Source organism: Ricinus communis, chromosome 9 (assembly GCF_019578655.1).
Source record: "Ricinus communis isolate WT05 ecotype wild-type chromosome 9, ASM1957865v1, whole genome shotgun sequence".
Lineage (NCBI taxonomy): Eukaryota > Viridiplantae > Streptophyta > Magnoliopsida > Malpighiales > Euphorbiaceae > Ricinus > Ricinus communis.
Window position 1 is genome coordinate 15,518,934 of NC_063264.1, and position 72,089 is coordinate 15,591,022.

Below are 72,089 nucleotides of genomic sequence, written 5' to 3' on the forward strand. Positions count from 1 at the left end.
TAAAGATGGACATGTTCACAGAAGGTAACACGACCCATGTTTCCTAAACACTGGCGTTTTCATAGAAGTTGAGAAGTCAGCACGTTTAAATTCACTTAACACGGCCCTATATCCAGACCGTGTTCAGGAACACGGCCCTTATTGGTTAACACGGGCGTGTTCCGGTCATTGCCTATATATACCAATTCATTTTAAAATGCCAAAAAATTATGGCAATTCTCTCCTCTCTTGCTATCTCCCTTTTTTATTCTCATCTTGAAAGCTTTGGATATTGCGTTTGTCAAGTAAGTTCCCTCCAACTTCATTTTCCATTCTTTATTTTTTTATTTTGATATTAGTTCGAATTTGTGTTTTCTTTGTGTTCGAATTTTTTATTTTTTTTTAATTTTATTATTTGCTGCATGGATTTACATTCATGTTTGTGTTTATATTTTCTTTTGTTTTCTTTAATTTAGTTTATATACTTAACTTGTTCATATTTTCCATTTTTCTTTTCTATCATTGTTCATGTTTGTGATTAATTCCCTATTTTCCTCTTTATTATTATTATTGTTGGCCGCTAAATAATAGGCTTTGTCATATGTAGTCGACTCTATTTGTGTCTGTTCTATATTAACTTGTTGGTTTGCCTTGTGATGAATTATGGCGAAGTTAAACTTGACATGGATGAATTGAAAATTTAATTGGTTAGCATTGGTTGGCAGTATTGTGGATTGAATTTTCTTTGCAGGACATTGAGCGATTTAATTTTATCGAGTTAAATCATTCAGTTTGTCCATTTTATATCGTTATGCTGCCAGAAATTTGTTGATCCTTAGTACTAAAAAATTTTCTTTTTCAGGTACTATGTCCACCAGACGAGGATCAGGAGTTTACAAGAGGAGGCGGACCGATGGTTCCTCTTCCTCTCGATCGTCAGGCGCTGCACCGACTAGTTCAGGCCAAATTAGACCATCGCAGCGCCATCGATTCCTACTTTTCCAAGGGGAGCCCACCTTCGAGTAGAGATATCAATCGATGAGGCACAAAGATTTGGGAAATGGGCGTAGGATAGGTAGCCAAGACGAGGCGCCCCATTTCAAAGATTTCTTTGAGATAGTTAAACCAACATATAGGGAGTTGACTGTGGACTTTGCCAGCACTTTCTTTCTGTAGAGCCAATTATAAGACTTTCAGCAACCGGATGCGATCAGTTTCAAACTAGTAGAGCAGACTTTCAGGATGAGTGTACAGCAGTTTGGGGTGCACTTGGGCTTGTGGACTGACGAGGATGTAGCTGGGGAGGTTTATAGTCGCTGTAAACACGCGCCTGGTGTGTCATATCCGCAGATGTGGGCCGAGATTTCTGATGACACTGAGGGGTATAGTGCCAGCGAGTCTAAGGCGTCTAACTTGCCTGAGGGACTGTGGTACTTGCATGCATTGCTGGCTAGGACCATCAGTGGCAGGGGAGATAGTGGTGGTGTAGTTACCCAACCGGACCTGTTTATACTTTACAGCATGCATCAACACCAGTCCGTCGACATGGGATACTTGTTGGCCAGACAGATCAGTGCCTTCTGCAATAACTTAAAGAAGGTATTTTTCTATTTTGGGACTTACATTACTCGACTGGCTAGGAGCTTAGGAGTTTTGGAGGAGGCGATACCACATTTGATAGAGCTGAGGGTGATGGAGACATTGGGACTTCCCTAGTTGGTCAGTATGGGGATGGTGACTCGTAGGCAGGGTCCGCTAGGACCAGAGTATAGACTGAGGAGTGCTCTTTTGGCAGCACTCAGAGAGGAGCGACCTTCCCTACGAGCCCCTGGTACACAGAATGTTCTACCCCCTTCTTCTGATATTCTAGAGTCTTCCTCCAGACCGTCTACTTCAGCTCCTTCTTGGTCTTCATTAGCTGTTTTAGGAGTCTCCCCAATTGAGTTAAGAGAGTTGCAGCTTAGAGTGCAGAGGTTGGCAGAGGAGCAGCAGTAGCATTTCATTCGATAAGAGGCTTTTTAGCAGGACCTTTTATAGCGTCAGGCTGAGTTTCAAAGCCAGATGATGGCTCAGTTTGAGAGGCAGACGGCTATGCTTCAGGCCCTGATTGAGCAGGGAGGTAGGTTAGAGGCCTCTATGGCCAATGACATGTTTGATGATATTTTTGCTACTGACTTTGCCCCTGCCTGTCCGCAGAGCCGGGTTCCAGTGCAGAGCCATTTTGACATCCCTCTAGTGGATGATCCAGCTGACCCTCCCTCTCTGACTGATCACCCTTCAACACAGCAGCCTGACGAGCCTCCTATTGACACTGCTCCTGCTGATCCACCAGCTCCTACATGTGACACTACTTCTGACCCTTAGAGAGTAGCCACTCCTCCACCACAGACCAGCCAACGCCCTGATATACCTGATGATGCACCTCTTTTCACTCCGGAGCTATAGTGAGGGCAGTATTAGTTCTTTTTCCTTTTGCATTTCTTATATTTTGTACACTGAGGACAGTGTGTCCTTCAAGTGTGGGGTGGTGATATTTATATACACTTGTTTTCGTATTTTTATTGTTTTGTATATGAAATTCAGATCCTTTTCTAGTGTATATATCGCATTTCATTTATCCCATCTCAGTTATTTTTTTATTCTTTATGTAATCTTTTATAAAATTTTGAAATTTTTTCACTTTGTTTCGATGCTCTTACTGTTGACTTGATTTTGAATTCCTGTTTATGTCCATGTGATCGGGTAAAACCGATAGTGTTCAGTCTTGCGGAAGAATGTAAGTTAATTAGTTTGAGTTTTGCACTAAGTTGCTTTGGTTTATTTAATTCTGTTTTGATGATTTTTGTTTGGAGCCTACTCAAAAAGCACACTTGTGAGAAATTGAGCCTCGATTGTAAGCATACTCTTTACGTGCTTTTATCTATTTCTTTTTGAGAGTGCCAATTACTATCCTTACTTTTAGAACTTGCTCGGTAATGCTTGTGAGGGCCACAAGGAGAGTTTAACACTTTAGTATGATAGAGGCACTTAGATTTTTCATTCTAGCCAAATAGCCTTCATTCGTTTATTGATTATGTAGATAACCCCTTCTTTCACCATTTTTTATAATATTTCATTACCACTTAGTTTTATTCTGCTTTGGGTTATGATTTTGCACATGAGTTGTTTTAATTGGAAATTTTTGTCTTGGGAATAGCGTTGGAATCTTGTAGCAGCTTCCTTCAATCCAAAAGAAATTCACTCTATTATGTGAATGTTCTTCCCTTAAAAAAATAATAATAAGAAGAAGAATAAGAGGGAAGGGTGATGAAAAGAAAGAAAGTAAGTGAGCTAATTATTTAATTACTTTTCAGAGTTTATATTTTGACTTGATTCCTATTTCCCACCTTGGACCACTGTTCATTGTTTATCCCGTGTAATTATTGTGGCTTGTGTGCAAGTCATTTATCTCATTACAGAACACCATAGGTTCAACTCTTATCAAATTTACCTACCCCCACCTAATCCCCATTACAACCCTTATAAAGACCTCTTGACATGGTTGTTGACTCTCCATAAATGGTAGGAGTAGGATTTAAGAGCAAGCATATAGTAAGTAAGGTAGTATTTGATGCATTGAGCGATTAAACACTACCCTTTAAACACTTTGAGTGATTTAGAGTGAATCTTGTGAGGAGTTGGTTCTGAATAATTTTGTTGAGATAGTATTTTATGAATCATTAGCATCTTGGTTGTGATACTTGAATTGATTGCTTCCTTTCTTTTTGCTTGACTTATGCTTGTTAAGGATATGTGCAGGGGCTCTCTAGCTTGTTTATCAGTTTAAGTGTTGTTCCTTAGTGGTTTATTTTCCTTATTTTACTGTTAATTGCTTGAGGACAAGCAATGAGCTAAGTGTGGGGTTATTTGATGTGCGTGGAATACACACATCTAAATGGGGTTTTTAAGGCTGATTTTATGTACATTTGGATGTGAATTGATCCCAACACTCACCCTATGCGTTTGTTTGTGTGCTTTAGGTCCAAAAGAAGTCAAAGAGTGATAAAGGGAACAATTGGAGTAGAATTGGATGTCAAAGTTGCCGAAACAAGTCGAGTTTGCGCATCCCTAATCTGAACATGGCTGTGTTGGTTTTAACACTGGCCTGTTCCCAACATGGGCACCAAAACGGTCGTGTTGGATGCAATCGACATCAAAGAAAAAGAAGCGTTAAGGAGCACAACCACAGAGAGTAACACGGGCATTAGCACGGGGCCGTGTTCCAAACACGCCCATCAACACCAGCCTGTGTTCCTAACACGGGCATCAACACGACCATGTTCACGGCGGCAGGACGAATTAATTAAAAGAAAGAAAAAAGGAAAAGAAGAGAGAGCGAGGGAGAACGTCCCAAACCCTAATTTTTCTCTCTCTAAGTGTTTTCTGAGCCGAAACCAAGGGAAAAGGAGACTTGGACCAAGGTTTCAATCAGATACCCTTCAAAGATTGAAGATTGGGCGAGGTTCGTTGATTGGTTTCAATTTGAGCAAGAGGAGCAAGAATCGATTCAATTCGAGCAAGAGGAATTGGGGCTGGTTACTTTCATCCAAGGGTGTAATCGGGTTTCTCTACCTTTACTCATTGTTGTAATTGAATTCTTGTGGGTTTTGATAATGAACATGTTTAGCTAGATTAATTAAATCCATTGGGATTTCTTTACTATGTTGGCTTAATGTTATATTATTGGATTGTTTGAGTTAGTTTTGTATTCTTCTTGCTTTCAGTATTAATAAGATAATGCATTATTCATGAGACGTTGTGAATTATGGTGTTCAGATTGCTTTATGTGATTGAGAAGTCCATTTGGCAATTAGAATTTTGAATAGCAAGAACTGGTTAATAATCACTTAGAGATAAGGATAATTAACTAGCCGAATTAAGAATTAATAAAGCTTAATAGAGGCGGATTAAAGCTTAATGCTAATTTAAGAATCAATCGTTAGGAAGAGATTTCAACTTTAGGTTATTAGGTTTAGGAATTCGGTTATCTCGAGAGAGAAACTAAATTCAGTTAAGAATTCGTCCACGGGTAGCATAATTGGAGTCATTAATCCTTTATCTTTTGTTTGATTGCCAACTAGTTTAGGTTTCCTTTGGGTTTGCTTTCTTATCTTGGTTATTTCATTTATCCATTTATTCTTGCATATCCCTTAGAACTTAGCTTGTAGCTATTAGTTAGTTTAGAAATTATTCATCATTCATTTTAGGCTAATATAACAAAGAACAAAGGAGTAACTCTGGGCTTTCACTTTCCCGAGGAATACGACCTTGATACTCGCCATTAGTGCTAGACTGCATCGATAGGTACACTGTCTTGGATTGTAGCTAACACAAATAGCAACCATCACTTTAGATTTCTATAAATTTAAGATTTGATCTTCATGAACACCGTATATGCATACAACATAAAAATCAAGTGTTGATTTGATGAGTTATACACATAGTATGGGTTACTTGTTGGAATTCGACATTTGTGTGGTTCTTAATTTAATGGCAAGCCTTTTGAGAAGGAAAATCAGATCTAGATCATGCGTAAGATGAGTTCTTGAAGCAATCTTGAATGTTGATTTGAATCTTGATCATGTTTCTTGCATAGTTGCTTTGTTTCTTGATAATTGCCATGTGAATCTTGATTTTCTGGAATTGCTTGATAGAGAATTTGATTTTCTTGATGATGGATCTTGATGAATCTTGATGAATTCAATTAATTCTAGAATTAATGTGATTAATTAGTCTTGTTAGGTCTTTGAATCTTGCTAAATAAGGAGCGTCCTTGTTTGTAAGGATTTTTAGATGAAGTATCCTAGTTGGCATGTGACCCCTTGTCTTAAGACATATCCTAGTTATCTTAGGATTATAATTACTTGTCCTAAAATGATTAGGAGATTAATTAAAAAGTTGTTTTAATTAAAAGGTTATTTTAATTAATATAAGTACTATAAATCCTTTAGGACAAGGACTTGTAATTTTAGAATCTTAGTCGGACTAGGAAGTTGTCTAGATTAAAACAAGAGTTTGACTTTTGTCCTAAAATTTAGACATGACCGAAAATTTAAGGAATTAAAGGAGAATTTTATTTTTTAAATTCGATATAATTAAATAAAGTCTCTCATTAATTTTTATTAACCTAGGACTTATGTCTTAGTGTCCAAGTATGACTAGGTTGTTTGTCTTAATTGAGACATAAGTTTGATTTTATGTCTTAATATTTGACTTTGTACCCTAAAAGGATATAAAATTAAATTTAAGCATATTTTAAAGAAACTCAGTTATTAATTAGATATGATTTAATTAATTTTAATTCTCTACAACTTTCTTCAACTAAGATTAAATCTTGGTTCCTAGTATAACTAGGATTAGCAAAGTTTGTTTGGTCAAAGATTGACTTTATGTCCTAATTTTTTTGTTTTGGCCGAAAATCACACTCTAAAATATGGAGAATTCTTATTTTTAAATATGATTTAATTTTTTAATTTTTCATACTACATTTAGTCCTAATTGCATGCAATGATCAAATAACTTAAATTATGCTATCTTTATTCTTTTATATACTTTATATATTATGAGTATATTTAGCATGATGGATGGTTATGGACTATAAAGACTAACGTGATTGTATCAAAAAATGAATGTTTTGATTTGATATTTTTGAAATAAGGACTGCGTTCTTTGCCTTTCTCTAAATTCCTCTAGGTTATAAAATTCTTTTCTCATCTAACTCCCCTTGAATGCAACTTAAGGTTTTTCTAAGTCTTATGTAAATGTTATATATAGTTTTAATTTAGTTAGATAGAATTTTATTTTGTAATCCGGATGGAGATATGGCAGAAAATGGAGATGAAGGGGATATTGCTTCAATTCCTAAGTTTTGACCATCTAGTTATCTTTGATGGCTCCAGATAACTAGTTTAGAAAGTCCATAATCATCCATAGTAGTTTGGCATGCTTAGCTTATATTATATATATAATGTATGATATATGCATGATCATGCCAAAGCATGAAATTCTTATATTCGATATTTGTATGTTGATGCCAACGCATGAGACCTTAATCACCGCTTTTTAAAAAATCCCTTGTTCAATATGAAGTCACATTTTAAGAACATATGATTAAATTTCCTTCCATAATTAAAATAGGAACAAGAGCCTTGTTCATAGGTCAATTTATTGAGCAAACTCAAAGGTTGCCTATTACCTGGGTATGTTCTCTATTTAATTGATGGGTCTCACTTAACTATCTTATATAATTTGGATACGTAAAGCCTTGATTATATGAAGATAGAGGCATGAATTAGGTGAAATATATATAATGTTTAGAACATCATAATACATGTTTAGACAAATGTTATTGTTGCCTAATTGATTTAGAAGTTGTATAGAGATACAATTGATAAATAGTTGTCTACCTAATTTATTTTAATATGGTTTATTGAGCAAACTTAAGGTCATATTAAAACAGATGGGATTCTAGCCCACTAAAATAGCTAAATTGTTAGCATCCTGAATTGATAGTGAGGGCTATGAAATTTCCATCGAAAAATAGTGGAAGTTAAGTAACTGGTTGCAAGACCTTTACTAGTTATTTGTATAAACTAACTTATATTCATTTATCTTTACATTAGAAGGTTGTAAGAAACGATGAGTGGCAATCTATTGTTGCGTAGTATCTTTGAAACCAACAAGGTTATTAGGTCGAACTTTCTTAACTGGCATTGCAAATTGAGAATCATTCTTAAACAAGAAAAGAAGTTTTATGTGCTAGACACACCTCCTTGCGTCTCCCTGCCAAAGATGCACCCAAGGAGGTGGTCCAAAAATACAAAAAGCGTCAAGAAGACGATGACCAAGTTGTTTGTGTGATGTTAGAAAGATAACTTCGAACTACAAAGACAACATGAGGATATGGATGCTCAAACTATCATCTTATATTTGAAGGAAATTTTTGATGAGCAGTCAAGGACTGAAAGATATGAGACCTCAAAGGAATTATTCTGATGCAAGATGGCCGAAGGTGCATCTATAAATGCACATGGACTAAAGATGCTTGGATATATTGAATATCGAGGGCATCTTGATTTTATGATGGACCATGAATTAAGTATAGAGTTAATTTTGCAATCTCTACTTGACAATTATTTACAGTTTGTTATGAACTTTTATATAAATAAGTTGGATGCTACGACACCCGAACTTATTAATATGTTAAAGACTGTGGAGAGAGTACTTCTAATGGTAAAACATTCTAAGGCTGCTAAGAGTAAGTTTAAGAAGAAAAAGAGAAAGAAAGCCCATAAGCCCAAGAAAGTCTTAAAAAGGCTAGAGGCGTCAACAAGGATAAAAGAAAGTGTCACCATTGTAGGAATGAAGGACAGTGGAGAAGGAAATGCAAGGCTTATCTCACTGCTTTAAAGGATAAGAAGCAAGAACAAACTTATAATTCTGAGAAAAGGAATAGACTAGCTTGAAGGCAATTGTTGCCATTTAGTTTAGTTAATAGTTTTTTTTTCTTATTTAGAATTTAATAATCGTTATTAATTCTTTTTCTAGAATAATTGTTTATTATTATTTCATTTAATATTATTTGGCATTTTTTATCTTATTTAGTTAAATGATTTATGTTTCTAAAATATCATACAAAAGGTTGTATGAAAATAAGAAAAATAAAACCCTATTGCAAGAGAACTAAAGCAATTCTAAATAGGCATAATGATTAAATTATTGATATTAAGATAAATAAGTAATATAAATAAATCACACAACTTATAGATCTTATGAAATCAATATTATAATTAAGTTATCTTTAAGAAAGACACATATGCCGAATTCTTAAGCGATACATAGGATGTATGCTTGTTTTAGGAAGAGTTATGATAAAGTATCATATCAAGATTAGATCATGATACTTGGATCATCATTAGAATGTCTATAACTTGCAATTACTAAAATTGATAAAGTTTCATAAGATGATGAAACCTAACTTTGTGCGACATAGTTATATTAATAAAGAGTCTCTTATAACCATTAACTCCAATATGTTCCATTTATGATATGATCATAATAAAGTCTATATAGGATATAGACTAGTATGTGATGTTTAAAAGAAATATACACAATTAGATAAAGCAAAAAGGCTTGATGTAATAAATGTAAGTTTGTAATATATCAAAAAAGGGTTCTAGGTATCAACACCATCATACTCTTGAAACAAAAGTGTTTGTTTGGAATATATTTTCGTTCAAGAAAAAGAGTTTTCCGAAAGAAGTAGTAGGATTTGATAGATTTTGATACAGATCAAAATAAACAAACTAGCATTAAAATGGAATATAGCTAGAAGGTATTTAGCATAAGATGTACAATCTTAAGCTTTTCATATACACAATTTTAGTATGTAGTAGGATACAACATATTTATAAGAAATGAAAAAATCTCTTATGGAATATGTAATTATATCTCAACTACACTAAGAACTGATGTCTGACATTAACTCTTAAAGATGGCATCAAACTATAAGATTCTATTATGGATACCATATTGTTTAACCAAATGACGACTGTGATGGACCCATCTAAATAGATTAGATCCATTAAGGTTCAAGTGAGTTTAAGAGAAAAAACTAATATGGAAGTCTTTGTACAAATGTTGAGCAAAGAAAACTTAATAAGTTACATACTTAATCAAAGGGTTGATTAGTTATATAATTATAAGTATCAATCCAAATAGAATAAACAAGTGTATATGAAGGAGTTAGTGGGAGCATAATAATGTTTCCTAATATCATATGTTGTGGACATATAGATAAAGGAAAAAGTGACAAATCCTTTATCATGAGTCTACCAAGACTTATAAATCCATAAAGACTTAGAACATGCAGTTTACTTTCTAGGATTGAGATTTATGGAGATAGATGCTTCAAACTGCATGAATATTTTAAATTTCGAGTACATAGACATATGTGCTAAAGGAGTTTAACATGGAAGAATTAGAGAAAGATTTTTGGTAATGTCTCATGACATATCTCTTTCTAAAGATATATGCCACAAACACTCACTGAGAAAGAGGTTATTAATAGAATTATTTATATGAAAACATAATATTATATTATGTATATATGTCATGTTATGTACTAGACTTTATGGTTATTCCTAATGTGGATTGTGAATCACATCGAATAAACTCACAAGATAGTTTCAATTTATTTTTATAAGGAAAGCATGAGTTTTGGAAAGAGTCTCATTATATTTGAGGCTATATATAAGAGATACTTGGATCTTAATATTCTTTTTCGAGAATAAGGTGCAGTTCTTAATTATTATTGACCTAAAGAGTTAGATAGACAATAAAGCCATTTTCAAAGAGCCAAGGTCTCGTCTGCAATCCAAAATATTGTAAGCATTACTAATAAATAATTTATTAGTATAATATAAAGATAAAAAAATATCCATTGAGGATAACAAAGTTGATCCTCCAACAAGGCTGTTTGACCTAGTAAGAAGATGATCATCACAAGAAAGAGTTCAGTATTGGATACCATGATGATTGGCTTTGATTGTGCTTTAGTGTAAGTGAGAGATTGTCAGAGTATGCCCTAAAGACAAAGAGTTTTCATATGATCTGTGTTAATTTATACATCAAAATTAATGGCATACAATTATACAAGGCATTATTTGACTCTAATGGTACGAGTAGTGGGTATTATTAAGGAATAATCCAAACCATTAGAGGTGAACACCATAGAATGTAAGCACAAATGTAAAAGAAATTATAAAACAAGTTTATAATTTTAAGATTCTCATTATATACGTTCCTAAACTTTGTTCATAGTTGATGTTTGATCAAGGATTAGATATTGATCGTTGGATATTGATCAAATGCTTGAGACTATCATAATGTGTTATCACTTACTTGTGAAGTAAGCAACCTATCTCGTAAGGTTGAGGAATAGGGATTCCGAGATAAGCATATGGATGCTTGTTACAAGAACAAGTTTATTGAACACAACCTTACTGAGTTGTCCATATGGAATTTACCCCAAGTGTCTATTGGATAATACTCTTGTGACAATCATGTAAGACGTGAATCCTTAGACTTGAGATAACAGTATATTATCTTATATGAGGATTACTATACTTTGATATTATCTTATGTTCTCCTATCCATGGCATGCTCAAGGGATAGTCATTGGGTATATAAAGAGTCATATGGAGATAATAAGTTATTAATAAAGAATTCATTACCCAAGGTAATATGTCATGGGACCTTATCCGAATGATTCTTGATATGCTTTAACATGGAAATCCTTGGCCAAGATTGTTTGAATGAAGATTATGAAAAAGTATTTCATAGATCTTATTAAAGATGTTATATGCAATTATCAAGAACAAATATGATTGATTCAATTATAGAGTTGACACTTGTATCCATGCTCTATGAATTAATTGGGATAAAAGTACAATGAAAGGATTGAATTACATTGTGAGATTGTTCACTATAAAGGTTGATTAAAACACTTTAATCCTTCCTCACATTTGCGTGGTCATGATGCATTGCTAGATGCCAATCTTGATCTATAATATATGAACTAAGTTAATTAGAGAATTAACATTGAATTAAAAGGGTTTAATTCATAATTCATAATTCATTACCAACATGTTAGGGACCTTTTGGGTCCCACAAAAATGGGCTTAAAGTTGAGATTAAAATGAGGCTTAAGATTGGCTTAAGTTATATATATTGGGCCTAATTAAAAGTTAATTAGTTTAATAGATATTGGGCTATAATATTTGTCTATAAGGATCCTATTACTATGCGCATGTATTAATTAAGTTAACTTAGTCTAGACAATCCCAATTAAGGCCCAACTTAAGAGTAAGGCCTTGCTTGTTATAAGACCAGGTTAACTTCCATGTATATATATGGAGTATGATGGGAAGCTAGGAGGTGTATGTGTGGGTGAATGATGCCATCAATACTTAATTAATTAGATTAGTTAAGATTTAACCTAGCTTGGAACTAGCATTAACTCTTCATCATCTCCACTCTCTCTCTTGTGAAGGATTGTTCATAGAAGATTCCAACTTTGAAGCTTGTATGGATTACCATTAGAGGCTGGTCATTTGAGTAGCTTTAAAGTGTATCAATCATCCTTGAAGAATCAAGAATCAACAAAGTAAGAAACACTCATTGGAATAGGCGGCACAGACCTTTTGTAAGCCTTCTCCATCTTTTGCTTGTTTTTGTGTATTATGACTATCTAAATCAATGAGATCCTTGGTGGGAATTAAGAAAAATTTTAAATAATTGCTTTCATTGCGCCTTCCTTATGTTTTAAGTTCAATTCCCAACATCAAATGCCTGCTTATTTATCGATTTTCCAGCCTCTAGACAGGCTAACTGGTCAACAACTTTTAATGTTTCCAATTTTTCCTATTCCTGCACAAGGCACAACTTAAAAGGATCTTTAGAAACAACAGATGAAATAAAATTAACAGTTTCATGCTCTATCATATCATCACTTAAGTCCACATTATCAAGTGCAAGTGTGTGTCTCATTTTTTGGGGTTTGAAAAATCACTTGTTCATCCTTTACCTTAAGAATGAGCTTACCATCATGAACATTAATAATGGCTCTAGATGTAGCAAGAAAGGGTCTACCAAGGATGAGGAAAACATCAACATCCTTATTCATATCCATGATCACAAAATACATATGAAAAAGAAATTCTTGAACTTTTACCAACACATTTTTAATGATACCCTTAGAGTATATAATGGATTTATCAGCTAACTGAATACTCATGAGTGTTGGTTTAGGTTCTCCTAATCCTAGTCCCTTGAACAAATTATAAGGCATAATACTAATCCTAGCCCCTAAATCAGCTAATGCCCTATACAAATATAGCAAGGAATAGTAAAACTTCTTCGGTCTTTCAATTTCTTTAGTAATTACTTCTAAATAATTATCGAGCTCTTTTCTGATAGCTGCACCATTCACACTTCCTCTAGCTTCCTTTTGCTAGAGAGGAGTTCTTTTAAAAACTTAGTATACTTAGGCATTTGCAATAAAGCTTCTACAAAAGGTATGTTAATATGAAATTTTTTAAGAAGTTCAAGAAATTTACCAAATTGTGTATTCAATTTGTCTTTCTGAAGACAAGCTGGATAAGGCACCCTTGGTTTATACTCCTGGTATTGCTTCTACTTTTTCTTCCATTTTAGCCTCTACAACCTTTTCTTCTTCAACTACCTCTTTAACCACATCAGATTATTTTTCTGCTTCCTTCACTTCGGTTCCCAATTATTTCCCACTTCTCAAGGTAATGACCTTGAGTTGCTCTCTAGGATTTATTTTTGTATTGCTAGGAAAGCTTTCTTGGGGCTTTCATTTAAGGGTTTTGCAATATGCCCACTTGATTTTCTAAATTGTGAATCGAAGCTTGTTAAGAGCAGTCTTTGTAGATTAAAACCTCAATTCAGAAGTTGAGATGAATTTCTCCATCATCTCCTTTAAATTACTCTTTCTAGGAGGAGCCTATTGCTGGTTCTATTGTTGGAATCCTGGTAGTGGAGGTCTCTACTGATTTTGATTTCCCCAAGAGAAATTCAGATGATTTCTCCATCCTAAATTATAAGTATTGTTGTAGGGATTGTTCTATTGCTCTAGAGTATTACCCATATAATCAAACTGCTCCGACTTAGCAAAAATATTGCCATTTTAGCAATTTTGCCTTTAACGACCACCCCCATACCAATCACAAGTTATAACCTGCGCTTGCCTTCCAGATGAAGGCATAGTCAAAGCATCCATCTTCATACTCATGGCCTCTAACTATGCATTTACAGCTACCATGGGGTCTATTGCATGGATGTCAACACCTTTGACTCTAACTTGCTCTTGGATTTTGCCATTGGTAGTTTATGACTGCCATATCCTTAATAAGATCCATAGCCTGTTTTAGAGTTTTACTATTCAATGGTCCACCTACTGTATTATTAATTGTTTACTTGTGTAATTCAATCCATTAAAGAATGTCTGAATTTGCAACCATAGGGGTAGACCATGGTGTGGATAGCTTCTCAATAAATTCATGAACCATTTCCAACAATCGTATAAAGTTTCATTCTCCTGCTGAAGAAACCTTGCTACATCATTCCTCAACTTGGCTGACTTAAAAGGTGGAAAGTATCTCTCTAAGAATTTCTCAGCCAATTGATTCAAAATTATAAATGTTCCAGCTGAAAACAACTTCAACCACTTCTTCGCCTTCTCCCTTAATGAGAATGGAAATAGCCTTAATCTAATAGCACTATTCGATACCCTATAAATCTTGAAGGTATCACAAATCTCAAGAAAGTCATCCAAATGATTTTGTGGATCCTCATTTGGCAGACTATAAAACATGCAATTATTTTACACCATCTGAATAATATTGGGCTTAATCGCAAAGTATTTGCCACCACATTTGGTCTAATAATACTCGAGGTGCCCCCATTTAGAGTTTGACATGCATACTCTTGTATGGTTCTCTCCCTAGGAGGAGCTGCCATCCTTAAACAGTCTTTTCTTGAATTTAGATCCTCAACAACCTCCTGATGATGATCTTGTAAATCTGCTACTATTTCGGCTAAAATTTGATCTCTTTCTTCTTTTCACTGTCCTTTTTAACTCAACTTCATAAGCGAGTAGATTCATAGAACTAGTTTGGGTCATGCATAGATCAAAATATTATATAGAACATAAACCACAAGCATAAAAAAGGTAATCAAATAAAAATAAAAAATGCTAAATCTCTAGCTTTTGAATTACTAATAATATCATAATATAAAATCCTCGGCAATGGCACCAAAAACTTGATGCTTGCTATCTACACACGGCAAAGTGCATTAATCGTATCAAGTAATAAAATGATGAGTAAGAGTGTCGTTCCACTGAAGACTAATCGTGAATACTATTTTCGAATATATACTAATGTGTAGCAAAACAAGATTTTTTTAGAGATGGTGAAATTTAAAAGTAAACTAAGTTAAAAACAAGAATTAAATCAATTAGAATATTTATCAAGGATAAAGCCTATTCAGGAGATAAGTCCCCTTAGCAGTTGAATATTTCATGAATCAATTAGCAATTAAACTAAACCTAAGATATGAGTTGGCATTCCACTAATTTTTGGTAAAAATATTTCTCAAGTGATTAAACCCCTAATTTCTAAGAGGAAAATGAATCTCTTCTCAAATCCACTCACTTAGGTCATACTTTAGGTATAAGGACTTTTATACTAAAGAATTTTGTAGATCTATCTCTAGTATCCTAATCAATTCTCAATCCCTAAGATGTGATCAATTCATAAATAGTTATCACTAATCAATTTATGAAAACAGATCCCAATCAATATATCGACTTATCAATTGAAATAGATAATTACCAATCAAAGGGATAAGACAACTCATAGGAAAGATCTAATTGCATAAAACTTGAATCAATCCATACAATACAAATTAGGGTTCATCAAAACCCAAATAGTAAAGAAAAATAGTTCCCACAAATTGCAAATAAGAAAGAAGAAATAGGGAAAGAAGCTATCAAACTAGTCATGGATGAGAAGTAATTAAAATCTTCTAATTTGAATCTTCAAATCTTGGAAATAAAGGTGGAATTGATGTTCTTCCTTAAATAATCTCTAAAAAAACCTTCAGAATTGAAAGGAAATTGACTTTCTAAAAGTCTCTCTCTCTAAAAATGAAGTAAAAGACAAAATCTCTAAAAATAAACTCAAAAACCCTTAAACAATGAAAATTAAACATTTGATATGGGAACCACACGGGCAGCCACACGATGATATGGCATCAATTGACTTTTGGGAACATTGAATGAATATATCATACAGGTAAGTCACACATCATTGTAAGCTCCCTATTTGTAGTCCTTCAGCTTTGACCCTTTCTGTCTATGCACACGGGAAGGCACACGATGGTGTAAGGTTCTCATGTGGAGGAATCTTACATTTGACCATTTTTCAACACTCACACAGGAAGCCATAGGACAGTGTGCTCCCCATGTCAGACTAAACTTGGACAAATGTGCCTTTTCTTTGCTCGATTCTATGCTTTTCAATTTCGCTCAACTCCTTGACATGTATTATCCTTAAAATGCCTAAAAGAACTGAAAACCAAGCTTGAACAAACAAATGCAACTCAATTGAACGTAAAATCAATAATAAATAAACTCAATAGTAAGTGCCTTTAGCACTTATCACTCAACGTTAGAACCCTGAATTGATAGTGATGATTATTAATTTTTTCAAAAGACAATGGGAGTTAAGTAATGGTTGCAAGATCTTTTTACTAGTTACCTATATAAATTAACTTATATTCATGTATCTTTATATTGGAAGGTTGTAAGAAAGGATGAGTGAAAATCTATCTTTCGTAGTATCCTTAACATCAACAAGCTTACTGGGCCAAACTTTCTTGATATGGTATCAAAATTTGAGAATTGTTCTGAAATAAGAAAAGAAGCTTTATGTGCTAAACACATCTCCGTTGCATCTCCCTACTGCAGATGCACCTGAGGAGGTGGTACGAGAGTATAAAAAATTGTTAAGGAGATAAAGACCAAGTGGTTTGTGTGATGTTAAGAAGTATGACTTCTGAACTACAAAGACATCATGAGAATATGGATGCTCAAACCATCATCATACATTTGAAAGAAATGTTTAATAAGTAGTCAAAGAATATAAGGTATGAGACCTCAAAGGAATTGTTGCGATGCAAGATGGCCGAAGGTACATCTGTGAATGCACATGGACTAAAGATGCTAGGATATATCAAACATCTAAGGCATCTTGGTTTTGTGATGGACTGTGAATTAAGTATAGACTTAATTTTGCAATCTCTACCTGACAATTATTTTCTGTCTCTTATGAACTTTCATATGAATAAGTTGGATACTATGATACCCAAACTTATTAACACGTTAAAGACTTCAGAGGGCACCATAAAAAAAGCAAAAGGGACTTTTTTTAATGGTAGAATCTTCTAAGGCTGCTGAGAGTAAGTCTAAGAGAAAAAAGGAAAAGAAAGTTAAGAAGCCCAAGAAAGCCATAAAGGCTAATGTAGGTATCAACAAGGATAAAAAAAAGTGTCACCATTATAGGAAGGAAGGACAATGGAGAATTAACTGCAAGATTTATCTCACTGCTTTGAATGATAAGAAGCAAGAACAAGCTTCTAATTCTGAAAAGAAGAAATAGACTAGTCTGAAGGCTATTGTTGCCATTTAGATTAGTTACTAGTTTTGTTTTTCTTATTTAGAATTTGATAATTGTTATTTAAATTTTTTTTAGAAAAATTGTTGTTATTATTTCATTTAATAATATTAAGTAATTGTTGCTTTATTTAGTTAAATGATTTATGTTTTTAGAATGTCATACAAAAGGTTGTATGAAGTAAGACAATAAATTCCTATTCCGAGAAGCCTAAGACAATCCTAAATAGGCATAAGAATTATATTTTTGACATTAAGACAAATAAGTAACATAAACAAGTTATTTAATTTATAAATCTTATCAGATAAAATATATAAGAACCTAACTTTGTGAGACCTAGTTAGATCAATAAAGAGTGTTGCAAGTCTTCTCATAGGATATATACTATTATAACCGTTAACTCCAATAAGTTCCACTTATAATATGACTATAATAAAGGCTATATAGGATATAAACTAGTTTATAATGTTTAAGAGAAACATGCAAGAAAGCTTTATTTAATAGATATAAATTTATAAGATATCCAAAAGCGTTTTAGACTCTCAACAGTATCGTACTCTTGAAACAAAAGTGTTTATTTAAGGGTATGCTATCCTTTAAGAAAAAGGAGTTTTCTGAAAGAAGTAGTAGGAGTTTGATAGATTTTGATAAAGATCGAGATAAACAAACCTACATTTAAATTGAGCAAAGTTTAAAGGTGCTTAGCATGAGATGCATAACTTTAAGCTAATCATATACACTATTTTAGAATGCAGTAGGATACATCGTATTTATATAGAAAATAGAGATTTCTTATGAAATATGAAAATATATCTCATTATTGATGAGACTACTACTTTAAGAACTAATGTTTGATATTAATTCTTAGAGTTAGGATCAAGCCATGAGATTCTATTATGGATACCATATTGTTTAACCAAGTGAAGACTAGGGTAGACCCATTTAAATATATAATATCCACTAAGGTACAAGTGAGTTTTTGAAAAAACTAATTTGGAAGTCTTTGCACAAAAGTTGAGCAAAGAAAACTTAATAAGTTACATACTTAATAAAAGGGTTGATTAGTAATATAAATATAAGTATCAATCCAAATAGAATAAATAAGTGTATATAAAGGGTTAGTGAGAGTATAATAATATTTCCTAATATTGTATGTTGTGGACATATAGATAAAGGAAAAAGTGACAGATCCTTTACCATGAGTCTACCAAGACTTATAAATCCATAAAGAGTTAGAACATGCAGTTTACTTTCTAGGATTGAGACATATGGAGATAGATGCTTTAAACTGCACAAATTTTTTAAATTTCGAGTACATAGACATTTGTGCTAAAGGAGTTTAACATGGAAGAATCAGAGAAAGATTTTTGGCAATGTCTCATGACATATCTCTTTCCAAAGATATATGCCACAAACACTCACTAAGAAAAAGGTTATTAATAGAATGATTTATGGAAAAGCATCGTAACATTCATAATTCTTACAACTTAAGCTCAATATATCTTATTATATTTGATGCAATATATGAGAGATATTTAGATCTTTAATTTCCTTTTTCAAGTGGACCTTAAGTATTGTTGATCTAAAGATTTAGACAGACAATAGAGCCATTTTTAAAAGAACTAAAGTCTCATCTATGAACGAAAAATATTATATTAGAGCATCACTAATAAAAGACTTATTTGTAGAATATAATGATAAAGTAAATGCCATTGAAGATAGAAAATTTAACCCTCCAACAAAGCCGTTTAACCTAATAAGCATATGATCATCATAAGAAAGAGTTTGGTATTGGATACCAAGATGATTGGTTGTGATAGTGCTTTAGCACAAGTGGAAGAATGTCAGAGTATGCCCTAAAGACAAGGAGTTGTCATATGATCTGTGTTAATTTATACATCATATTGATGGTATATAATTATACTAAAGGCCGTGTTCAACTCTTAATGGTACGAGTAGTCATGGTATTATCAAGGGATAATCCAAACCATTAGAGATGAGCATCATGGAATATAAATACAAAGTAAGAAAAATTATATAACAAGTTTATAATGATAAGATTTTCATTGCATATGTTCCTAAACTTTATTAATAGTGGTGAGTATTCCCGCCTGTCACGCGGGTGACCTGGGTTCGATCCCCGGCAACGGCGCCAAAAACTTGATGGTTGCTACTCGTGTTAGCTACAATCTAAGGCAGTGTACCTATTGATGCAGTCTAGCACTAATGGCGAGTATCAAGGTTGTATTCCTAGGGAAAGTGAAAGCCCAGAGTTACTCCTTCGTTCTTTGTTATATTAACCTAAAATTAGCGATAAATAATTTCTAAACTAACTAATAGCTACAAGCTAAGTCCTAAGGGAGATGCAAGAGTGATTGATAAACGAAATAACTAAGGCAAGAAGACAAACCCAAAGGGAATCTAAACTAGTTGGCAATCAAACAAACGATAAAGGATTGGTGAGTCTAATTATGCTACCCGTGGACGAATTCTTAACCGAGTTCGGTTTCTCTCTCGAGATAACCGAATTCCTAAATCTAATAACCTAAAGTTGGAATCTCTTCCTAACGATTGATTCTTAAATTAGCATTAAGCTTTAATCCACCTCTATTAAGCTTTGTTAATTCTTAATCCAGCTAGTTAATTATCCTTATCTCTAAGCGATTATTAACTAGTTCTTGCTATTCAAAATTCCAATTGCCAAATGGACTTCTCAATCACACAAAGCAATCTAAATACACAATTCACAACGTCTCATGAATAATGCATTATCTTATTAATACTGAAAGCAAGAAGAATACAAAACTAATCCAACACAATCCAACAATATAATACTAAGCCAACATAGTAAAGAAATCCCAATGGATTTAATCAATCTAGCTAATCATGTTCATTATCAAAATACACATGAATTCAATTACAACAATGAGCAAAGGTAGAGAAAACCTGATTACACCCTTGGATGATAGTAGACAGCCCCAAATCCTTTTGCTCCAATTGAATCGATTTTTGTTCCTCTTGCTCGATTTGAAAATCAATCAACGAACCTCGCCCAATCTTTGATCTTTGAAGGGAATCCGATTGAAACCTTGATCCAAGTCTCCTTTTCTCTTGGTTTCAGCTCAGAAAACCCATAGGGAAAGAAAAATTAGGGTTTAGGACATTCTAACCCTAGCCGCCTCCTCTTTTTTCCTCTCTTTGTTCTTTTAATTAATACCCCCTGTCGCCTCCAACACGGCCGTGTCCCTGGCCGTGTTGGGGACACGGGCTGGTGTTCCTGGCTGTGTTACTCTCTGTGGTCGTGCTCCCTAAAAGCTTCTTTTTCTTTCATGTTTGACGCATCCAACACGGCCGTGTTGGTAACACGGCCAGTGTTGAATCCAACACGGCCGTGTTAACCTTCCGTATGGGCATACTTAGCTCGTTTCGGCGGCTTTGACTCCAATTATGCTCCAATTCTTTCCTTTATCATCCTTTGGCCTCTTTTGGACCTAATGCACATAAACATACGTATAGGGTGAGTGTTGGGACCAATTCACATCCAAATGTCCATAAAATCAATCTTAAAAACTCCATTTAGATGTGTGTATTTTACGCATATTAAATAACCTCACACTTAGCTCATTGCTTGTCCTCAAGCAATCAAAAGTAAAATAAGGAAAATAAACCACTAAGGAACAATACTTAAACTGACAGACAAGCTAGAGAGCTCCTGCACATATCCTTAACAAGCGTAAGTCAAACAAAAAGAAAAGAAGCAATCAATTCAAGTATCACAACCAAGATGCCAATAATTCACACAATACTGTCTCAACGAAATTATCCAGAACCAACTCCTCACCAGATTCACTCTAAATCACTCAAAGTGTTTAAAGGGTAGTGTTTAATCGCTCAATGCATCAACTACTGCCTTACTTACTATATACTTGCTCTTAAATCTTACTCCTACCACTCATGGAGAGTCAACAACCATGTCAAAAGGTCTTTATAAGGGTTGTAATGGGGATTAGGGAAGGGTAGGTAAATTTGGTCAGAGTTGAACCTATGGTGTTCTACAATGAAATACATGACCTACACACAAGTCACAATGATCACAAAGGGTAAACAATGGACAGTAGTCCAAGGGAAATAGGAATCAAGTCAAAATGTTTGGCTCACTTACTTTCTTTCTTTTCATCACCTTTCCCTCTTATTCTTTTTTTCTTTTCTTTTTCTTCTTTCTTTTTTTTTCTCTTTTTTTCATAAGGGAAGAACATTCATATAATAGAGTGAATTTCTTTTTGGATTGAAGTAAGCTGCTACAAGATTCCAAAGCTATTCCCAAGACAAAAATTCCCAATAAAAACAACTCATGTGCAAAATCATAACCCAAAGCAGAATAAAACTAAGTAGTAATGGACTATGATAAAAAAATGGTAAAAGAAAGGGTTATCTACAGAATCAATAAACGAATGAAGGCTATTTGGCTAGAATGAAAAACCTAAGTGCCTCTATCATACCAAAGTGTTAAACTCTTCTTGTGGCCCTCATAAGCATTACCGAGCAAGTTCTAAAAGTAAAGACAGTAATTGGCACTCTCAACAAGAAATAAATACAAGCATATAAAGTGTATGCTTACAATTTAGGCTCAATTTCTCACAAGTGTGCTTTTTGAGTAGGTTCCAAACAAAAATCATGAAAACAGAATTAAATAAACCAAAGCAACTTAGTGCAAAACTCAAACTAATTATCTTACATTCTTCCGCAAGACTCAACACTATCGGTTTTACCTAATCACATGGACATAAACAGGATTTCAAAAGCAAGTCAACAGTAAGAGCATCGAAACAAAGTGAAAAATTTTCAAAATTTTACAAAAAATTGCACAAAGAATAAACAAATAACTGAGATGGGATAAATGAAATGCGATATATACACTAGAAAAGGATCTGAATTTCATATACAAAATAATAGAACATGAAAGTAAGTATATATTGATATCACCACCCCACACTTGAAGGACACACTGTCCTCAGTGTATAAAATATATAAAATGAAAAAGGAAACAGAAACTAATACTGCCCTGATTATGGCTCCGGAGTGAAAAGAGGTGCATCGGCCAGGTATATCGGGGAGGAGTGGCCGCTCTCCGAGGATCGGAAGTAGTGTCACATGCAGGAGCTGGTGGATCAGCAGGAGCAGTGTCAATAGGAGGCTCGTCAGGCTGCTGTGTTGAAGGGTGCTCAGTCGGAGAGGGAGGGCCAGCTGGATCATCCGCTAGAGGGATATCAAAATGGCTCACCGGAACCCGTCGACAGGCGGTGCAAAATCTATAGCAAAAATATCATCAAACATGTCATTGGCCATAGAGGCCTCTAACCTACCTCCCTGCTCAATCAGGCCTGAAGCATAGCCCTCTGCCTCTCAAACTGAGCCATCATCTAGCTCTGAAACTCAGCCTGACTCTGTAAAAGGTCCTGTTGAAAAGCCTCTTGTCGAATGAAATGCTGCTGCTGCTCCTCTACCAACCTCTGCACTCTAATCTGCAGCTCTCTAAACTCAATAGGGGATACTCCTAAAACAGCTGATGAAAAACCAGAACGAGCTGAAGTAGAAGGTCTGGAGGAAGACTCTGGAATATCAGAAGAAGGTGGGATATCCTGTGCACCATAGACTTGTGGGGCAGGTCGCTCCTCTCTGAGTGTTGCCAAGAGAGCATTCCTCAGTCTATACTCTGGTCCTAGCGGACCCTGCCTACGAGTCACCATCCCCATACTAACCATCTAGGGAAGTCCCAACGTTTCCATCACCCCCAGCTCTGTCAGATGTGGTATCGCCTCCTCCAAAACTCCTAAGCTCCTAGCCAGTCGAGTAATGTAAGTCCCAAAATAGAAAAATACCTTCTTTGAGTTGTTGCAGAATGCACTGATCTGTCTGGCCAATAAGTATCCCATGTCGACGGACTGGTGTTGGTGCATGCTGTAAAGTATAAATAGGTCCGGCTGGGTAACTACACCACCGCTATCTCCTCTGCCAGTGATGGTCCTAGCCAGCAATGCATGCAAGTACCGCAGTCCCTCAGGCAAGTTAGACGCCTTGGACTGGCTAGCACTGTATCCCTCAGTGTCATCAGAAATCTCGGCCCACATATGCGGATATGACACACCAGGCGTGTGTATAAAGCGACTGTAAACCTCCCCAGCTGCATGCTCCTCAGTCCACAAGCCTAAGTGTACCCCAAACTGCTGTACACTCATCGTGAAAGTCTGCTTTGCTAGTCTGAAACTGATTGCATCCGGTTGTTGGAAGTCCCACAACTGGCTTTGCAAAAAGAAAGTGCTGGCAAACTGCACAGTCAACTCCTTATATGTTGGTTCAACAATGTTAAAGAAATGTTGAAATGGGGGCATCTCAAGATATCGGCGGACCGCAGCTGCAAGTCCGACGGTCTCCAGTGCTGGCCAGTCTATCCTACGCCCCTTTCCCAAATCTTTGTGCCTCATCGATTGATATCTCTGCTCAAAGGTGGGCTGCCCTTGGAAAAGTAAGAATCGATGGGGCTACGGTGGTCTAATTTGGCCTGAACTAGTCGGTGTAGCACCTGACGATCGAGAGGAAGAGGAACCATCGGTCCGCCTCCTCTTGTAAACTCCTGATCCTCGTCTGGTGGACGTGGTACCTGAAAAGGAAACTTTTAGTACTAAGGATCAACAAAATTCTGGCAGCATAACGGCATAAAATGAACAAACCAAACGATTTAACTCGATAAAATTAAACTGCTCAATGTCCTGCAAAGAAAATTTAATCCACAACACTGCCAAGCAATGCTAACCAATTAAATTTGCAATTCATCCATATGGAGTTTACTTCGCCATAATCCATCACAAGGCAAACCAACATGCTAATATAAAACAGACACAAACAGAGTCGACTATCTATGACAGAGCCTATTGTTTAGCGGCCGACAATAATAATAAAAAGAAAATTAAGGAATTAATCAAAATCATAAATAATGGTTGAAAAGAAAAATGGAAAATATGAGCAAGTTAAGTATATAAACTACATTAAAGAAAATAAAAGAAAATCAAGCACAAACATGAATGTAAATGCATGCACCAAATAATAAAATAAGGAAATAAACAAAAGAAAATTGAAACACAAAATTCGAACACAAAGAAAACATAAATTCGAACTAATATCAAAATAAAATAATGGAAAATGAAGTTGGAGGGTACTTACTTGACAAACGCAATATTCAAAGCCTTTCGAGATGAGAAATAAGAAGTAAAAGAGTAAAAAAGGAGATAATTGCCAAACTAAGGGGAGAGCAAATTTTTGAAGATTTTGAATGAAGTGGTATATATAGGCGCGGGGGCGTGTTCATGAACACGGTCCGGATATCGGGCCGTGTTAATCGAATTAAAATGTGCTGACTTACCACTTCTGAGAACACGCCCGTGTTACGGACACGGTCTTGGACACGGGGACATGTTGTGGACACGGTCGGGCATAAACGCCCGTGTTACCTTCTGTGAACGTGTTCATCTTAGTTTGATTTTCTTCAATTAGAACAGGGGCCGTGTTAATGAACACGATCTTTAACACGCTCGTGTTGAGCTCCAAGAAAATGCAAAACTTGCCATTCTCAGCACTTTCTCACTCTTTCTCACTTGCAAAACCAATAAGTCCTCAACTCATACACTTAACATAAATAAAACTTAACAAAAACCAACTATAAAACCTAATTAACTAAGTTCACAATGCAAGGGTAAAGTATTCAAATTGAAAAATAGAATTTGGGGTGCCTCCCAAAAGCGCTTCTTTTTGATGTGATGAGTCTTCTTAGTTGGACTCATGGTGAAAAGCAAATGGTGGGGATTGACAACCATCCATCCTTCTTCTGAGCAAATGGCTTCAAGTATCCGCTTAGAGGGATAATCGTCGATTTCCTCTTCCCGACTATCAAGCAAGCTACTAGTATGATGGGCAAGACTCGCTCCTCATATAATTACACATAGTCATGATGCTCTAGGGGCTCTTCCAATTTGAAAGCTGGAGTTTCACCAATTGGAACGATCGACGGTTGGGCAATTTCTTCAGGAACGTTGATGGTTTTCTCTAGTCCTTGGCTTGGTTCACTTGCCAGAAGAAACTTGAGCTCCTCCAAGACTTCCTCATTGGATAACTCGTGCTCATCTTCCATCATCGAAGGGACTTGTGAAAAATCCACTAAAAATTCCTCTAACTGCAACTCAGCATCATCAACTATACGTTCTTGTTGATAGTCTTTCAAAGGAATCATGTTCGCCTCTTCCTTTTCTGGTTCCATCTACATGTTCAAGAAATCATCCTACACATAAGCATCATCGTCAAACATAATAGATAAACCAGAAAAATTCTCACCTGAACGCATAGTGACGGCGCTCAAATGTTCCTCGGATTCAGTAGCGTTTGATGGAGTTTCCGATTGCTCTTCAGCTAGTAACTTGAAGATTAAGCCTACTTGATGCTCGATGTTGTTAATCGAGGCTTGTTGATCTTCAAGTATCCTCTCTGTTTATTGGAATCTATCATCAAGACTTGTAATGAACCTCATCATTAGCTCCTCCGACACTAACTCTTCATCTTGAGTTGAAGGTGCAAGATTAGGGCTTCGATGTGGTTCTTTGAGATTCTGGTGGTCCTGGGCCATCTAAGCTCCATCCATAGGGTGAATGAGTGCTCCACTCTTGATTATAGGTGCTTCCATACGAGTCATTTGGCCAACTTCCCGTATAATTCACCTGTTCATAGTTATAAGAATAATGAGCAACATCACTATACAATGGACAATCATTACTCAAATGTAAACCACAACAAAATTCACAAAAGACTTGAGATGAAAGGATAGGAGTGGAGAGTTGATCGGTAGCCCTGCAAAACGATTCCACTCGAGCTTCTAAAGATGCACGGGTATCCCAATTTTTAGCACTCTCTTGGTTCCTAATCCCATTTTCCAATGCATCATACAAAGAGTTTGAGTTTCGCATTGAACCTCCTTATCATTCATTATCTGAATCATAAACTTAAACTAAATAAATATGTACAAATAAAATAAAATCAATAAACAAATAAAAATAAAAATCATAAAATAATAAGAAAGAAAAAATAATGGCTAAATTAACAAATAGCAAATTTCACTCTAGTTTTCAAACATTCCTCGGCAACGGCGCCAAAAGCTTGATAGGTGCTACTCGTGTTAGCTACAATCTAAGGCAGTGTACCTATCGATGCAGTCTAGTACTAATGGCGAGTATCAAGGTCGTATTCCTCCAGAAAGTGAAAGCCCAGAGTTACTCCTTTGTTCTTTATTATATTAACCTAAAATTAGCGATAAATAATTTCTAAACTAACTAATAGCTACAAGCTAAGTCCTAAGGGAGATGCAAGAGTGATTGATAAACGAAATAACTAAGGCAAGAAGACAAACCCAAAGGGAATCTAAACTAGTTGGCAATCAAACAAAAGATAAAGGATTGGTGAATCTAATTATGCTACCCGTGGATGAATTCTTAACCGAGTTCGGTTTCTCTCTCGAGATAACCGAATTCCTAAATCTAATAACCTAAAGTTGGAATCTCTTCCTAACGATTGATTCTTAAATTAGCATTAAGCTTTAATCCACCTCTATTAAGCTTTGTTAATTCTTAATCCGGCTAGTTAATTATCCTTATCTCTAAGCGATTATTAACCAGTTCTTGCTATTCAAAATTCCAATTGCCAAATGGACTTCTCAATCACACAAAGTAATCTAAACACACAATTCACAACGTCTCATGAATAATGCATTATCTTATTAATACTGAAAGCAAGAAGAATACAAAACTAATCCAACACAATCCAATAATATAATACTAAGCCAACATAGTAAAGAAATCCCAATGGATTTAATCAATCTAGCTAATCATGTTCATTATCAAAATACACAAGAATTCAATTACAACAATGAGCAAAGGTAGAAAAAATACGAATTACACCCTTGGATGAGAGTAGACAGCCCCAAATCCTTTTGCTCCAATTGAATCGATTCTTGTTCCTCTTGCTCGATTTGAAAATCAATCAACGAACCTCGCCCAATCTTTGATCTTTGAAGGGAATCCGATTAAAACCTTCATCCAAGTCTCCTTTTCTCTTGGTTTCAGCTCAGAAAACCCTTAGGGAAAGAAAAATTAGGGTTTGGGACGTTCTAACCCTAGCCGCCTCCTCTTTTTTCCTCTCTTCATTCTTTTAATCAATACCCCCTGTCGCCTCCAACACGGCCGTGTCCCTGGCAATGTTGGGGACACGGGCTAGTGTTCCTGGCTGTGTTACTCTCTATGGTCGTGTTCCCTAAAAGCTTCTTTTTCTTTCATGTTTGACACATCCAACACGGCCGTGTTGGTGGCCGTGTTGGTAACACGGCTAGTGTTGAATCCAACACGGCCGTGTTAACCTTCCGCATGGGCATACTTAGCTCGTTTCGGCAGCTTTGACGTCCAATTATGCTCCAATTCTTTCCTTTATCATCCTTTGACCTCTTTTGGACCTAATGCACACAAACATACGTATAGGGTGAGTGTTGGGACCAATTCACATCCAAATATCCATAAAATCAATCTTAAAAACTCCATTTAGATGTGTGTATTTTAGGCACATCATATTGCATATGTTCCTAAACTTTTTTAATAATCGATGTTTTATCAAGAGTTAGATATTAATTCTTGCTTTAGATAATGATCATTGGATATTAATCAAACGCTCGAGATTACCATAGTATATTATCACTTATTTATGAAGTAAGCAATCTGTCTCGAGGAATAAGGATTCTGAGATAAAGCATATGGGAACTTGTTACAAGAACAAGTTCATTAAATATGACCCTATTGAATAGTCCATATGGAATTTAACACAAGTTTCTATGGACAATACTCTCGTGATGATCATGTCAAACATGATCCTTAGACTTAGAGATAATAATATATTATCTTATATGAGGATTATTATACTTTGATACTATCTTATGTTCTACTATCCATGAAGCACTCAAGGAATAGTCATTGGGTATAGTAAGAGTCATATGAAGATAATAAGTTATCAATAAAGAATTCATTGCCCAAGGTAATATGTCATGGAACCTTATCTTGATGATTCTTAATATGATTTAATATGGAAATCCTTGGCCAAGATTTTATGAATGAAGTTTATGAAAAATGTTCCATAGATCTTATTCAAAATATTATATGCAATTATCAAGAATAAATATGATTAGTTCAATTATTGATTTGACACTTGTATACATCCTCTATGAATTACATTGTAAAATCGTTCAATGCAAAGGTTGATTAAAGCACTTTAATCATTCCTATACATTTAGGTGGTCGTGATGCATTGCTAGATGCCAATATTGATCTATGAAGATGGATTAAGTTAAATTAGAGAATTAATATTGCATTAAAGGAGTTTAATTCATAATCCATATTTATTGCTAACATGTTAGGAACCTTTTGGGTCGCATACAAATAGACTTTTAAGTGTGGATTAAAACAAGGCTTAAGCATTAGGCTTAGACTCAAATATATTATGCCTAATTAAAGGTTAATTAATTAAGAGCTAATGAACCTTGTATAATGGGCCTATGATGGGTTTATTATCCATGGACTAGCTATTAATTAATCGAATTCCATTTAGAAAAATAAAAGCCCAACTTAATCTAAGGTTTTGTAGTAATCCTAAACCTCTAAGGACTTTGATTAAAATGCCATATATATAGAAAGAGATGCATGGGGCGACATGATTTGATGTTGTTATTGAAAAAAGCATTTTCTTTGAAATTCATATCTTAGGTGAATTAATCAATAAGATTAATTGATTTATTCATTTTGCTCGGAACTAGCATTCAATATCCTACATCTCTTCTTAATCTCTTAGAAGTTGTTTAAGAGATCTTTGCTTAGAAGTTTGTGTAGATCACCAAAAAAGGCTAGTTATTTGTGTACCTTTGAAGTGCATCGATTATCCTTAAAGAATCAAGAATCAACAAAGCAAGAAATACTCATTGGATTGCATGAAAAGCTTCCATTGTAAGCCTTCTCAATCTTTTGATTGGTTTGTGTGTTATGGCTACTTTACATTAATGAGATTCTTGGTAGGAATTAATTTTTTTTATTTTGCTTCTATTGTGTCTTTCCTTATGTTTTAATATCATTTTCCAACATTATCTTCATTTATTTTTTTCCTTTTTTCCTCGAAACGCAAGATTATTTCTAGCTAATGTCTTCACCATAATAATGATTCTAATAAGAACTTTTTTCCAATGTCCTTTGTCCTTGTTAATTTGATCTTGGACAATATTATCAATTGTCTCATTTTTAATAATCTCAATTACAAATCAATCTGCCTAGTCATATTAATAATATGCTCATTAGATATTTCTTGAGACTTAACTTTTTACCAAGATTTTTCCAATTTTTGCAACCTTTATTAACTAATTGACTTGTATTATATTTTCAACCAAACAATTTACAAAAAAAATCTATCTATATTTTTAGAATATACTAACCATCTCCTATCTTGCTTTTCCTTATTTGGTAGTCGACAAATATAATATTCCTTAGAGAAACATCTATTATTTTCATCATTTGGAAGCTCAATGTCATCAAATTTAATTGGACCTTTCTCTATTAAGAAATATCGTAACTTTGGATCAATTTTCTTCTATTCTCCAGGATCATTTCAATTTATACTTAACATAGATTGTTCATTATTGGACTGCTTATGAGTCTCATTAACTATTTGTTCCACAACTTTCATTTTGTTGAGTCATATCAACATTATTTTATAAGTTTTCTCTTTGAGTGACATCAAAATTCTTAGTTTCTAAATTCCTCATAATACTTGGTTCTTCACCTAAAATTTAGTTCCTTTTTATCAACAACATATTTGTTAAGAGCCTCATTTTGAGATTGTACTAAAATTTCAATTTCATTTTTTCTTTAATTTTTCATATCTAGATTGCTATTTTCTACAAGTAGACACGAATAAAGAATAATAGAAAAAAATAAAACAAATAAGAATTAATATATAAACATAAGGTAATTGATACAAATAAATAAACTGTAATTTAAATTTTTAAATAATAGAACCTGGAGAGTCCAAGATTTCTTAAGCACCAACAACCAAATCATGGTGCTTTACTAATTATTTAATGAAAATTTAGGACTAAGAGTAAGAGTTAGAAATGGAGTTATGAGAATGAATATATATATATATATATGATACTATTCTTTAGAGGCAAAAAAGATGTTAGAAAGAATTTTAGATAATGTTGGACTTTGATTTTTCTAGAAAGAAAGACGTTAGAAGATCTGTTTTCTTTCAATAATTTATTTTTAATAGGCACTAAATCAAGTAGTTAATTGATAAGTGCTAAAAGCACTTACAATTGAGCTTCATGTTATATTAATTTTACCTCCAATTGAGTTTGATTTGTTTGTTTAAAGCTTGCTTTTTAATTCTTTTATCATTCTAAGGATAATACATGTCAAGGCGTAAAACAAAATCAAAAAGCTTGAGAATTGAGCAAAAAAAGAGCATATTGTCAAGGTTTTATGAGCATCGGCCATATCATATGGGAAGCCACACCCCCATGTCAAATTAGGGTTTGGTTTTCATAAAGTATAGAAAGTTGGCAGACTCACAAGGGTAAGGCACACTGCCGTGTGAGTCCAATTTGAAAAACACAAAAATTGCAGCAAGTTGGCAGGTCGACACGGGCAAGATACCTTCCCATGTGGATCTTATTTCAAGAGACAAAAAAGGGCAGAAGCCTAGAGAATTCACACAGGTAAGAGGCACATGCGTGTGATCTTCCATATGACCTAGAAGCAAATTTAAGCTTTGAAAGGATGGCCCCTCGTCACACCTCTGTGTGGGCTAGTTTTACTTTAGCATTTAAGGATTTTTTAGTTTTATTTTTATTAGATTTCAACTTTTATATTAATTCTAGAGAGAAAACTTAGCAATTCAATTTCTTTTAATTTTTAAGGTTTTAAAGGTTATTTAGGGAAGAAACATCAAATTCCACCTTTGTCTTCAAGATTTAAAGAATTAAGTTAGAGGATTTCTATTACTTTTCATCCATGAATAGTTTGAGATCTTCTTTCCCTATTTCTTCCTTTTTATATGCAATGTGTAGAAACTAAATCTCTTTGTTGTTTGGGTGTTGATGAACTTCAACTTATTTTGTATAGATTGATTCAAGTTTTATACAGTTACATCTTTCCTTTGGGTTGTCTTATTCATTTCATTACTTTATTATTTATTTCAATTGATAAATCAATATATTGATTAGATATTATTTTCATGAACTGATTACATATAACTATTTATGAATTGTTCATTCTTGGGGATTGAGAATTGATTGGGATACTAGAGATAGATCTACAAGATTCTTTAGCATAAAAGTTCCCTAGACTTAATGTATGACCTTAGTGAGTGAGTTTAAGAAGAGATTCCTTGCCTTCCTCTTAGGAATTAAAGGTTTAATCACTTGAGAGAGGTTTTTACCTAAAATTTGAGGATTGATAATTCATCTTTTGGGTTTGCATAATTCTATTTGATTCGTGAAGTGTTTAATTTGTGAGGGGATTTAACGCTTTAATAGACTTTTCCTTTGATAAATCTTTTCAATTACTTTTATTCTTGTTTTTAATTTAGTTTATTTTTATAATTTCACTAATTCAACCAACATTTTGTTTGCTAGACATTAGTCAAATTTTGAAAATAATTGATCTCTAGTGGAACGATACATGTACTCATTACTATATTACTTGATACGATCGGTGAACTTTGTCGTGTGCGGATAGCACACATCAAGTTCTTAGCACTATTGTTAGGGCTTTATATTGTGATATTATTAGTAATTCAAAAGGTAGTGATTTAGCATTTTTATTTTTCTTTTTATTTGATCATCCTTGTGCTGCTTGTGCTTTGTGTTATCTACAGGTACTTTAATCAATGCATGACCTGGACTAGTTTACAAATCTACTCGCTTACGACCCTGAGTTAGAAAGGACTTTAAGGAAGCAATGAAAGGAAGAAAGAGAATGAATTTTAGCTAAAACAATAGCGGGTTTACAATATTAGAATCAAGGGATTATTGAGGATCCAAATCTAGGAGAAGACCGGTTAAAAATGCCAGCTCCACCTAAGGAGAGAATCATGCAAGAGTATGCACACCTAACTTTAAATAGGGCAAACTCAAATATTGTTAGACCGAATCTAGCAGCAAACAACTTCAAGATTAAGCCCAACATTATTTAGATGGTGGAAAACAATTGCATGTCTTATGGTTTGGCAAATGAGGGTCCAAACACTCATCTAGATGATTTTCTTGAGATCTGTGATACCTTAAAGATTAATGGGGTATAGGATGATGCCATTAGGTTGTGGCTATTCCCATTCTTATTGAGAGATAAGCCAAAGAAGTGGTTGAAATTATTTTCTCAGTACCCATTTTCCATATTCAAATATCGAGGGAATTATGAAAAATCCAATGATGACAATTGTTGCCTTTCTCAAGTCTCGAGAGATTGAGGATGAGTGGATCCAAGTTAGGGTTGAGAATAAATGAATCAAAATTACTTTTCTGGCATCAATTTTGGACTTAATTGTTAGAAAAAATTAACTTTAAGGAGTAACACGACAGTTTTTGTAAGTTCAAGGACTAATTCGCCAAACTTTTCTAAAAATTTTGCCTATAAAGCCAATCGACTTAGCATAAAGCCGAATTGGCTCTATGTAGAGCCAATCAGCTCTACACAATCTGAAACTGTGGATCTCACCAAGTAGGGTTTCACCACGGCCGTGTTGCTCCCCGTGTTGGCCACCACGAGCCGTGCTGAAGGCCGTGGTGGCTACAAAAATCGTGCCCAAAGTGCAAATTTCAAGAATCAAAGCCAATGGTTGAGCACGGCCAGAGTCCAGGCCGTGCTCAATGTATGCATTGCGGGCTCTTGTCCGATATTGATGAATTCTCGTCCGTTTCCGCACGTATTGATCTATAATTGCTTAAACACCGATGATGGTCGTATAAATGTTCCTGAAATGCAAAAGAACACAAAACACGGGTGATCTGGGAATAAAAGCACAATAATTGCTAAGAACATACGCAATAATATGCAAGCAAATATGTGTAAAACTATGCTCATCATTAGCCATGATTGCAGTCTTGATAGCATCAATGTCTTGGTCGTGGACTAGCTTTGAAAGTATTGGACTTATTAGGCTTTTGTCTAGTATTGCCTCGATTGCTGGTGAAAAAGGTCTTCTTGAGACTCTTCTTGTCTTATCCAAATTAAGGATGATAATCTAGAATAGCTTCAAAGTAAAAAGTTAGTATGATGCATGAAATTCATGGTATGTATGATGCACGTGCAATGCATAAAGACAAAGAAAAGGGTTATCATAAACATAAATATTTACAAATTACTACACAAAACATCCTCCTAACCTTATTTCTTCCACTCACGGTTCATGGTGAGTCTCTCATTCTTAGGATTTTTGGTCTGGACTCACTATTAACAGGGGGATAATAAGAACCAACGCACATGCCAATACCTCTAAAAGCAATTTAAACAGACAAGGTGATATTTTCCAATATAAGGGCAAAGGCTCCATATCTTTAGGCCTAAGGCCTGATTCCACGTGTTTTGTGCCAAGGCCTTTCGATATATAGGCTTAAAACACTTACATAGGAAAATATCTCATAATAGGGTTTCTAGAGGAGATTGATACGGTCATTACCATGAGCTCAGTCTTAGATAAGGATAAAAGGCTCACATAAGCAAAAAGCATCCTTCCTTTACTGGTCTCTCCACTCAAGGGTTCATGTGATGAAGGAAACTTACTCATTACATATGAATGATGGTTAGCCAGTGTCGTAATTTTAAGGTTCTAATGGAACCAAAGAACTACTAACCAACACCATCGGGCCTATAGGGATCAAAGTGCATAATGTGTAAAAGTGTAGTCATGTAAGAATCACTCATTAAATAATAAAATTAAAAACAAAGATACATTGGAATTAGCTTCTCTTATCACTATGAGTAGCAGTTTCGGGCGCACACCCAAGTGTATTTAGCGATTACAGCATTGCAAGGCTTTTCGACCTAATTTGGATACGCTAACTAATCACAGAGACTAGCATGGAGATGGCAATCGCCACCCGGGTAATTCACCGGGACACTTTTACTAATGAGTGATGTTTCTTGATTCCATAAAGAAACTTACGTCACAAATCCAAAGATGGATTTGGAAACCAACTTCTGTATTTGTGTATATTTATCTTTAATTTTATTATTTAATGGGTTATTCCCTATAAATGCAACAATTATATATTATACATCAAGCACTACAACATGTGAGGTCCTCATGAATCTAGCCAATTTTATTAAAGTCCAGCCAATACTCCAAGTTATTGACCCAACTTATTAATTAGTTACATGCAAAGCCCATCTATTCTAGCCCAATTATAAATTATGCTTTAATTTCCAACCTTTAAGTCTCATAGGCTACTTTTTATGAAAAGGCTCAATTTAATGATCTTAAATCTAATGTGGCCTTAAAAACTGACAGAAGGTAAATAAAACTTCATATGGCAGATTCTAGATTTTAATCATGCAACTCTAAAAACTTGATGCAATTACATAATTAATAAAGAAAGACCATAAATACCCTAGATTATAGCAATAGGGTTAGGATACCCTAGATGTATTAGATAACTGTTAATTATTTAAATTAAAAACCATCAATTATCTTTCCATTTTTTTAGATTAATATCTAATAAAATAATATAAAATCTTCTATATTCAAATAATTATCACTAAAAAATCCAATAATTATCACAAATTACTTCTAAAAAATTCTTTTTATCAATTTCAATGTTTTAAGTAAAAACCATGCATAAAATGATGTCGAATTTTAAAGTCAATTATTTCATTGTAATTGATTTCCTAGATTGTTTTAAACATGAACATGTTTAGCTAGACTGATTTAGTCCATTGGGATTTCTTTACTATGTTGGCTTGATATTATATTGTTGGATTGTTTAGGTTAATTTTGTATTCTTCTTGTTTTCAGTATTAATACGATAATGCACTATTCATGAGATGTTGTGAATTGTGATGTTTAGATTGCTTTATGAGATTGAGAAATCCGTTTGGCAATTGGAATGTTGAATAGCAAGAACTGGTTAATAATCGCTTAGAGATAAGGATAGTTAACTAGCTGGATTAAGAATTAACAAAGCTTAATAGAGGCGGATTAAAGCTTAATGCTAATTTAAGAATCAATCGTTAGGAAGAGATTCCAACTTTAGGTTAGTAGGTTTAGGAATTCGGTTATCTCGAGAGAGAAATCGAATTCGGTTAAGAATTCGTCCACGAGTAGCATAATTAGACTCACCGATCCTTTATCTTTTGTTCGGTTGCCAACTAGTTTAGATTCCCTTTAGGTTTGTCTTCTTGTCTTGATTATTTCATTTATCAATTACTCCTGCATCTCCCTCGGAACTTAGCTTGTAGTTAATAGTTAGTTTAGAAATTATTCATTATCCATTTTAGGTTAATATAACAAAGAACAAAGGAGTAACTCTGGGCTTTCACTTTCCCGAGGAATACGACCTTGATACTCGCCATTAGTGCTAGACTGCATCGATAGGTACACTGCCTTAGATTGTAGCTAACACGATTAGCAGTCATTAAGTTTTTGGCGCCGTTGCCGGGGAATGTTTGAAAACTAGAGTGAAATTTGCTATTTGTTAATTTAGCCATTTTTTTATTTAGCCATTTTTTTATTTCTTATTATTTTATGATTTTTATTTTTATTTGTTTAATTATTTTATTTTATTTGTACATATTTATTTAGTTTAAGTTTATGATTCAGATAGTGAATGATAAGGAGGTTCAATGCTAAATTCAAACTCTTTGTATGACACATTGGAAAATGGGATCAGGAACCAAGAGAGTGTTAAAAATTGGGATGCCCGAGCATCTTTAGATGCTCGAGTGGAATCGTTTTGCAGGGCTACCGATCAACTCTCTTCTCCTATCCTTTCATCTCAAGTCTTTTGTGAATTTTGTTGTGGTTTACATGTGTGTAATGATTGTCCATTGTATAGTGATGTTGCTCATTGTTCTTATAACTGTGAACAGGTGAATTATACGGGAAGTTGGCCAAATGACTCGTATGGAAGCACCTACAATCAAGAGTGGAGCACTCATTCACCCTCTAGATGGAGCTTAGATGGCCAAGAACCACTAGGAATTCAGCAACTGCATCAGCAGCCTAATCTTGCACCTTCAACTCAAGATGAAGAGTTAGTGATATGGACATGGCCAAGCTTAAAGATGGACTTGATGGAGAGGACAACAAGAAAACCAAAGATAAAGCTAAGGATCCATTGAGCATGCTACAAGGCCCAATTACAAGGTCAAGGTCCAAAAAGCTACAAGAAGCCTTAATTGGCTATATGCAAGATCGGGCTAGTCAAGGAAGCCCAATTGGTCATGCTAGGATAGGCCCAAGTAAAGACACATCTGAATGGGCTTTATTTAATGTTTTGCAAGTCCAAATACATGAAGACTAATGTGGGCTGAAATCTCTTCTTTAAGTTCAAAACAATGTTATTGCCTATTTTTCTTATGTGGCAGCTAGGGTTAATAGTTTTACTAGGGTTTCTTATGTTAGGTGGCTATAAAAACGCCCCTTAAGTTGTGTTTTGAAAGATTCGAATTTTGATAAAATTATAGTAGTCGTTTCCTTTGCATATTTGCTTGAATTCTTGAATTCTTGTTGAATGCATAAACCACTTATCAAGGAATTGATCTATCCTTGTGGCGTGTTAAGGGTTAGGGTTTAAAGAACTTAGTTTTCTTTAGGTTCTGATCTTGATCAACCATACCTTGCAATCTGATTTAAGCGGTTCTTGGGTTTTGAAACTCAATTTGTTCTTGGGTTTCTAAGATAGTAATTCACGGGTTCATAATCATTAGGGTTCGTGGTTCTAATCCTTGGAGGTTCTTAACATTTGGTATCAGAGCTTTGGCTCTTAAATCAGGTTATTTATCCCTTTTCTTTAAGTTATTGTTTGTTTTCCTTGAGTTCTTGATATTGTTCTTGAAGTATTCTTGGTATTCTTGAGATCTACATTGTTTAGTTCTTGATTCTTGTAGTTTTTGATTCTGATTCAAAAAAAAAAAAAAACGAAACAAGAAAAGAAAAATATCAGATCCGAATTAGCAAAAAAAAAAAAACAAAAAAAGGAATAGGTCTGATTGGTTTGATTGTCTTTGTTAGTGGAAAAAACGTATTTGGTATTGAAATCATTGTTCTTGGGGTGATTACATAGATATTAGGGTTGTTAAAAGGTTTAGGGAGATTTTCACAATCCTACATAAATAAGGATTTGGTGGCTGTTTGGGAAGATTCAAAGGGACATTAAATTCCAATGATCTGAGCCCTATACATACCATCTTATTTGAATTAATTCAGCTCTAAATTCGTTTTTGTCCTTCATTTATTCTCCTCTTTGTGTGTCTTTTGAGTTTGGGCAGTTTGACACATTTAAAGCATAAAGAGGTAAACTTCTTTCTTGATCAACCTTCTTTGTGATTTTTACTTCCTAAATCTGTTCCTTACATGTCTTATACATCAAATTGAAGTTTTAATTCGTTCTTGAGCTTGTTTCCAATGCTGTTTGGTTAGAGATTTCCATTTGGGTTGAAACTTGATTGCTTGGTTCTTGAACTTAATTTCTTGCCCATTAATTCTTTTTGAGTTCTTCATTGTTCTTGATTCATTAAACACTTGTTCTTGTTACTGTTCCTTCTTTTTTTTTTCTTGACTTTGCGTTTTGCCTCAACTAAGCTTTTTAGATCATAATTCTTGGTGCATTGCAAGCATAGTGAAATAACTTGATGTGTGGTTATTGATTCACATAAGAATCCTTGAAAACAAGCTGAGTGGTGTGAGTTTTCAGCCTTGTGTGATCATTCTTGATTGTGCGAAACACGAGTGACCATCCCCATTAATTGAGAGTAAACACGTGAGGGAGTGTTGGTGAGGTCCTTAATTTCCTTCGATTTATTTTTTTTATTATTATTGCATACTAACTTTTATTGCAGCATGTCAAGTGGTTCTAGTGGAGGTAATAATGTGCCAACTCACCGTAATACCATGACACAAATGCATGAAAATGAGAGAGTGCAAGGTGATCAACTTGATTCGAGGACGAATCATCCTAAAGAAGGAGGGAATGATATGGACATGGCCAAGCTTAAAGATGGACTTGATGGAGAGGACAACAAGAAAACCAAAGATAAAGCTAAGGATCCATTGAGCATGCTACAAGGCCCAATTACAAGGTCAAGGTCCAAAAAGCTACAAGAAGCCTTAATTAGCTATATGCAAGATCGGGCTAGTCAAGGAAGCCCAATTGGTCATGCTAGGATAGGCCCAAGTAAAGACACATCTGAATGGGCTTTATTTAATGTTTTGCAAGTCCAAATACATGAAGACTAATGTGGGCTGAAATCTCTTCTTTAAGTTCAAAACAATGTTATTGCCTATTTTTCTTATGTGGCAGCTAGGGTTAATAGTTTTACTAGGGTTTCTTATGTTAGGTGGCTATAAAAACGCCCCTTAAGTTGTGTTTTGAAAGATTCGAATTTTGATAAAATTATAGTAGTCGTTTCCTTTGCATATTTGCTTGAATTCTTGAATTCTTGTTGAATGCATAAACCACTTATCAAGGAATTGATCTATCCTTGTGGCGTGTTAATGTTAAGAACCTCCAAGGATTAGAACCACGAACCCTAATGATTATGAACCCGTGAATTACTATCTTAGAAACCCAAGAACAAATTGAGTTTCAAAACCCAAGAACCGCTTAAATCAGATTGCAAGGTATGGTTGATCAAGATCAGAACCTAAAGAAAACTAAGTTCTTTAAACCCTAACCCTTAACACGCCACAAGGATAGATCAATTCCTTGATAAGTGGTTTATGCATTCAACAAGAATTCAAGAATTCAAGCAAATATGCAAAGGAAACGACTACTATAATTTTATCAAAATTCGAATCTTTCAAAACATAACTTAAGGGGCGTTTTTATAGCCACCTAACATAAGAAACCCTAGTAAAACTATTAACCCTAGCTGCCACATAAGAAAAATAGGCAATAACATTGTTTTGAACTTAAAGAAGAGATTTCAGCCCACATTAGTCTTCATGTATTTGGACTTGCAAAACATTAAATAAAGCCCATTCAGATGTGTCTTTACTTGGGCCTATCCTAGCATGACCAATTGGGCTTCCTTGACTAGCCCGATCTTGCATATAGCCAATTAAGGCTTCTTGTAGCTTTTTGGACCTTGACCTTGTAATTGGGCCTTGTAGCATGCTCAATGGATCCTTAGCTTTATCTTTGGTTTTCTTGTTGTCCTCTCCATCAAGTCCATCTTTAAGCTTGGCCATGTCCATATCAGTTAGTGTCAAAGGAGCTGATGATGAGGTTCATAACAAGTATTGAGGAAAGATTCCAACAAACAGAGAGGGTACTTAAAGGTCAACAAGCCTCAATTAAGAACATAGAGCATCAAGTAGGCTTGATCTTTCAGTTACTAGTGGCAGAACAATGGGGAACTCCATTAAACGCTATTGAATTCAAGGAGCATTTGAGCGCCATCACTTTGCGTTCAGGTGAGAATTTTTCTGGTTTATTTACTATGTTTGACGATAATGCTTCTATGCAGGACGATTTCTTGAACATGGAGATGGAACCAGAAAAGGAAGAGGCAAACATAATCCCTCTGAAAGACTACCAACTGGAATGTACAGTTGATGATGTTGAGTTGCAATTAGAGGAATTGTTGGTAGATTTTCCACAAGTCCCTTCGATGATGGAAGATGAGCACGAGTTATCCAATGAAGAAGTCTTGGAGGAGCTCGAGTTTCTCCTAGCAAGTGAACCAAGCTAAGGACTGAAGAAAACCATCGACACTCCTGAAGAGATTGCCCAACCATCGATCCTTCCAATTGTTGAAACTCCAGCTTTCAAATTGGAAGAGCCCCTAGAGCATCATGACTACGTTCAATTATACGAGGAGCGAGTCTTGCCCATCATATTGGCAGCTTGCTTGATAGTCGGGAAGAGGAAATTGACGATTATCCCTCTAAACGGATACTTGAAGACATTTGCTTGGAAGAAGGATGGATGGTCGTCGATCACGCCCATTTGCCTTTCACCATGAGTCCAGCTAAGAAGACTCATCACATAAAAAAGAAGCACTTTTGGGAGGCACCCCAATTTTTATCTTTAATCTTTAATATTTTAACCTTTTGTTTTGAAACATTTTATTAGTTTTAGTTTTCATATTTTCAGTTTCGATTTTATTTCTTTATTTTATTATTTTCAGATTCTACCGAGGAGGCACTGAAGTTCCACAACATCAGCCTCGATGGATGATCGAGCCCCTAGATTTTTTATTTTTCCGCATTTATTTACTTTATTTTTCATACATGTCATGCACTTGGATTGTATTGCCTTTGTTCTCTTAGTTGAGCATTCCATGCGGGGTATCCATAACATTTTACACTGAGGACAGTTTGTTCTTCAAGTGTGGGGTACTTATGGGTAAACCTTAATCTCTCATATGGATTTTTAATATATCTGAAATTGTTATGGCTAGGTGTTGTGTATTTTTAGGGGATGTTAGGACACTGTGTTTTTATGCACTTGAGTATGCTATTTTTGAGCTGATTGATGACTTGATTTATAGAATTGTAGTTACTTTTCTTTGCTGTTCATTGTCCTTAGAAAACAATTTATGGTGTTTTACACATCAACCCTGCCGGGTTAAACCGGTGTTATTTAATTGTTTTTTCGAATTGTCAAATTTTAACTTAGAACGTTGATAATATCATATGCATGTGTTTCTTAAGTAATGATTCAATTAATGATGTTGCGAACCAATCGCACCTAATACCACACCGAAAGTGAGATTTTGAGCCGATTGAGCATTCATTATACTTATGCTCTTTATATTTCTTGTTTGAGTGGGCATTGTACTTAACTTTGCTTCTAGAACTTGCTTTGTAATGCGTGTTGAAGTTACATGAATATTGCAAATACCATGAGATGATTTGGGCGATTTAGGATTCACCACATTGACCAAAAGCCTAACACCTTATGTTTCCATTAGTTAGCCAGTTTTTGAGCCTTAACCTTTTCTTCATAATCTACACCTATACACTTCAATTATACCATTCTTTACATTTATCTTTCCTTTACCCTTATGCTGAAATTTCTTTCTGTGATTTATTCAACTTTATGTAGGATTAAAAGCTAGTTGCTATGTTGGTAAATTCACTAAATCTTTTTGATATTTTAAATGCTCCCTTTAATCCAATTTGTATTTGTTATTCTTTATGTTTATTCGAGTTGTATGCAGCGGTCGCTAATAAGCTGCTAGTTCATTATGAGAAAAAAAAAGAAAAACAAAGAAGAAGAAGAAGAAAAAAGAATATATAATAAACAAATCTCTTTAATTATTTATCTTTTTATTAGATTTAGAGCATTTGCAAGCGTTATTCTATGAAGTAGGGATTTTAGCGAATGATTCTTTTTGTGATCTTAGGCATTTAATCCTTTGAGCATATACTATTGTTTATCGCACGAATTCTAGCACTTTCACACTTCTGTCCAAATCTCCGTACCTTTACTTTAGCCCCATTACAACCTTGGTAAAGACCCTTTGATTTTGGTATTTACTTATTCACAATAGCGAAGATATGATTTATGAGCGGGTCTTGTGCATTTGCTTTGAGGGATTTGTTATTTACCTAATATACACTTTGAGCGACTTGAGTGATCCCTGTGAGGCATTGGTTCATGATGTTTGTGTTGAGTTGTCATTTAAGTTACTCATGCATTAATATTATTTCCATTCTATGTAAATGATTTGCAATTTGATTTATGATTGAGTATCCTTTGAGATGTGTTGAATACTATCTGTTGTGGACTAGGGGCATAAACTGTAAGGAATTGCTAACTGTAGTTTTATGGGGTGAGTTGTTAATTGCTTGAGGACAAGCAATAGCTTAAGTGTGGGGTAATTTGATGAGCATAGTTTTACACATATTTGCTTGAATATTATTGCGTATGTTTTTAGCAATTATTGTGCTTTTATTCCCAGATCACCCGTGTTTTGTGTTCTTTTGCATTTTAGGAACATTTATAGGACCATCATCGGTGTTTAAGCAATTATAGATCAATACGTGCGGGAACGGACGAGAATTCATCAATATCAGACAAGAGCTCGCAATGCATACATTGAGCACGGCCTAGACTCTGGCCGTGCTCAACCATTGGCTTTGATTCTTGAAATTTGCACTTTGGGCACGGTTTCCGTAGCTACCACGACCTTCAGCACGACCCGTGGTGGCCAACACGGGGAGCAACACAGCCGTGGTGAAACCCTACTTGGTGAGATCCACAGTTTCAGCACGGCCTTGAACACAGCCGTGCTGAGTTAAATATATAAGAAAAATGAATTTTTCTTAGAAAAAAGGAGAGGGGAAAAAGAGTGATATAGAGCCCGCTACCGGTTCGATTTCGCATGATTGAGTGCGAGAGAGTTTAAGGGGAGTAAGAATCCCAGAATCATAAGGTTCCGAGTGCAAAACCATAGTGGAAGCAATTCAAGAGGCAGTTTGGGAGATTAATCAAAGTGTAGATTCAGATTTGGAGCTGTTCATCCAATTCGAGAGAAAAGGGTGTACATGTTTTATTTTCATTATTATTTCATTGTAATTGATTTCCTAGATTGTTTTAAACATGAACATGTTTAGCTAGACTGATTTAATCCATTGGGATTTCTTTACTATGTTGGCTTGATATTATATTGTTGGATTGTTTGAGTTGGTTTTGTATTCTTCTTATTTTCAGTATTAATAAGATTATGCATTATTCATGAGACGTTATGAATTGTGATGTTTAGATTGCTTTATGAGATTGAGAAATCCGTTTGGCAATTGGAATTTTGAATAACAAGAACTGGTTAATAATCGCTTAGAGATAAGGATAATTAACTAGCCGGATTAAGAATTAACTAAGCTTAATAGAGTCGGATTAAAGCTTAATGCTAATTTAAGAATCAATCGTTAGGAAGAGATTCCAACTTTAGGTTATTAGGTTTAGGAATTCGGTTATCTCGAGAGAGAAACCGAATTGCTAAGAATTCGGCCCACGGATAGCATAATTAGACTCACCGATCCTTTATCTTTTGTTCGGTTGCCAACTACTTTAGATTCCCTTTGGGTTTGTCTTCTTGTCTTGATTATTTCATTTATCAATTACTCCTGCATCTCCCTCGAAACTTAGCTTGTAGTTAATAGTTAGTTTAGAAATTATTCAATCTCCATTTTAGGTTAATATAACAAAGAACAAAGGAGTAACTCTGGGCTTTCACTTTCCCGAGGAATACGACCTTGATACTCGCCATTAGTGCTAGACTGCATCGATAGGTACACTGCCTTAGATTGTAGCTAACACGAGTAGCAATCATCAGCTAAACTAAGGATTATGATTCGAGAGGAACTCCAACAAGCTTTTTCATTGAAATTTTTGGAAAACAGACTATCTGAAAGACTACTACTACTTCTACAGCTACTGTAACAGCTACTCATAATGTGGAAGCACATGGTGAGCACCTTTGGAATCTAGATGACTATATGCTAGAACAAGCAAAGAAAGAATATGCTTTTATTGTAAAAGTTGTTATAGAATTCGAGATTTTGCATAGTCTAACTAAAAGACTTGAAAAGATGTAAGATATGTTGAAAGATCAAGATTTAGATTCAACCTTTGATTTTGATGCATTGATGCTGATTGGAGAGGACAAGTTACCTCCCAAATTTCATATGCCTATCATGCAAAAGTTCAATGGAACTGGAGATCCAAAGGTTCACTTGAAGCAATATTATATTGTCATGAATACTACTCATTTGGCTAAGACCCAAATCATCAAGTTGTTTGTACTCTCATTAGAAGGGCTAGCTATGAACTAGTACCATGGGTTAGAAAGGCCCATCGAGTCTGATTGAAAAAGGCTTTGTGATGCTTTTGTGAAGCAATACGAATACAATGCTCACATAAAAGTCTCTATAAGAGACTTAGAATCGACAAAGCAAAAGCCTAATGAATCCTTTTTTGAATTCTTAACTAGATGGAGGAACAAAGCAGTTTTAATGAAGAACAAGCCTTCTAAAAAAGATCAAGTTCGAATGATAGTCTGAAATGTTATCCCATCTTGGGTGGAAAATTTGCAAATGATGAATCTCAAGACCTTTGCAAGCTTGTACGATGATGGCTTAAAAATAGAAGAAATTGAAAATGCCCAAGCTAGTTGGTGCATGAAAACTACGAAGCTACACAAATTGAAAAGCTACCATCTAAAGATGATGAAACTTCACAAGATTTAGCTCTTAATATATTTTAAGACAAAAACATTATTATACTTTTAGGATCAATGAAATAACTCTGATTTTTGCTTATTTGATATTTATCTTAATGGTATTTTACATTATAATGATTATTACATGAGTATGTTTGACATTAATTCTATTTGAATTTATTTATTTAATCTGGGCACAAATAATAATTCTAGATATATTTCTATTACACATAATCTAACTCTTGGAGAGAGAGAAAGTGAGTGAAAAGAAAGAGAAAAAGAAAAAAAAAGAAAGAAGAAAAATAGTATTTGATACAACTTGATTGAATTCAAGGTAGCAGAATTATTCACCAGACCGGGGCAAAGCAAGAAGGCCAAATTCATCACTCATCACATAACAACCTTGAAGTAAGGATCCTCGAAGATTAGAAGATATTAAAGATTGATGCTCTTAACCTAAAATATGCAAGACCCATTGCATTTTTTACAACAAAAGGAAAGTTAGATCAAGTGGAAAGCTTCCATATAAAAAAAAAGAAGAAGAAAAGATTAAGCTCGAAGATGCTGAAAGGAGTTCAAATATTAGGGGCAATAAGTTTACAAATCAATTTGTACTATTTCAGACACTATTTTTCAAAGAAAAAAAAAAGAAAAAAAGGAAAAAATAGGAAATCAAATTCTGTTGACTAAAGGATCTATTTAAGTGAGTCAGGCAAAAGTTAAAGAAATAAAAGGTGAGAGAAATATTCGACTAGAAAATTCGAATGGACTAGTTGATAACAAGAGTAATATTATGTGTAATAGAAAATGTACCCATTTGTGCCCTTATTAAATGAACACAATTTGATTAGATTTTTTTTTCAAACTTGCATATCAATTTTCATTGCTAGCACACTGTCAGAAGGAGAATACAGAATAAGAAGCAGAATTTATGAGATCTAAATATAAGCAAGATAATTTTTTCTTCGAATTTTGTTTTTTGCAGGAAAATCCAAGAATTTATAGCACTTCATCAGTCATGACATCACGTTCAATGAATCAGCAGAGCTAGAGTTTTTCGATCTTGTCTGAAGAGATGTCTTGAAAATCAATAGAATCATCTGCAAGCATTGACAAAAGGGACTACGAGTGCTTTAGTTCACACTTCTCGAGTAATCAAATCTGCAAAGAGAGAAAATAATAAAAAAGAAAATAAAGAAAAGTATAAAGAAAAGAAAATGTTAAGTTGGAAACCCAAAAGGGCGGCTTAGGCAAAAATAGAGTCTGTTAAGTAGAAAATCTGAAAGGGCAACTTAGGCAAAAGTTAAGACATTAGCCTACTAAGTTGAAATCTGAAAGGGTGAATTAGGCAAAAGTTAAGGCATAAAAGTAAGAGAAGAAAAGAGATTTAGTTGCTATCTGCATGAGATTATGGTGAAGCCAACTGTCATTGCACAAGTATCAGTACAGGCTCCAAGCAAAAATATTTAGTCTTTGCATGCTTGAGTTATCTTTAGATCTGCACTTCTTGTCATCACCATGACTTTCAAATCTTTGATATGAATCAATTACAACTTCGACCATTAGGCTCCATGCCATGTGCCCGAAGAGTAGGGGATTAAACTCTCAAAGTGTTAATGTTGATCGACACCAGAATGCCTTTGTCTAAACTGAAGGATGATTTTTGATAATGCATCATATGTATACATAACATGCATATCATGCATCCTCATTACTTTTTTCTTGATGACTCTTACATATATGCCACTAACTTATAATAGAAAAATGAATAAAATCATCTTACTTCCCGAAGCAGAATATCATCATTCATCCTGAAGTGGAAGATCACAAACCTATTCCCCGAAGTGGATAACAAATTTGTCCCATCAAAGTTAAATATCCCGGAGTGGGAAAATCCCGAAAGTGGAAAAAATTTACAAAATCATAACCCGAAGCGGAAATTACAATATAATTTCATCCCGAAGTGGAAAGTGATCAAGAAGCCAAAGGGAAGTCTCTACAAGTATAAATCATCGGGCGTGATTCCTAAATCAAAGCTAGATAGAAAGTCTGCACCAGCACAAGCCTACGAAGCGTGGCTTCTTGATGTGTGCTACTCGTGTTAGCTACAATCTAAGGCAGTGTACCTATCGATGCAGTCTAGCACTAATGGCGAGTATCAAGGTCGTATTCCTCGGGAAAGCGAAAGCCCAGAGTTACTTTTTTGTTCTTTGTTATATTAACCTAAAATGGATGATGAATAAATTCTAAACTAACTATTAACTACGAGCTAAGTTCTAAGGGAGATGCAGGAGTAATTGATAAGTGAAATAATCAAGACAAGAAGACAAACCCAAAGGGAATCTAAACTAGTTGGCATCCGAACAAAAGATAAAGGATCAGTGAGTCTAATTATGCTACCCGTGGATGAATTCTTAACCGAATTCGGTTTCTCTCTCGAGATAACCGAATTCCTAAACCTAATAACCTAAAGTTGGAATCTCTTCCTAACGATTGATTCTTAAATTAGCATTAAGCTTTAATCCGCCTCTATTAAGCTTTGTTAATTCTTAATCCGACTAGTTAATTATCCTTATCTCTAAGCGATTATTAACTAGTTCTTGTTATTTAAAGTTCCAATTGCCAAACGGAAGTAAAGAGATTTGTTTATTATATTTTTTTTTCTTCCTCTTCTTCTTTTTTTTTTTTTTTTTTTTTAAAGAAATGAACTAGCGAAACTTATTAGCGGCCGTATACAACTCGAATAAACATAAAGAATAACAAATACAAATTGGATCAAGGGGAGCATTTAAAATATCAAAAAGATTTAGTGAATTTACCAACATAGCAACTAGCATTTTAATCCCACATAAAGTCAAACATATCACAGAAAGAAATTCCAGTATAAGGGTAAAGGAAAGATAAATGTAAAGAATGGTATAATTGAAGTGTATAGGTGTAGATTATGAAGAAAAGGTTAAGGCTCAAAAATTGGCTAACTAATGGAAACATAAGGTGGTAGGCTTTTGGTCAAATGTGGGGAATCCTAAATCGCCCAAATCATCTCATGGTATTCACAATATTCATGTAACTTCAACACGCATTACAAAGCAAGTTCTAGAAGCAAAGTTAAGTACAATGCACACTCAAACAAGAAATATAAAGAGCATAAGCATAATGAATGCTCAACTGGCTCAAAATCTCACTTTCGGGGTGTGGTATTAGGTGCAGTTGGTTCGCAACATCATTAATTGAATCATTATTTAAGAAACACATGCATATGATATTATCAACGTTCTAAGTTAAAATTCGACAATTCGAAAACAATTAAATAACACCGGTTTAACCCGTAGGTTGATGTGTAAAACACCATAAATTGTTTTCCAAGGACAATGAACAACAAAGAAAAGTAACTACAATTCTATAAATCAAGTCATCAATCAGCTCAAAATTAGCATACTCAAGTGCATAAAAACACAATGTCCTAACATCTCCTAAAAATCATATGAGAGATTAGGGTTTACCCATAAGCACCCCACACTTAAAGAACACACTGTCCTCAGTGTAAAATGTTATGGATACCCCGCATGGAATGCTCAACTAAGAGAACAAAAGCAATACAATCTAAGTGCATGACATGTATGAAAAATAAAGTAAATAAATACAGAAAAATAAAAAGATCTAGGGGACTGCCCTGATCATCCATCGAGGCCGATGTTGTGGAAATTCAAAGTGCCTCCCTCGGTAGAATCCGAAAATAATAAAATAAAGAAATAAAATCAAAACTGAAAATATGAAAACTAAAACTAATAAAATGTTTCCAAAACAAAAGGTTAAAAAAATTAGAAATTAAAGATAAAAATTGGGGTGCCTCCCAAAAGCGCTTCTTTTTATGTGATGAGTCTTCATTTGGACTCATGGTGAAAGGCAAATGGGCGTGATCGATGACCATCCATCCTTCTTCCAAGCAAATGGCTTCAAGTATCCGCTTAGAGGGATAATCGTCAATGTCCTCTTCCCGACTATCAAGCAAGCTGCCAGTATGATGGGCAAGACTCGCTCCTCGTATAATTACATGTAGTCATGATGCTCTAGGGGCTCTTCCAATTTGAAAGCTGGAGTTTCAACAATTGGAAGGATCGATGGTTGGGCAATCTCTTCAGGAGTGTCGATGGTTTTCTTCAGTCCCTGGCTTGGTTCACTTGCTAGGAGAAACTCGAGCTCCTCCAAGACTTCTTCATTGGACAACTCGTGCTCATCTTCCATCATCGAGGGGACTTATGGAAAATCTACCAACAATTCCTCTAACTGCAACTCAGCATCATCAACTGTACATTCCAGTTGGTAGTCTTTCAGAGGGATCATGTTTGCCTCTTCCTTTTCTAGTTCTATCTCCATGTTCAAAGAGTCGTCCTGCACATAAGCATCATCGTCAAACATAATAGATAAACCAGAAAAATTCTCACCTGAACGCAAAGTGATGGCGCTAAAATGTTCCTCGGATTCAGCAGTGTTTGATGGAGTTTCCAATTGCTCTGCCGCTAGTAACTGAAAGATCAAGCCTACTTGATGCTCTATGTTCTTAATCGAGGCTTGTTGATCTTCAAGTATCCTCTCTGTTTGTTGGAATCTGTCATCAAGACTTATAATGAACCTCATCATCAGCTCCTCCGACACTAACTCTTCATCTTGAGTTGAAGGTGCAACATTAGGCTGCTGATGTAGTTGCTGAATTCCTAGTGGTTCTTGGCCATCTAAGCTCCATCCAAAGGGTGAATGAGTGCTCCACTCTTGATTGTAGATGCTTCCATACGAGTCATTTGGCCAACTTCCCGTATAATTCACCTATTCACAGTTATAAGAACAATGAGCAACATCACTATACAATGGACAATCATTACACACATGTAAACCACAACAAAATTCACAAAAGACTTGAGATGAAAGGATAGGAGAAGAGAGTTGATCGGTAGCCCTGCAAAACGATTCCACTCGAGCATCTAAAGATGCACGGGCATCCCAATTTTTAGCACTCTCTTGGTTCCTGATCCCATTTTCCAATGTATCATACAAAGAGTTTAAATTTAGCATTGAACCTCCTTATCATTCACTATATGAATCATAAACTTAAACTAAATAAATATGTACAAATAAAATAAAATAAATAAACAAATAAAAATAAAAAAATCATAAAATAATAAGAAAGAAAAAAAAATGGCTAAATTAACAAATAGCAAATTTCACTCTAGTTTTCAAACAATTCCCCGGCAACGGCGCCAAAAACTTGATGTGTGCTACTCGTGTTAGCTACAAACTAAGGCAGTGTACCTATCGATGCAGTCTAGCACTAATGGCGAGTATCAAGGTCATATTCCTCGGGAAAGCGAAAGCCCAGAGTTACTTCTTTGTTCTTTGTTATATTAACCTAAAATGGATGATGAATAAATTCTAAACTAACTATTAACTACGAGCTAAGTTCTAAGGGAGATGCAGGAGTAATTGATAAGTGAAATAATCAAGAAAAGAAGACAAACCCAAAGGGAATCTAAACTAGTTGGCATCCGAACAAAAGATAAAGGATCAGTGAGTCTAATTATGCTACCCGTGGATGAATTCTTAACCGAATTCGGTTTCTCTCTCGAGATAACCGAATTCCTAAACCTAATAACCTAAAGTTGGAATCTCTTCCTAACGATTGATTCTTAAATTAGCATTAAGCTTTAATCCGCCTCTATTAAGCTTTGTTAATTCTTAATCTGGCTAGTTAATTATCCTTATCTCTAAGCGATTATTAACCAGTTCTTGTTATTCAAAGTTCCAATTGCCAAACAGATTTCTCAATCTCATAAAGCAATCTAAACATCACAATTCACAATGTCTCATGAATAATGCATAGTCTTATTCATACTGAAAACAAGAAGAATACAAAACCAACTCAAACAATCCAACAATATAATATCAAGCCAACATAGTAAAGAAATCCCAATGGATTAAATCAGTCTAGCTAAACATGTTCATGTTTAAAACAATCTAGGAAATCAATTACAATGAAAGAATAATGAAAATAAAACATGTACACCCTTTTCTCTCGAATTGGATGAATGTACTCCAAATCCTGGATTTACACTTTGATTAATCTCCCAAACTGCCTCTTGAATTACTCCACTACTGTTTTGCACTCGGAATCTTACGATTCCGGGATTCTTACTCACTGCAACTCTCTCTCGCACTCAGTATTGTGCAGAAACCGAACTAGCCACTAGGGCTCAATGTCACTCTTTTTCCCCTCCTCTCTCCTTAAGAAAAACTCATTTTTTCTTATATATTTAACTCAGCACGGCCGAAGTCCAAGCCGTGCTGAAACTGTGGATCTCACCAAGTAGGGTTTCACCACGGCCGTGTTCCTCCCCGTGTTGGCCACCACGGGCCGTGTTTCTCCCCGTGTTTGCCACCACGGGCCGTGCTGAAGGCCGTGGTGGCTACGAAAACCGTGCCCAAAGTGCCAATTTCAAGAATCAAAGCCAATGGTTGAGCACGGCCAGAGTCCAGGCCGTGCTCAATGTATGCATTGCGGGCTCTTGTCCGATCTTGATGAATTCTCATCCGTTTCCGCACGTATTGATCTATAATTGCTTAAACAACGATGATGGTCCTATAAATGTTCCTGAAATGCAAAAGAACATAAAACACGGGTGATCTGGGAATAAAAGCACAATAATTGCTAAGAACATACGCAATAATATGCAAGCAAATATGTGTAAAACTATGCTCATCACTTCTACAGCTTACACAACTACAATTACCTTGAGGGGAGGTCTTCAAGATGTAACAACCGTGGTCCCTAAGTCAAAGCCATATAGAATGTTTGCACCAGGATGAGCCAATAAAGCGTGGCTTCTTACAGCTCACACAACTATAATTATCTTGAGGGGAGGTCTTCAAGATTCAACGGGCGTGGCCCCTACAGCAAAGTCAGAAATGTTGCACTAGCTCGGGCTTATGAAGCGTAGCTTCTACAGCTCACATTCATATTTTTTTGACGTATCCTTGATATTTATGCTTTGTCTTAATTTATTTAAAGTTCATTTGCATAAATCTCGAAAAACCAGGGTAGTTGTCAGTAAACATTTTTCGGATCTAGATATCGAAGGAATTAAGAAAAATACAATGATGAAAGTTACTGCCTTTCTCGAGTCTCGAGAGATTAAGGACGGGTGATTCAAAGTTAGGATTGAGAATAATTGAATCAAAATTATTTTTCTAGCATCGATTTGGACTCAATTGTTAGAAAAATTAACTTTGAGAGATAAAAAGATAGTTTTCATAAGTTCAGGGACTAAATCACTAAAATTTCCCAAACTGTTTACTCACAGAGTCAATCAGCTGTAGATAGAGCCAATAGGCTTAGCATAGAGCCAAATCAGTTATGTGCAAAGCTAATCAGCTCTACACAATGTCGGTTCGCTGATTTCGAAATTCGACATCGTTTTATGCATTTTTTTTACTTAAAAAATTGAAATTGATGAATAGAATTTTCTAGAAGTGATTTGTGATAATTATTGGATATTCTTTATGGTAATTATTTGAATATAAAAGATTTTATTTTATTAGATATTAATTTTATAAAAGGGAAAGATAATTGATGATTTTCATTTTAAATAATTAACACTTATCTAATAAATCTAGAGTTTCTTAACCCTACTACTATAAGTAGAACAGTATGCCCTAGATCTAGGGTTAGCTACATAGATTAAGCAACCAGACCTCCATTAATTTAGACGTTATTTAAGCAAAGAGTCTTAAGAAACAAAAAGAGAAGTCACTAAGAAATGCTGTGAATTAGGAATGTTTTTCTTTATGATGACATAAAATTTCCTCAACCTTAAACAACATTGATTCTCATATGATCCTCAATCGCCTCATTATCTCTAGAGACTCACAAATCATCAATCTACAGTGACAACTTGAGGGTTCCTAAAAAATCAGCATCATCAATATCTCTTTTTTCCTTTAGTGGTTCTTTTATTTTTACGATTCTAGAAGCATATTAGGATTGATTTCAAATGCTTTATATCCCTTTATGTGATTAGATCTAGGGTTTTTAATAGTATTATATGTCTCTGTGATGTTTATATATGCTGAATTTTGAATATGATAATATGAATGTATTGGGTTTTGGATATGATAATTGGAATAGTAAGAGTCGCATGTTAGATTTATGGCTTTTCTTTATTAATTATGTGATTGCATTAAGTTCTTAGGACTGCATGATTAAAATCTAGAATCTGCCATATGAAGTTTTATTTACTTTATGTCATTTTTTTATTTTCTAGGGTTTATATTATTTTATTAATTTTTAGCTTAATTTAATTTTTTTACATCATTGGCCATATGAAGTTTTTTAATTTTTTCGAGTTTTAATCATGTTTTATCTCTTTTGCATGTTAAATCAGCTTCTGGACGAGATTTATTGAAGAAAACACAAAAAATCAGTCGTTACCAAGCCTTAGAGTCGATTGGCTCCATGCTAAACCGAATCGGCTCTGCACCAATTTTGGCCCTATTTTTCGGATTTTCTATGCAATTTTTGTACACTGTAATTTAGTTTATGCATTTTTTATTTTAATTTTTAGTTGTACGAGGATTGTAATAGCTAGATTTAATTTTGTTTTACTTCATCTTTTTCTTTATTTTGGATGTATGCCAAATATCTACTATTTGATTGCCTAATTAAAATTGGACATATAGACATTAGACCTTAAAATCAGACCTGGCATGAAAATTGTAGTCCATTAGGTTAATGAGATGATACAATGGGCCTAAATTTAAAATCTATATAGACTTAGTAGGTATTGCCATGCTTTAATTAAATTAATTGGGCCATATTAGATTTAAGATTATTGAATTGGGCATTTTCATAAAAAGTAGCCTATTAGGCTTTTGGAGAAGGATGTCGAATTTGTGTTTGATGATGAATGTGTGACAACCTTATCCTCTCTAAAACCCAATCTCATTAATGCACCAATTATGGTAACACTAGATCAGAGTCTACCTTTTGAGCTGATGTGTGATGTGAGTGACTTTGCAGTTAGAGTCGTTTTAGGTCAAAAGAAGGAAAAATGCTTTCTGACATATCTACTATGCCAGTAAGACGATAAATGAAGTGCAAGCAAACTACACTACTACTGAAAAGAAAATGCTTCCAGTTATTTTGGCTTTTGACAAGTTTCGATCATACTTGATCTTGTCAAAAGTGATTGTCTATACTTACCATTTGACATTAAGGTACTTATTTTCTAAAACTGAGGCAAAGCCGAGGTTGATAAGATGGGTTTTGCTTTTACAGAAATTTGACTTGGAAATACAAGACAAGAGAAGGGTAGAATACTTGGCAGGTGATCATTTATTTCACCTTAAAAGCCCTCATTTGGAAGAGCTAGAAGAGACTGACATCAATGACCATTTTTCGGATGCGCAATTGTACGCCATGGTAAGTTTGGTTAGTGGATTAGATTTTTCCATTCCATGTTATGCTGATTATGCAAAATATCTTGTTGCAATGGAATTATTGAAGGACTACTTTTATTACCAAAAGAAGAAATTCTTTGTTGATTTAAAATATTATTTTTGGGAAGATCCTTTTCTGTTTAAAATTTATTTTGACAGGATAATCAGGAGATGTGTGGCATGGCTAGAAATTATAAGCATTCTTGGTCATTGTCATAATGGAGCAATTGGAGGACATTATGGAGCAAGTAGAACCTCTCAGAAAGTGTTTGAATCCGGATTCTATTGGCCAACTCTATTCAGAGATAGTTAAACCTTTGTGTAAGAATGTGGTTGTTGCCAATGAACATATAATATTTCATCTCGTGATGAGATGCCTCAACAAGGGAAGTTTTTTACGTGTGGGGCATGGATTTCATGGGGCCTTTCCCAATTTTTTTGGTAACAAATATATTTTAGTGGCTATTAATTATGTGTCTAAATTGGTAGAGGCATAAGCTTTGTCTCAAAATGATGCTAGGATAGTTGTAAGTTTCTTGAAAAAGATCTTTTGCAGGTTTGGCACCCCTAAGGCAATTATTAGTGATAGAGGCACACACTTTTGCAATGCTCAATTAGAAAAAGTGTTAAGACGGATTGGTGTCCTGCATAAATTTGCCACCCCTATCCCACAAACTAGTGGCCAAGTTGAGAACAGGAATAGAGAACTGAAGAGAATTCTTGAGAAGATCATAGAGCGATATAAGAAAGATTAGTTGATACGACCTAATGATGCTCTATGGGCTTATAGAACCACATTTAAACAACTCTAGGCACTACTCCATATAGACTAGTTTATGGAAAGTCTTGTCATCTGCCTGTTGAGATTCAACATAAAGCTTTTTGGGCTATTAAACAAGTTAACCTTGATCTAGCTAGTGCAGAGTTGAAAAAGAATTTACAGGTTAAAGAGTTAGGTGAGTGGAGATCACACGCATATTAGAATGCTTGTCTAACTAAAAAGCGTACAAAGAGATGGCATGATTCTCGAATTAAGTCGAGGAGAGAGTTTCAAGCTAGAGACAAGCTAGAGACTCCGGCTATTCCCAAATAAGTTGAAATCGCATTGGTTAGGTCCATTTATGGTAAAACCCATTTTTCCATATGGTATAGTTGAATTAACTCATCTTGAAAAGGGTAATTTTAAGGTTAATGGACATAGATTGAAGCTCTATTTTGGTGGAGAGTTTGATTCGGAAAAAGAAGTGATACAACTTCTCGAATTAGGATGAGAAATTACTTAAGCGTTTAGCTAAGAAAACATTAAAGAAGCACTTGGCAGGAGGCAACCTACCAAATTATATAAATTTCTTGCAAATATTTCTATTTTTACTTCTTTTGATTTTTTTGATTTGTGTGTTTTTCTATAGTTTACTTAAGTCTTTTTGAATCCATTTTTATTTAAATAATGCATAAGGTGTTTAGTTTTGATGTGTAGCTTGCAAAAGTTGAAGAAATTTTGAGGGAAAATTCAAAAAGGGCCTACACGGGGACCACATTGGAAGTTGCATGCCCCTGTGAGTCCCTTACACTTTAGGATAAAAAGGAAAGCAGCTTCTATAAGTAACATGGGGAGTATACGGGCACCTTACACCGCCATATGACTACTCTACATCAAAACTAAATTTGGCAGAAATTTTAGAAATCCATACAGGGAATACACGGGAAGAGGGATGACCGTGTACTCTAGAAAAGCCAAAGGGACAGAAGCTGTAGAATCGACACGGGGAGACACACCATCTTGTTTCCCCCGTTTGCCTAAAAATCTATGGAGTGGTAGAAGGATAGTGTTATTACCTAACTTTTATCTCTCTATTATGTAAGCCCAATGATGAGACTAGGATAAGTCTGATAGATGAATTTTGAGTAATGAAGGAAAAAAACTCTGAAAGGCACTTAAGGACACTCATAATATCTAGAATGGACCAAAGACGTAGAAAGAATCCTCAATACCCCTTAAAAATAGAATCGCAGTCTAAATACCTGACTCCACTCAAAATCCTAAGTTGCTTGCCTTAAAACCACGAGTCAGGCTAAGCTCCTGTAGAGTGAGGCTAAGCCCACGCATTAAGCTCACATGGTAAGCCCACATGGAGTAAGCTAAGCCCATATGGGCTAAGCTAAGCCCACGAGGAGTGAGGCTAAGCCTACGCGACTTAGGCTAATCTACGAGGGTTTAACCTCCAAAAGACTATCTACATCAATTTTTTAGCCTTCTCCTAAGGACGCATGCCATTATCTAAAAACATTATCTAACTCCTAAAAGTTGATCCATTACCATCTATTAACTCAACCAATTAAAGACTACTATTGAAAGCCCTATAAAACCCTACTTTTGACATATATATTCATCCTATTCTCTACACTAAACCCTAGCCACAACCCATAACTTCTCACATACACAAAAAAGTCCTAATCCTCTCAAGAAAACATCCTATCTATTCCAACCATCTTTTCTCCCTCCTCCACAAAAAAAAAATCTAAGAAGCTCTCTCATTTACCTTTTTCCATATACTTCCATACTTTAGCCATCATTAATTTATGTACAAAACACTTATAAACCACCTCTCTACTACCTTAAGGTTTCTCTTTTAACACCTCCAATAACTATAAGCACTCCATCACCCTAAAGTAATCACCTTTTCTTATAAGAAACACCAAAATTCCATTTTTACCAACTTTATACACACTTTCAAACTAAGCCAATCCCAAGAACATAAAACCCTCTTTTGCACACTAAGAGTTTCTGTCTAGTAGATATCTCAAAGAGGTCCATGAGCTCTTTAGAATCCATTTGGTGTCCTAGGAGACAAGAGAGCACTGCACCACTCAAAGTTCCACTTCTCACCCTTGATTCTTTAAAGGTATACTCCGAGGGCCAAGAATCTGGATTGACATTAGTTTTGTTTGTATTTTTTGCTCCAATGTCATACTTTCTACTTATTCATTGATGTTTGGTTGTTAAGTTTGCTAAGAAAACTTTCATTCTTACCTTTGGAAAGCTCCTATAAGTTTACCCCCAATAAGGTAAGCCATACCCCATATGTGGGCTTTCGCTTAGCCCATGTGGGCTAAGGCTTACCCCAAGCAGGGTAAGCTTTCAAAATTATCTTTTGCATTTTTGAATGCTTTAAGTGTAAAGTATGTGTTTACTTGATGCCAACAATATTTTTAAGCATGTAAACATTTTATCCGATGTGTTTTAGATTTGATTTAAAGTTTATAAATATGTTTTAGGTTGTTTTTAGGATTAATACATGTCTTATGCTTAAATGTGCTTAACTAGACTTTAAATGCATGTTTAGTGGCATGTTTAGGGTTAATCGAGCATGCTTATTTTTTTGTTTTGTTTGAAAATGATTTGGTTTTAGTTTATATGCAAAGTTTGCATTTTTATTATGTTTTGGATGTTATAAGTATTGAAGTCATCATTTTGTTTGTTCAACGTCCTAATTCTAGTATTTGGTATTCAACTAATCTAATGTTCTTTATAGTACAGGTGGGCCCATATATGCTTGACCTAATCCATTTAAGTGGATTATCATTAGTTAGGCTAAATTTGAATTTCATAGTTGCTTATATGCTTGTGTAATTTGTGCTTATATTAGCTAGGGTGTTAGATAATTCTTTCATTTTATAATTTCTTATCTAGTTTGTACCCCATTAATTTCTCTCTTCCCTTTCTCTATGTAAAGTTTATTAATCAATTGAGTATGATTAGATTTTATCTCACATGTTAAAGGTTAATTGATCACTTTTCACTCACCTAATTAACCTAAGATAAAATGAACCCGGCACTCATATGCTTAATAAAATTGATTTTTATTTGGTCATCTTCATATGTTAGATAAAATTTAAGGTACCAATATACCTTCTCTAGGATTAGTGGCACCAATCTGCCTTCCCTATTTAGGTAGATGCCTACTAGGTTAGTCTCCTCTTTCCCTCACTTATACATGTTAAATAAGATAATAAAATGTAGCAAGGTAAAACGGGTAGCAACCAAGCTACGTTAGTATGATTAGAGAAACCAAAAGCTTTAGAGTCTAGTGGAGGCCAGACTTTATGTCCTCATGAGTTAACGTGCCTAAGCCCTTCCCAACACGTACCTAACTTTTTGAACCCAAATCTTTGATTCGAGGAGGGGGAAAGTTAGGCTTTCCATGAGGAATCTGAGCTACCATCCTTCTCCCCTCTCTATTTGTCCTAATTGTTTTACTTGGCTGGCGACTCCTAGTCTTTTCCAATAATTCATGATCATCGCGGTTGTTATGATCCTTTGAGACCTTTTTCTGGACGGATCACTTTTGAATCGAGCCTAGTATGCACGAGGCAACCTCTGACATAATGACATAACCATAATTACTTGGGGTGAGCCTTGAAAAAGTCGCGCTCACAGTGGCGACTCTACTAGGGACATAATTAGAAGTTGATTCTGATTGACTCTAAGGCTTTTTGTTATCCTAATGTTATTAATTTAGCTTTGCATCATTTTCATTAGAGTTAAGATGACCCCATTTTTTACTCGGTGGCACAAATATGCGGGATATGTCAAATTCATTTGAATAGGATATGACACATATTAGTGATGATCACCACCTTTGCACACGTATTAGAGGGCAAAAGGCTAATCGTGTCAAGTAGCGATGGCAATCACACCTAGCTATATAAAAAGGATATGTCCCCTCTAGTATAAATATGGTTTTGCTTGCGAAGGGAAACTATGCTTGTTTATCCTAGCCAGAGCTCAAATAGTGACGTGCCAGCACCCATTTTTTGGATTTACATATCAAGGAAATTAGATAAAATCCGATGATGAAAGTTATTGCCTTTTTCGAGTGTTGGAAGGTTGACAACGACCGAATCTAATTAGGATTGTGAGTAATTGAACCAAGATTATTTTTCTACAATCAATTTGGACTTAATCGACAGAAATATTAAGTTTGAGCAGTAAAATGGCAGTTTCTAAAAGTTTAGGGACTAAATTGCAAGAGTTTTGTAAACTTTTTAGCCCGTAAGCCAATCGCTTATGTGCAGAGCCAATTAGCTCTGATAGTCTCTTATCTTGGCTTTCCAATATCATTTTATATGTATTTTTTACCTAAAACGTTAAAAAAGTCTTCTGAAAGATATTATCGATCTTCTTTGTGCATGTAAATTGGCTTCTAGTTGAGGGGGACCGTGAACTATGCAAAATCGACCTGAGGAAGAGTCGAGGGCCAATCGGCTGTTCTCTAACTTTTGACCTAATTTTGGACCTGTTTGTTCTTCTGCGGTTTTGTGTACTTATAAACCTACATTAGTTGTTTTCTTTGATTTTATTAGTTGTATGAAGGGTTGCAATTGCTAGATTTAATTTTCTATTTTTGTTTTGCTTTATTTTGGATGTATGCTAAATACTTGAGTATCTGATTGCTTAATAGAATTGGACATATAGACATTAGGCCTTAAAATTGGACCTTGGCATGAAAATTGTAGTGCATTAGATAAATAAGATGGTGAATTTGGTTTAAATTAAAATCTATGTAAACTTAGTGGGCCTTTGTCGTGTTTCTAATTAATTAATGGAGCTATTTTTAATAAGATTACCAAATCAGGCCTTAGCATAAGGTAGTCCATTTAGGTTAAAGGTATGGTAATTAAAGCATAATTTGCAATTGGGCTAGAGTAGATGGGCCTTTGTACATAATTAGATAGTTAAATCAGTTTAATAATCAAATAGGAATTGGGCTTAATAAAAATAGGCTAGACCTAGGTGGACCTTACATGATGTAATGATTGCTTGTAAAAGTATAACTGTTGTATTTATATGGAGTACCCCGTTAAATAATAAAATTAAAATGAGGATACACAAATAAGGAAGTTAGCTTTTAGATCCATTTTTGGATGTGGCGAAGCTTCCTTATGAAATTGAGAAAAGCCACTCAATTAGTAAAAGTGTCGTAGGAATTATTCGAGTGGTGATTCCCATCTCCGTGCTAGCCTCTATAACTAGTTAGTGTGTTCCTTATTAGGTTAAAAAGCCTTGTAGTACCGCAATCGCTATAGATACCTAGGTGTGCGCCCGAAACCGACGCCCAAAGTGGCTACTCCACTTGGGATAAGTGAAGCTAATTCTAGTGTATCTTTATTTTTAATTTTATTATTTAATGGGTGATTCTTTGGCTCTAATTGAACTTTGGAATTATGACATCGGCTAACCATTACTCACAAGTAATGAGTAAATTTCCTTCGTCGTATGGACTCTTTAGTAGGGAGACGAGGAAAGCAAGGACACTTTTGCTTGTGGGAGACTTTTTGTCTTTACCCAAGACTCAACTCATGGTAATGACAATGGTAATCTTCCTTAGGAATCCATTTGCTTTCTATATGAGATATTTTATCTTATAAGTGTTTAAGCCCAAATATTAAAAGGCTTTGGCCCAAAACTTGTGATATTAGGCCTTAGGCCTAAAATTATGCAGGCTTTGCTCTAATATTTAAAATATCAACTTGTCGGTTTTAATTTGCTTTGAGAGATTATGGCATGCATGTCGGGGCTACTATTTCCTGTTGATAGAAAGCCCAAGCCCAAAACCCTAAGGAGACTCATATTGAACCGTGTGTGGGAGAAATAAGGTTGGAAGGATGCTTGTGTAGTATTTTGTGTTTGCTAACCCCTTTTTGTCTTTGTGTATTACATGTGCATCATGCAATAACACTGACTCTATTTCTTGAAGCCATATAGATTCTCCTTTGGATTGGAGAAGCCAAAAGAGCGGTAGGCTGGAGAGGGTACTAATTTCACCGAAGATCCGGTTTATGTTAGAGTACCTCAAAAGACCAAGACATCAAGCTTCTATAACTGAAACCGAACCTGCACCAAATATGGCCAACAAGAGAGCTAATGAGCAAGATATTGAGATTCTTAAGAGCGTTGTCATCGACTGTGTGAGGGGTATGATTCGAGATGAGCTCCAACAACTTCTAGCTGGGATGGCTAAAAATCAAGCCCCACCTGTTGCACCAGTTGCACCAGCTGCCCTTGTGGTACTTGCTCCTCCTGCTATTATTGACCCGGCTATTATCACCGCCAAAACTGCTATCGCTACCGCAGCAGCTGCTAATGCTGAAGACCCTGCTAGGAGGGGATGCTGCGGAATATCTAGTATTTTTTATGATTTTGTACTAGATCAGGCTAATAAGACTTGACAAGATGCAAAGCATGCTGGATATCAAAGGATTGGACCTGAGCTATGATTTCAATGAGTTAGTTTTGATGGGTGAGGACAAGCTGCCTGCAAAGTTCAGAATGCTCGAGAGGAACAAGTTCAACAGGACTGGTGATCTGAAAGTTCATCTAAAACAATATGTTGCTATCATGGGAACTACTCAGATAGTAAGACCTAAGTTGTCAAGGTGTTTGTATTATCCTTGGTAGGACCTATTGTGAATTGGTATCATATACTAGAATAATCCGTCAAAGATGAATTATGTAGTTCTTTTGTCAAGAAATATGACTATAACACTCATTTGGAAGTATTAATAAAGGATCTTGAGTCCACTAAATAAAAACCAAATGAGTCTTTTTCCGATCTCTTAACCAGGTAGAGGAATAAGGCTGGGCTGATGAAGAATAAGCCTTATGAGAAGGACCAAGTTCATATGGTGGTCTGAAATATTCTTCTAGGATGGGTTGAAAGGGTCCAAATGATGAACTCGAAGACTTTTATAGATCTATATGACGATGAGCTTCAGATTAAAGAAATCGAGAATGACAAGAGAAAGAATGTAAGAACTTGTGGGGGACCGAACTATCAACCTAGAGGGAGCAGAACCTATATATGAATGTTGTCTAGCAACCGAGGAGGTTCTCTAATTTCAAGTTGGCTCTTTCGAAGATCTTCAAAGGCTAGTACAAAACGGCTTTCTCTAACCTACTACCTTTAGGAACCCACCAAATCCTACTGCACTCGGTTATAATCCCAACGCCTACTGTAAATTCCACCAAGCACCCGAACACCATACAAACAATTGTATCCGCCTTAAACATGAAATCCAAGCCCTTATTGATGTCGAAAAGTTAATTGACCCTGACCAGGCTAGAACCAAGAGAAACCCCTGCCTAACCATAATAATACACCACCCTCAAATCAAATATCCATGATTACCCTGATTTTAGTGAAAAGGAGGTCATGAATTCCCTCTAAGACATACTCATACCAGAAATAGAGCTAGAGCAAAGCCAAAAAGCCCATAAAGAATCTTCACCATGCTGGGGGCACCATTATCTATAATAATCCAAAACCTATTAAGGAGTAGGAAACTCAAGCCCCTATCACCAAGAAGTGGTCCTAGCCCTCACAATGGTCAATATTGTAAGTATCATTAGGCTTTCAGGCTTGTGACGGATCAATGCATTCTTCTTAAGCATGAAGTTCAAGACTTGATAGATTGTGAGGAATGGCTAGTGGAACAACCTCCTTTGGATGAGTATGAAGACTTATTAGGGCAGCCTTCGAGCAAACTTGACTTCAAGATCCATTATTCGAGGCCCCCTTCGATTGACATTTTGGATTGAGAATGTTGTGCCAGTTCGGGATCAAATGATGATGAGCAAGCAACTAGTGACTATTGCCTTTTAGAGGTATGGAAGGAAGGTGAAAAGAAGTCAATAATGTCCATAACATCTGGTACAATTTCAAGGACGAGTGTGAAGTCTAAGACAACGAGGTAAAAGATATATGGGCAAAGAATGACTATGATAAAGAAATTGAGGTAGTGGATAAAGGTAATGACATGAGGCACAAGAGCTGAAGCAAGTTGAGAAAGTGCTAGAAGAAGAGAACAATTGGCTGTTAGAAGAGCTAAGAAGACGATTGACCTCTGGGAGCTGTTGATGCATTCACAAGACCATAAAAGGCTGTAATTCAAGCCTTATCTAACTTCACCATAAGCCCAATAACTACCTCCATGGAAATTATCAATACAGTAACTTATAAGACCATCGGGATGATCACTTTCTCGGATGAAGATTTACCACTGGAGGGAAGGGACCGTAATAATGCTCTCTACATAACGGTTGAGTAAAGGGGGAAGAGGACCCAATATGTGATGGTAGATGATGGGTCAGCCATCAATGTATGTTCTTCTTGCATACTTCCTAAATTGGGGATGATTGTGAAGGACTTAAAGCCATCAGACATGGTCATAAGACTCTATGACGAGACCAAAAGGGACGTGGAAAAGATGTTCTCAACATGGGTAAAGACAGGTCTAATAAAATTCTAAGTTGAATTCATTATCCTAAAAATCCCAGTAACCTTTGCTTTGTTATTAATTTTAACCTAATTTTAGACCTTTTTGTCCTTTTGGCGATTTTCTGTACTTTATAACCTAGATCAGTTGTTTTCTTTGATTTTATTAGTCATAGGAAAGATTATAATAGCTAGATCTAATTTTCTATTTTTTTTTTGCTTTATTTTAGATGTATACTAAATACCTGAGTATATGACTACTTAATAAAATTGGATATATGGACATTAGGCCTTAAAATTAGACCTTGACATGAAAATTGTAGTCCATTAGATAAATAAGATGGTGAATTAGGCTTAAATTAATATCCATATAGACTTAGTGTGCTTTTGCTATGGTTCTAATTAATTAATGGACCCATTTAGAATAAGATCATCTAATTAGGCCTTGGCATGTAAAAAATGTACCATTTAGGTTAAAGGTTTCATAATAAAAAATATAACTTACAATTGTACTAGACTAGATGGGCCTCCATACATAATTAGAGAGTTAAATCAGTTTAACAATCAAATTGGGATTGGACTTAACAAAAATCGGCTAGACCTAGGTGGACCTCACATGCTATAATGATTACTTATAAAAGTATAACTGTTGCATTTATAGAGAATAGCCCATTAAATAATAAAATTAAAAATAAGGATAAAAAGATAAAGAATTTGGCTTCTAGATCCATCTATGGATTTGGTAAGCTTCCTTATGGAGTCGAGAAAAGTCACTCAATTAGTAAAAGTGTCCCACATAATTACTCAAGTGGCGACTCCTATCTCTACGCTAGGCTTTGGACTACTAAGTGTTCCTTATTAGGTTGAAAAGCTTTACAGTGCCGTAGTCACTATAGACACTTGGGTGCATGCCAAAAGCCGCCACCTACAATGTGAATGTATGTTTCCCAAGAATAATCTTGTGAATCCTCCCCATTATTCTCCTAATGCACTTCGGGTTAATCAAAGACCATTATTTACTGGGTTGGCATAGAGGTGCGATACCCATACATAATGGTAAAAGAATAAGTCGAATACAATAGTAATGATTTTGATTCATGACTTTATTCCTCTGTTAGTGCTTGAAAATCATATCTAGGCTATTCATAGTTGAAAATTCCGCCTCATGATGAATGTTTGAGAAACGTGTGACTAAGGGATGACAAACGAGTATTCGAACTCCTTTAGAATATAAGACTCACAACCTCTAAAGGAGAATTCCCACTTATGGGTTAACCTAAGCTTAATTCTAATACACTAGGAGAATTGAGTTTTGATCATCCCATGATGGCCAAGCTAAGCCAAAACACCTTGGAAAGAAGACTTCATCACTACTCGACTTTGGAAGGGAGTGTTGCATGAGAAGTGAACATTAATGGCTTGTTTACATTTATTTGCACACAGATACTTGGTTATGATTTGGTTATGAATAAAATTTATGGTTGCTAATCCCTTTTCTTTTGATGGACATTGCATGTGCATTCATGACATACACGTACTTAACCCTTTGCTTATAGCCATTTCTCTTCTTGGTTTGAATAAGATACCGATGGATTTTGAGACTCAAATGGAATTGTGGGCCTTCAACATGAGATAAGCATCCTCAAGTCTCAAGTGAGGGCTCTATTCCACTCTATTAGGCACATGGCTTATGAGCTGGATAAGATGGCTTAATTTTTAGAGCAAAGTCGTTAGGAGGCGGCAGTAGTCGCCTCAAGAGTGATGGATGAAGAGGTTGAGAAGAAGGGAAAGAAAGCTCACCTAGAGGATAAGCCGAAACCCAAGATAAATTCAAGCGCCTCGAGCAAGAAAAAGAAGAAATACACCCAACCTCTCATGTATTATTCCAATAATTTGATGGACCATCTGTCTCATAGTTGTTACAAGCGGGATACTGATGAGTGCATCTACTTCAAGAAAGATGTTCAACAACTGTTGGATAAGAAGATCATCATTAAGGACCATCTTTTTGAGAGGGAATCTTCAGAATATGATTAAGTAATGCAGTTTTCAAGTTTTTTTTAATGCTTTGCAATTAAGTCCTATTGGAAAGTGTTATCACCAAATTTTTTGAAGTCAAAATTTTTATAAGTTCGAGCGCGCACGAGCTTAACCTGATAGCTTTGCAGAAGTGTGGTTTTTTTGGGTCCTAGGGCTTTAGGGGTGATCCTTGAGATACACATTCTACAATATCCAAACCTCACACACTCTATCTCTAATCTCCTCACCTCGCTCTAACCTCTCTCTACATATACCCTACACACCAAAACCTCTCTCTCTCTACACACCAAAACCTTTTCTCTCTCTATACATAAAATACCTCTTTCTGCACTCCTCCTCATCCAAACACAAAAAATCAACCTAACTCTATTCACCCCCAAAAATATCCTAGACAGTATTTTCAAATTTCTTAAATTTTGTTTCCATTTTTGTAATTTAGGGGTGTAAGACCCATTTGGTCTCCTCTTTGTTTGGTAAACACGCGCGGGCTCAATTCTATATCCTCGTGGGTTCAACCTAGCCCCTTCCAATTTAAATTTTTAGTATAAAGCGCAATCGTTCTAGCACTTTTAGGCTTCTAGAAGCTTGAACCCACGTGGGCTTAGTCCATGCTCACACGGGATCAACCTTAATAGCCTTGTGCATCGTTATTTCTTATTTTATAATTGCATATTTTATTTATTATTTGTAGCTCTTTATTCAACTATTTCGAGGCCCTAAAGGTCGTGGTCTTTATAATTTCCTCTAAGCACCCCCGATGTCTCTAATCGCTTTCTATGCATGTTTAATTTTATGCTTAGGATCACCTCACATGTAAATGAAGGATAAAATTGGACTTAGCAACTGTTGTGATCAACTCACATGCAAAGATAATAAAATTGGAAACTTACCAAAGTAAGCCCCCCGCGTTTCGCATGTTTTTACCTCAAATACAAAGGCTAAAATGAATTTAGCACTAGATTAGGATTAATATAAAATGCAAATGATATGGGCACCAAGGCATGTTAAAGATAAAAACTAAGGCACCAAAATGCCTCCCGAGTAAGACTAGTAAAGTTATCGATATGCCTCCTATATAGGATTAGTCAAGGTACCAAAGTACCCCATCCTTAGGTTAGTTCTTATCTTTCCTACCTCACATGCTAATAAGATAAAAAAAAGGTTGGTGAATAAAAAAAAATATATGGGAAACTTAGGCTAAGACAAATTTATTAGGATAGTCAAAGGCTCGTCTACTCCAGTGGAGGCTAGGCTTCACCCCCTAGGCGGATAGGGGTGCTTCTGAAAACCTTCCCTATTTATACATAACTTTTCGAACCTAGAATCTCTAGTTTTAGAGAGGGGGAAACTTAGGCTCTCCGCAAGGGTACAAGCCATCATCCTTACTCCCGAAACTATACTGATCTCATTGGATGGTGACTTTTTCTCCAAATGGTCTTAAGGCCATTTCGTAATCCCTTAGGGCCCTCGACTGAACGACTCATTTTGAAACGGGCCCAGTATAAAGAGCGGACCTGGGACCAGTAGTGGAAAGTCGGTCATTCACACTCAATAGTTTCTTTTTAAAACAATATTGAATTTGCTTATATCTAATGAACAAAAGGGTATTTCTTATATGAAAAGAATGGCCATTATCTTCATGCTTAAGAATGGATGTTAGTTATCTTTAAGTATCCTTTGTTCCTCATAATAAATCGGTTGTTTGTTTGGTCCAGGAGAGAGCATACACGCCTACATGCATCCTCATAGATACACGCACAAAAAGAAAAAGGATTAAGCCTAAGATGCTCAAATCTCGGGGGCAATAAGTTCACAATCAAAATTTAAGAAAAAAGAAAAAAAATAAGAAAAAAGGAAAATAAAAAAAATAAAAAAAGAGAACAATAAGTCTCTTGCTGATTAGAACCTTTATAAGCTAGTCGAGCAAAATTTAAGTGAGAAAAAAATATTCGACTAGAAAATCCAAATAGATTAGTTGATAACAAGAGTAGTATTATGTGAAATAAAAAAATGTACATGTTTGTACCCTATAAATGAACAAAATATGATTAGAATTTTTTTCAAACTTGCACATCAATTTTCATTGCTTGTGCATTGCCGGAAGAAGAAAACATAATAAGAAGTAGAATCTATGAGATGTAGAGTCTTTCAATCTTGTCTCAAGAAAATCTGGAGAATCAATAGGATCATCTGCAAGCTTGATAAAAGAGATTGCAAGTACTCGAGTAACCAAATCTACAAAAAAGAGAAAAAAAAAGAGAGAAAATAATGAAAAGTATAAAGAAAAGAATAAGCTAAGTCAAAAACTCGAAAAGACAGCTTAGACAAAACTAGAGTCTGCTAAGTTGAAAACCCGGAAGGGCAGCTTAGCCAAAAGATAAGACATTAGCCTGCTAGGTTGAAAACCTAAAAGGGTGACTTAGACAAAAGTTAAGGGAAAAAACTTAAGAAAAGAAAAGAGATTAGGTGGCTATCTGAATGAGATTATCACAAAGCCAACTATCATTGCACACGTATCAGTACAGTCCCTAGGCAAAAACATTTAGTCTTCGCATGCTTGAGTTATCTCTAAATCTATACTTCTTGTCATCACCATGATTTTCAGATCTTTGATATGAAGCAATTACAACTTTGACCATAATGCCATATGCCCAAAGAGCAAGAACTCTCAATTTGTTGATGTTGATGGGCACCAGAATGCCTCATCCAAACTGAAGGATGATTTTTAGAAATGCATTATATGTTATACATAACATGCATTTCACACACTCTCATTACTTTTTTATTTTATGTACTCTTGTATATATGCCACTAACTTGCAATAGGAAATGAAGAAAAGTTCAAAAGAAAGAAAATGCTCAATCTACGCTCAAGTTTACTTCTCGAAGTAGAGATTATTAAGTTTACCTTTCTAAGTGGAAGATTATTAATTCACATCCCAAAGCAGAAGTTATCCAAGAGAGTAAAGTATATACCAAATCACAACCCGAAGCAAAAATTACAACATAATTGCATCCCAAAGCGAAAAATAATCAAGAAGCTAGAGGAAAATCTCTACAAGTACAAATTAGATGGGCGTGGTTCTCAAACATTCAAGTAGGCGAAGTCCTCAAACATTCAAGTAGGTGAAGTCGTCGAAAGTTCAAACAAGCATAGTCCTCAAAACTCAAGTGGGCGTGGTCCCACATCAAGTCAACAGTCTCTAGTTCGAGCTTACGAGGTGTGGCTTCTACAGCTCATCAGAATATCCTTTTACCATACCCTTGATATTAATGCTTTGTCTCAATTTTATTTAAAGTTCATTTTCATAAATCTCGGTAAACCGGGGCCAGTTGTCAACACCCATTTTCTGGATCTAGATATCGAGGGAAGTACAAAAAACCCTATGATAAAAGTCACTGTCTTTCACGAGCCTCAAAAGATTGAGGATGGGAAAATCCAAGTTAGGGTTGAGAATAATCGAATCAAGATTACTTTTCTAAAATCAATTAGGACTTAATTGGCGGGAAAAATTTAAGTTTGAGGGTTGAAATGACAATTTTTACAAGTTTAAGGACTAAATTTACTAAATTTTCAAGACTTTTCACCTTAAAGCTAATCGGCTCTACACAGAGCCGATCGGCTGAGCATATAGCCAATCGGCTCTATATATAGCTGACCAGCTCTATACAATGCCGATTAACTGATTTTCGAAATTCAACGTCTTTTTACACGTGTTTTTTGACTTAAAATGCTAAAATTAGTAAAAATAAGTTTCTAGAAGTGTTTAATGATAATTATTAGGATTCTAAATATGTTTATTTAGTGATAATTATTTAAATTTTAAGGGTTTAATTTATTTTTATTGGATTTTAATCTTAAAAGATTTAATTATCTAATAAAAGGATAAGATAATTATTTCTTTTTATTTAAATAATTAAGTAGTTATCTAGGATTTCCTAATCCTACTGCTATAAATAGAATATGATACCGTAGGTCTAGGGTTAGCTACATCTATTATAGGCTGTTACTGAGAAAACTAAGAACCTACGTTCAGATAAAGTAGAGAGCTTTTTTGGTAACTGGAGAGCAAAGTCGTTAAGAAAGAACCCGAGATTAGGAAACCCTTTTGTGGAATGACAGAAGATTTCCCAAACTTAAGCAGCAGTGGATTCTGAACTGATCCTTGATTTAACAGCCTCATCATCTCTAGAGTCTCACAGATAAGCAAACTATGGTGACAACTTGAGGGTTCCCCACATCTAGCATCATCAACATCACTTTCTCCTTCAACTGGTTCTTGTGTTTTTATGATTTTAGGAACATGATTAGGATATAATTTTGATTGTTTTCTATGTTTTACATCATTATATTAGAGTTTCTTATGAATTAAAATGTTGTTGATTCTATTAGGTTTGAATATGATAATAAGAACATGTAGGGTTTTGAATATGATAATATGTTTGCTTTTGGATTTTAAAACTGATTAGGATTAATGTTGGATTTGTGTCTTCTTTATAGTTTTGCAATTGAATTAGATTTCTAAGGTTGCAATCTTGGATCTACCATGTGAAGTTTTATTTGCCGTCTATCAGTTTTTTCTGTTTTCTAGGGTTTGTATGATTTTATGATTTCTGGCTTAATTTGATTTGTTTTGTTATGATTCTTGCTTCATTTTTTGAGTTTTAATCATGTTTTATCTCTCGTGCATGTCAAATCTTCTAGGTGAGGGAGGATCAAGAAAAGATGCAAAATCGGCCGTTATCAAGCCCTAGAGCTGATCGACTCTATATAGTGCTGATTCGGCTCTGTGTAGTGCTGATTCGGCTATGTGCAGTGCCGATTCGATATTGCACCAATTTTTTGCCCTATTTTTGGATTTTTATGCAATTTTTGTACACTGTAACTTAGTTTAGTCATTTTCCTTAAGTTTATTAGTTGTAGGAAGGATTGTAATAGTTAGATTTACTGCTTTCTTTATTTTGCTTTATTTTTTGCTTTATTTTGATAATGGAAAATAACTATTACATGACTGTTAACTAAAACTGGATATATAGAAATTAGGCCTTAAAATTGGACATGGCATGGAATTTGTAGTCGATTAGGTTAATCCGATGGTATATTGGGCCTAAATTTAAAATCCATATAGAGTTGGTGGGTTTTGCCATGCTTTAGTTGAATTAATTAGGCCATATTAGATTTAAGATTACTGAATTAGGCCTTCTGTAGTCCATTAGGCTTAAAGGTTGGAAATCAAAGCATAACTTGTAATTAGGCTAAGACTAAGTTGGCTATGTACATAATTAATTAGTAAGTTAGGTTAATAACTTGGAGTATAGGTTGGGCTTTAATAAAATAGGCTAGATTCAGGAGAAACTCACATGTTGTAATGCTTAATGTTAATATATAATTGTTGAATTTATAGGGAATAGTCTATTAAACAATAAAATTAAAGATAAATATACACAAATAAGGAAGTTGGCTTCCGGATCCATCTCTGAATTTGTGATGTAAGCTTTCTTATGGAATCAAGAAACGTCACTCATTAGTAAAAGTGTCCCGGTTACCCGAGTGGCGACTCCCATCTCCATGCTACTCTTTGTGACTAGTTAGCATGTTCTCAATTAGGTATAAGAACCTTGCAGTGCCATAGTCGCTAAAGACACTTGGGTGCGCACCCAAAACCGCTGCCCCTAGAGGCCTGTGCAAAAATTAAGTGACCCGCTAGATGGAAACTGATAAAGGGGAGTCTAGGCAAAAATATGGTCAAAGTGAGAGAAAATAGCCGATTAGATAACCTATAAGGGCCGATTGGAAATAGGAGTCAGATTCGAAATCCTACCGAGAATCAATGGTGCTTAAATAGAATCAATGACATTTTTATGGATTAATTGTTAGAGTATTGCCCTAAAGTCAAAGATTTGTTAGTTGATCTATGTTAATTTATACATCATAATTAATGGCATACAATTATAGTAAAGGCATTGTTCAACTCTAATGGTACGAGTAGTCAGGTATTATTAAGGAATAATCCAAACCATTAGAGATGAACACAATAGAATATAAACACAAATGTAAGAGAAATTATAAAGTGGGTTTATAATGATGAGGTTCTCATTACATACATTCCTAAAGTTTGTTCATAATCGATGTTTGATTAAGAATTAGATATTGATCAAATTCTCGAGACTACAATAATATATTATCACTTACTTATAAAGCAAACAATCTATCTCATAAGATTAAGGAATAGAGATTCTAAGATAAGCATATGGATGCTTGTTACAAGAATAAGTTCATTGAATATAACCTTATTGAGTAGTCCATATGGAATATACCCCAAGTGTCTTTGGACAATACTCTTATGAAAATTATATATGACATGATTCTTAAACTTGAGATAATAATGTATTATCTAATTTGAGGATTACTGTACTTTGATACTTATATTCTCCTACCATGGAGTGCTCAAGGATAATCATTAGGTATCGTAAGAGCCATATGAAGATAATAAGTTATCA